Here is a 72,089-nt window from a genome sequence, read left to right as displayed (position 1 = left end):
TGACAGTTAAGAAAATAATGTTGAGATAACTGAGATCTACTTTTGGTGATCTAGTAGCGAAAACAATGAAAAAAATCACTTCTTTAAATGAGCAAAGACCCTTAATGAAATGCCTTCAAACTCTGAAGAAACACTTTATCAAAGCCAATAAGTAAAAACAACAATAAAAATACCAAATTTTTCATTTCATCTCACCTTCTTTTATCCACCTACCTTGAGTTACACGGGTAGGCAAATGCCCAAAGCATTCTGGCATCATGAGGGAAAAACCCAAGATAGCACTTCAGTTTATTCACAAATTGAATGATCAATTCCTCCAGTGACTTTCAAGAAGCAACATATTAAGTAATAGAACACACTAACACTAATATTTATAGAAATAGTGAAAGTTCTAAAAATGGACAGCCAACAGGTTATTTTTGGCTACACTACACTGTGTGAGCTTTATTCCATACAGGCTTAACATATGTTAGATATGCTTTAAAAAACAAATCAGTCCAACATGAACTAATATTCAGGCAGTAACCTCAAATCAATTAGTGCCAACCTTTGACTTCCTTTACAAGAACTCCCTAGGTTAATAAATGAGTTTGGATTATGAGAGGAACAGTCACTATGGTAACCCCAGTCACTGTTTTAAAAGCTAATTTCAGATGTCATCAGACTATAGATGGCAGTTTAACAAAGTTGCACCTTCTAAGAGAACCAAACAATTTTATCCTTGGGTGGGAGACCTGTTTGAAATACTTGTTTGAATAAATATTGTTTTCACATTAAAGAGGAGCATATTAAGCCAAATTTTAAAAAAGGTGGGGGAGTAGTAAGAATATTTAACCAAGTATGGAAGTTAGGCCGTAGCTTAGACTAAAAAAGCTGTTCTAATATAAGGCAGTTAAATACCCAATGGTCGGAAGAATATTTTTAAAACCAAGATTTACTATCCAAAGAAAAAAAATCATAAAATGATGTCATATTTAGTGTATGGAAACATTTAAAATTCTAGCATTGAAAGGGTAAGTTGGAATAACACGTTTAGTATTCTAATTTGTAACCTACACAATTATACAAATTATTTTCAGTAACTTAAAAGCCCTATTTAATAAACATTTCTAACAGAGAAATGGGATTATCTTTAATTTTTGAAAACAAAGATATAAGAACAACAAAAAAGTAAAACAAGCACAGAACTAAAACAGGTAAATTCATTAATTGAAGTCAATGAAGTAGACGACCAAAGATCTGAAACAAGTTACATATTCTCTAAATCAAGGAACCTAAATAGACAATATCTCAAAAAAGGCAAGCCATTAAGATGCCTTCTTGATTACTGCCCTACGCAGCAGGTCTAACAGGAAAATAGGATCTCAAAAAGACCATACTGGCTGTGACAGTTATCAAGCTATTGTCTCTTAGCTCTACACCAGACTTCTACACTCTAGCCTCTGATGCTAGGACTGAGACCTCGTAAATTCCATTTTGGCTTTGCCAGCTGGCTCCATGTTCCACTCTGCCAAAAAGGGATCCTAGAAGTGGGAAGAGTCAACTTGCTTCCTCTGTCTTCTTCCTGTTTGCTTTCTACAAGCTTCCTGTGTGTGTGCCATTTTTGTTATCATCACCCTGACAACACTTATTTACCCCAGCAACAGCAGGGAGCTTCCATAGCATCAGCTGAATTTAGTTGCAATTTTTCCAACACTTGGCAAACAAGTTTTATCATGTCCTCCCAGCCCAGAAATATTAGCACCAACATGGCAGTGCCCCCTACTCAGATGTCAGGTTGTCAGGTCTGTGGGTCCTCTCTTCTAAGCATCTAAGCCTTAGTAATTTCAATCTCTTCTTTTTGTTCCTCCAACCCTAGTGGTAATAGCTGTGGTGCCTTAATATTCTCACGTCCCCTTTTTAGTTATCTGGTAAACTTTATGCCTAATTTAACATTCTTAATATTAAAGGCTCTGTTTAAATAACTAAGACGGCTTCTGTCCACTGACTAGTTCCTGACTAATCACCTATCCAGTAATTCTCAAGGTGAGTGGAACTATCAAAATCACTAAGAGACTGGGAGGTACAGTTTGCAAATGAATATCTACTAATGTGATATAATTTTCTATTTGCAAAATGCAAATATATTATTTTCATAAAACAAATCTTAACCAAATATTTTATTAATATTATTTTTGATTGACAAATCATAATTATATACATTCATGAGGAAAAATGTGATGTTTTGATACATGTATACAATGTAAAATGATCAAAACAAATCTATTGGGAAAAATGGCAGATAGGAGGCAGAAGTAATTTGCAGCTCCCACTCAGATGGACAGAGCAGTATGTTGAGACTCACATTATGAACTCTGCTCCAAGAACTACAACAGGAACATACCAGGAAAACCAAGAGAATCCATAGACACTTTCAATGAAGCAGCTTGCCGCTGAAGGCTCCATGAGGCAGCCAGAACACTACGAGTGCCCAAAGCGTGAGAGGGAGAATGTCCACCCCTGAACACACAACCTCACTGGGGAACTTGAAGATTTAGATCATGGGAGAAGAATATGACCTTACCTGAAGTTGAGACAAATTTAGAGCCAAGCAAAATACAGAAGTAGAGGAAGCAGCGGAAAGAGCCCTGTGGGCACTCTTGGTCCCCAGGGAAGTCATTCCTGACTTGCTCTCGCAGGGGTCCTTGAGGAGGGCTGACAGTGGAATTACAGAAAGACCAAAGGGAGAAGGAAATTTCCAGATGAACTTTGTAACACATTTGACTGAATGCGAAGTTTCCTGGACAGAATCCAGGGGAGGGGACAACCTGGGAGTACAAATGCAAGCACAGAAACTGTAGCATGTGGGGAGGCAGGAAACCTGAAAGCCCTGCTTGCTTTCTCAGCAGGGAGGCTTGTAGCCTGGGGCAAGTTCTCAGCCCTGCTCACCAGCTGCCTGGAAATAAACTCAGTGCTGTTGGTGGGGCACAGTGGGAGTGAGACTGGCCCTTCAGGCTGTGTGGTGAAGCCTGTCACTGCTGGCTTTCCCCCACTTCTGTGGGAACCTGTATGATGCAGCAGAGGCAGCCATAATCCCCCTGGGAACATAACTCCATTAGCAAGCCTAAGAACCATACCCCGCCCCCCACGGCAGCTGCAGCAAGCCACACATAAAGAAAATCTGAGCTCAGACACATATAACCCTGCCCTAACCTGATGGTCTTTCTTTACCCACCCTGATAGCCAAAGACGAAGAACATAATCTCTTGGGAGCTCTATGGGCCCAACTACCACCTGAAAAACCTGAATATTTATCCAGGCAACCCTAAGGCTTTAATGCGTGTCCTTGTGAAAAGACCAGCAAACAGGCTCTGTGTGAACAACAAGGCTGTTTATTTCACCTGGGTGCAGGCGGGCTGAGTCTGAAAAGACAGTCAGCGAAGGGAGATGGGGTGGGGCTATTTTATCGGATTTGGGTAGATAAAGGGAAATTACAGTCAAAGGGGATTGTTCTCTGGTGGGCAGGGGTGGGGGTCACAAGGTGCTCAGTGGGGGAACTTTTGAGCCAGGATGAGCCAAGATGAGCCAGGAAAAGGAATTTCACAAGGTAATGTCATCAATTAAGGCAGGAACAGGCCATTTTCACTTCTTTTGTGGTGGAATGTCATCACTTAAGGCAGGAACCCTCCATCGGGATGTGTACGTGCAGGCCACAGGGGATATGATGGCTTAACTTTGGCTCAGCGGCCTGACATTTCTGTCTTCTTATATTAATAAGAAAAATAAAACAAAATAGTGGTAAAGTGTTGGGGTGGTGAAAATTTTGGGGGATGGTATGGAGAGAGAATGGGCAATGTTTCTCAGAGCTGCTTCGAGCGGGATTGGGGTGGCATGGGAACCTACAGTGGGAGAGATTAAACTTAAGAAAGATTTTGGGGTAAGGGGTGATATTGTGGGGTTGTTAGAAGGAGCATTTGTCATACCGAATTATTGGTGATCTCCTGGATGCGGTTTTGTATGAATTGAAAAACTAAACGAAAGACACAAGGTCTGAGAGGAGCCGGGCACATTCCTCAGCCCCGGGCTCAAAACAAACAAGCCCAGTACAAACACATCCCATCCTCCCATCCCACCACATATCGCCATATATCTCTCAAACTTCCTGAGCCCAGTACAAACACATCCCATCCTCCCATCCCACCACATATCTCTCAAACTTCCTGAGCCCAGTACAAACACCACCTGGAAGGTCTCCGATAAGGAGACAGCCGTTCAAGGTTTTACTGAAAGCACGGGAACCGAAAGAATTCCTTTGTTCCCCTGTAACTTTCGGGCTATAAAAAAGCAAGCACTCGCATTGTTCGGGGCCCTCTTGTATGCTGTGTAATGGAGGGACCAGGTTCGAACTTGTCATAAAGATCCTTGCCGCTTGGCTTTGACTCTGGACTCTGGTGGTCTTCTTTGGGGAACAGAGGGTCTGGGCATAACAGGTCCAAATGAAAGAAGGAGAAAAATAGGTTTTAAAGAACTAAGAATTGGGAGTACCTAGTACATCCAATTACAGAGTGTCCAAGGGGGTTCAACGTTATTGTTTGCTTGGTTGGCGAGTTTTCGCGCTCTATCCTTGAGTTTTTTTATGTTGTCATATAGCAGGCCAGATTGATTTAGGTAAAAACAACACTCTTCATTTAAAAATATACAGAGTCCTCTTTTTTTAGCAGTGAGTAAGTCAAAGCCTTGGTGATTTTGGAGGAAGGAGAAATGCAAAGCCAGCAATTGTTTGTTAAAGAAGGATTAGAAACGGCTAGGAGAGAGTGAGTTTGATAGTGTGGTGGAGATAGCTGGGGAGAGGTAGAGGGTGGCATAAGAATGCGAACGAGAATAAGAGTAAGTATAAAAGTAAAGAACAGGACTTCATCACGGTGAAAGTATTGGAGTGTACTTTGTCACTGAAGATCTTCTGTCCACTTAAAGGAGAGACTTAAGGGTGGCAATTTGAGATAAAACCAGGTGCCACTGAATACCAAGAGTCTGAGAAACTGAGGTGGGAAGGCCAAACCGAGGAATTATGTCTGACAGAAGGGAAGAAATGACCAGTGGTGGCTTTCTCAGACACTGTGGGAAAGGCCTCTACCTATCCAGTGAAAGTGTCTACTTAGACCAAGAGGTATTTTAGTTTCCTGACTTGAGGCATGTGAGTAAAGTCAACTTGAAAGTCCTGGGCTGGAGCAAATCTCCGAGCTTGATGTGCAGGGAAGGGAGGGGGCCTGAGAAATCCCTAAGGAGTAGTAGAGTAACACTGAGAAGTGATTTCTTTGAGGATAGATTTTCACAATGGGAAGGAAATGAGAGGTTCTAAGAGGCGGGCTAGCGGCTTGTAACCTACACGGAAGAGTCTATGAAATGACGACAGAATAGAATGGGCCTGTGAGACTCGAAGGAGATATTTTCTTTGGTCCAAGAACCATTTGCCTTGTGTGGGAAGAGATAGGTGAAAGTTTCAGTGAGGGAGTAGGTAGGAGTGGCCAGATGAGAAGGAGAAAAACTTCCACATGAGGGATAGAAGTTGGAACACTAGCTGCTTTTTAAGCTACCTTATCAGCATAAGCATTGCGTTGAGCGATGGGATCTGATGCCTTTTGATGGCCTTTGCAGTGTATGACTCCAGCTTCCTTTGGAAGTAAAGCGGCCTATAGAAGAGTTTTTATTAAAGAGGCGTTAAATCCTCCTTGCATAGTGAGGAAATCTTTCAGCCCATAAAACAGCATGGTGGTGCAGGATATGGGGTCAGTATAAATATTGACGCGTAGTCCTTTTACAAGAGTGGGGGCCTGAATGAAGGCAATGAGTTTGGCTTGCTGAGAGGTAGCGGAGGGGGATAGAGCAGTAGCCTCAATGATAGATGTGGAAGATACTATAGCATAGCCTGCCTTTGCTGGTGTGTGGCGATTAGCCCTGGTGGAACTGCCATCAATAAACCAAGTGTGATCAGGGTGAGGAAAGAAGGAAATATGGGGAAATGGAGTCAATGCCAGATGGATCAGAGAGATACAGTCATGGGAGTCAGGTGTGGTATCAGGAATAATGTGGGAGGCTGGATTGAAGTCTGGGCCAGGAACAATGGTAATTGTGGGAGACTCAACAAAGAGTGAGTACAGCTGAAGGAGCCGGGGAGCAGAAAGTATATGCATCAGGGGTGAGGAAGAAAATAGATTTTGGAAATTATGAGAGCTGTAGAGAGTGAGTTGAGCATAGTTTGTGATTTTGAGGGCTTCTAAAAGTATTAGGGCGGCAGCAGCCGCTGCACGGAGACATGATGGCCAGCCTGAAACAGTAAGATCAAGTTGTTTGGACAAAAAGGCTACAGGGCGTGGTCTTGGCTCTTGTGTAAGAACTGCGACCACACAGCCCTGCACTTTGGCTGTGTGTAATGAAAAAGGGTTGCGATGAGTTAGGGAGAGCTAGTGTGGGGGCAGCTTCTAGGACTGTTTTTTAAGGAACGGAAAGGAGTGCCAAAAGGATTTAGAATCTATGGGGTCAGCTAGGTTTCCTTTTGAGTTTAAATAATGGTTTTGTTAGGATGGCAAAACCAGGTATCCAAAGGCGGAAGTACCTAACCATGCCTAGGAAGGAAAGGAGTTGTTGTTTTGTAGAAGGGATTGGGGTTTGGGAGATTAGCCGGACACTACCAGCATGAGAGCACATGTGGTTTCATGAAGAATTATGCTGAGATAGGTAACAGATGAGGAAGAAATTTGGGCTTGACTGAAGTAATGGGGGCTGTCTGTGAAACCTTGCATCAGTATAGCCTGGGTAATTTGCTGAGCCTGATGGGTGTCAGGGTCAGTCCAAGTGAAAGCGAACAGAGGCTGGAATGAAGGGTGCAAGGAATAGTAAAGAAAGCATGTTTGAGATCCAGAACAGAATAATGGGTTATGGAGGGGTTGTGGAGGGAGGTATTGAGGATAGGAGAGTATATGGCTTTGGCACCACAGGGTGGATAGGCTAGACAATTTGGTTGATAAGGTGCAGATCCTGAACTAACCTGTAAGGCTTGTCCGGTTTTTGAACAGGTAAAATGGGGGAATTGTAAGGAGAGTTTATAGGCTTTAAAAGGCCATGCTGTAACAGGCAAGTGATAACAGGCTTTAATACTTTTAAAGTGTGCTGCAGGATGGAATATTGGCGTTGACTGGGGTAAGGGTGATTAGGTTTTAATGGGATAGTAACGGGCATGTGATCCGTTGCCAGGGAGGGAGTAGAGATGTCCTACATTTGTGGGTTAAGGTTGGGAGATACGAGAGGAAGACACAAAGGAGGTTTTGGGTTGGGAAGAAGGGTGGCAATGAGATGTGGCTGTAGTCCAGGAATAGTCAGAGAAGCAGATAATTTGGTTAAAATGTCTCTACCTAACAAGGGGGCCGGGCAGTGGGGATAACTAAAAAGGAGTGCATAAAAGAATGTTGTCCAAGTTGGCACCGGAGTTGGGGAGTTTTAAGAGGTTTAGAAGCTTGGCCATCAATACCCACAACAGTTATGGAGGCAAAGGAAACAGGCCCTTGAAAAGAAGGTAATGTAGAGTGGGTAGCCTCCATATTGATTAAGAAGGGGAAGGATTTTTATCCTCTACTGTAAGAGTTACCTAAAGCGTCTATGATGGTCCAGGAAGCTTTTGAGGCAACTGGGCAGTGTCACTCTTCAGCCACTACACTGAAAAGATCTCGGAAGGGGTCAGAGAGCCTTGGGCTAGAGTTCCAGGGGCTCTGGAAGAGGCTGCTGGGTGAATTAAACAGTCCAATTTTCTGTGGGATCCTGCACAGATGGGACATGGCTTAGGAGGAACCTTGGGCTGCGGACATTCCTTGGCCTAGTGGCCAGATTTCCGGCACTTGTCGCAAGCTCCTGGGTGAGGAGGTTCTGGAGAAACCTTTGGCAGCTGCAGTTCAGGCATTTAGAGTTCCTGTGTGCTAGAGATTTGGCTGGGGTTTCTCTCACAGCAGAGGCAAGGAATTGCAACTCAGAAATATGTTGCTACTTGGTTGCCTCTACTCTATTATTGTACACCTTGAAGGCGAGGTTCATTAAGTCCTGTTGTGGCGTTTGAGGGCCGGAATTTAATTTTTGGAGCTTTATTTAATGTCAGGAGCAGATTGGGTAATAAAATAAAATGCATATTGAGAATTAGATGGCCTTCTGACCTTTCAGGGTCTAGGGCTGTAAAGCATCTTTGGGTTGCTGCTAAACAGGCCATGAACTGGGCTGGGTTTTTCATATTTGATGAAAAAGAGCCTAAACACTAACTGATTTGGGAGAGGTCAGATAAAGAAAAAGGAGCATTAACCTTGACATTGCCTTTAGCTCCAGCCACCTTTTTAAGTGGAAATTGCTGGGCAGGTCGGGGAGGGCTAGTTGTGGTGTGAGGAGGGGAGGTGATAAAAGGATTATAGGGTTGGGGAGCAGATGCTGAGGAAGAATTGGGACTTAGCTCAGCCTGGCAAGGAGCAGCCTGGGCAGGAGGGGAGAGGTCAGATGGGTCTGTAGAAAAGGAAGATTAGAAAGACTCAGCGATGCTTGGGGTTGGGACCAAGAGGACAGGCAGGAGGGAAAGAAGGACAACTTGGGTTGAGTCGCATTGGGAACAGAGACTAGGGAGGGAACAACGTGTAAAATGTGGACGTCAGGCAACTGAGACCTTTTGCCTATTTTATGATAAAAATTATTTAGATCTTGTAGGATGGAAAAATCGAAAGTGCCGTTTTCTGGCTATTTGGAACTACTGTCGAGTTTGTATTGGGGTCAAGCGGCATTGCAGAAGAAAATAAGGCATTTAGGTTTTAGGTCAGGTGTGAGTTGAAGAGGTTTTAAGTTCTTGAGAACACAGGCTAAGGGAGAAGAAGGAGGAATGGAGGGTGGAAAGTTGCCCATAGTGAATGAATGAGGCAAGTTTAAAGAGAAGGGTAGAGACATGGAGAAGGGGGTGGGGAGCAGCCCTGGGCTGCAATGTGGGTGAGCAGCCAAAGCAGGTGTCCCTGCAACTGACTTGCCACTAAGGGAACGTGGGTGAATGACCAAGGCAGGCATCCCTGCGGAGATCAGACATTAATGGAACCTGGGTGAATAATCAGAGAGGCATCTTCGCAATGATTAAACACCAAAGGAAGGCTGCCTTCCTGAGCCCATGACCGGTGTCTGAGTTTTGGGTCCACGTATAAAATGTGTCTCCTTTGTCTCTACCAGAAATTGAAAGGAATTGAAATTAAGAGAAGGGAGAGATTGAAGGGTGGCACCAAGATTGAAAGGAGAAAGAGGTTGCAGGATAGTGAGAGGCTGGAGAAGAGAGTAAAAAGAGGCCGCTTACCAGATTTAAAATTATTGAGATGTTCTATGGGCTGGTTGGTCTGAGGACCTGAGGTTGTAGGTGGATCTTTCTCATGGAGCAAAAAGCAGGAGGACAGAGGATTGATCTCCTAAGGGAGGTCCCCCGATCCAAGTCACAGCACCAAATGTCATGTGTGTCCGTGTGAAAAGACCACCAAACAGGCTATGCGTGAGCAACATGGCTGTTTATTTCACCTGGGTGCAGGCGGGCTGAGTCTGAAAAGACAGTCAGCGAAGGGAGATGGGGTGGGGCTGTTTTATAGGATTTGGGTAGGTAAAGAAAAATTACAGTCAAAGGGGATTGTTCTCCGGCAGGCAGGGGTGGGGGTCACAAGGTACTCAGTGGGGGAGCTTTTGAGCCAGGATGAGCCAGGAAAAGGAATTTCACAAGGTAATGTCATCAGTTAAGGCAGGAACAGGCCATTTTCACTTCCTTTGTGGTGGAATGTCATCATTTAAGGCAGGAATCATCCATGTGTACGTTCAGGTCACAGGGGATAGGATAGTTTAACCTTGGCTCAGAAGCCTGACAAAGGCAAGCTTGTATCCTCCCTATACTACCACAGCTGATGCTCTCTTGAAAGCTAGAGGCCAACCAACACAAAACCAGTACACTAAACAAAACTGCGACCAACGACCCTCATAGAGTCCAATTCACTCTCCTGCTACCTCCACCACAGTAGATGCTGGTATCCATAGCTGAGAGACCTGAAGATGAATAACATCACAGGACTCTTTGCAGACATGCCTCAGTACTGCCTGGAGTCTTGGTAGCTCCACTGGGTAGCTAGATCCAGAAGAGAAATAACAATCACTGCAGTTAGGCTCTCAGGAAGACCCATCCCTAGGGGTAGGGGGAGAGCACTGCTACATCAAGGGATCATCCCATGGGACAAAAGAATCTGAACAATAATAACCCCTGCGTCCCAGCTCTTTCTTCTCACATAGTCTACCCAAATGAGAAAGAACCAGAAAAGTAATTCTGGTAGTATGACAAAACAAGGTCAACACCCCAAAAAATCACACTACCTCACAAGCAATGGATCCAAACCAAGAAGAAACCTCTGAATTGCCAGAAAAGGTTGATTATTAAGGTATTCAAGAAGGCACCAGAGTAAAGTGAATACCACCTTAAAGAAATAAAAATTATACAAGATATAGATGGGAAAAAACTCCAAAGAAATAGATAGCATAAATAAAAACCAATTATAACTTCTGGAAATGAAGGACACACCTAGGGAAATGCAAAATACACTGGAAAGTCTCAGCAATAGAATCAAACAAGTAGAGAAAAGAACTTCAGAGCTCAACAGCAAGACTTTCAAATTAACCCAATCCAACAAAGACTAAGAAAAAAGAATAAAAAATAAATAAACAAAGCCTCCAAGAAATTTGGGATTATGTTAAACAACCAAACCCAAGAATAATTGGTGTTCCTGAGGAAGAAGAGAAATCTAAAAGTTTGGAAAACATATTTAAGGGAATAATCGAGGAAAACTCCTGGCCTTGCTAGAGATCTAGACATCCCAAATACAAGAAGCTCAAAGAATACCCAGGAAATTCATTGCAAAAGATCATCACTTAGGCACAAAATCATCAGGTTATCTAACGTCAAGGCAAAGGAAAGAATCTTAAGAGCTGTGAGGCAAAAGTATCAGGTGACCTACAAAGGAAAACCTCAGATTAGCAGCAGGTATTCAGGCAACAACTAGCACAACAAATAGAATAGTACCTCATTTTCAACACTAACTTGAATATAAATGACCTAAATGCTCCACTTAAAAGATACAGAATGGCAGAATGGGTAAGAATTCACCAACCAACTATCTGCTGCCTTCAAGAGATTCATCTAACACATAGGACTCACATAAACTAAAGGTAAAGGGGGTGGAAAAAGATATTCCATGCAAATGGACACCAAAAACAAGCAGAAGTAGCTATTCTTATATCAGACAAAATAGACTTCAAAGCAACAACAACAACAAAAAAAGACAAAGAGGAACATTATATAATGATAAAAGGACTAGTCCAACAGGAAAATATAACAATCCTAAATATATATGCACCTAACACTGGAGCTCCCAAATTTATAAAACAAGTACTACTAGACCTACCTAAGAAATGAGATAGACAGCAACACAATAAGAGTGGAGGATTTCAGTACTCCACTGACAGCACCAGACAGCCCATCAAGACAGAAAGTCAACAAAGAAATATGGACTTAAACTATATCCTAAAACAAATGGACTTAACAGATATTTATAGAACATTCTACCCAACAATTGCAGAATATACATTCGATTCATCAGCACATGGTACATTCTCCAAGAAAGACCATATAATAGGCCACAAAACAAGTCTCAATAAACTTAGAAAATCAAGGCTAGGCGTGGTGGCTCATGCCTGTAATCCCAGCACTTTGGGAGGTTGAGGCAGGTGGATCACAAGGTCGGGAGATCAAGACCATCCTGGCTAACATGGTGAGACCCCGTCTTTATTAAAAATAAAAAAAAAAAAAATTAGCCGGGCATGGTGGCGGGCACCTGTAGTCCCAGCTACTCAGGAGGCTGAGGCAGGAGAATGACGTGAACATGGGAGGCGGAGATCACAGTGAGCCAAGATTGTGCCACTGTACTCCAGCCTGGGCCACAGGCTAGACTCTGTCTCAAAAAAAAAAAAAAAAAAATTTAGAAAATCAAAATTAGATCAAGTATTCTCTCGGCCTCCAGTGGTATAAAATTGGAAATCAACTCCAAAACGAACCCTCACAACTATGCAAATCCATGGAAATTAAATAACTTGCTCCTGAATGATCACGGGGTCAACAATGAAATCAAGATGGAAATTTTAAAATCTTTTGAGCTTAATGATAGTAGTGACATAACCCATCAAAACACCTGGGATACAGTGAAAGCAGTGCTAAGAGGAAACTTCATAGCTCTGAATGCCAACATCAAAAAGTCTGAAAGAGCACAAATAGACAATCTAAGGTCACACTTCAAGGAACTAGAGAAACAAGAACAAACCAAACCCAAACCCAGCAGAAGAAAGGAAATAACTGAGATCAGAGCTGAACTAAATGAAATTAAAACAAAAATAAAACAATACAAAAGATAAATAAGGCCGGGCACAGTGGCTCATGCCTGTAATCCTAGCACTTTGGGAGGCGGAGGCAGGTGAATCACAAGGTCAGGAGACTAAGATCATCTTGGCTAACATGGTGAAACCCCGTCTCTACTAAAAATACAAAACATTAGCCAGGCGTGGTGGCAGGTGCCTGTAGTCCTGGCTACTGGGGAGGCTGAGGCAGGAGAATGGTGTGAACCCCAGAGGCGGAGCTTGCAGTGAGCCGAGATTGCGCCACTGCACTCCAGCCTGGGTGATAGAGCAAGACTATTATCTCAAAAAAAAAAAAAAAAAAAAGATAAAACAAAAAACTTGTTCTTTGAAAAGATAAATAAAATTGATAAACCATTAGCAAGATTAACCAAGAAAAGAGGAGAGAAAATACAAATAAGCTCAATGAGAAACAAACCAGGAGATACTACAACTGACACTACATAAATACAAAAGATCACTCAGGGCTACTATAAACACCTTTACATGCATAAACTAGAAAACCTAAAAGACATGAATAAATTCCTGGAAAGTCGAGAGGCATCACACTACCCAACTTCAAACTATACTATAAGGCTATAGTCACCAAATCAGCATGGCACTGGTATATAGACCAATGGAACAGAAAAGAGAACCCAGACATAAAGCCAAATACAGCCAACCGATCTTTGACAAGCAAACAAAAACATAACGTGGGGAAAGGTCACTCTATTCAACAAATGGTGCCGGGATAATTGGCAAGCCACATGTAAAAGAATGATACTGAATCCTCATCACCCTTTATACAAAATCAACACAAAATAGATAAAAGACTTAAATATAAGACCTGAAACCATAAAAATCCTAGAAGATAACATCAGAAAAACCCTTCTAGACATTGGCTCAGGCAAAGACTTAATGACAAAGAACCTAAAAGCAAATGCAACAGAAATAAAGATAAACAGATGGAATTCAATTCAACCAAAAAGTTTCTGCACAGCAAAAGAAATAATCAGCAGAGTAAACAGACAGCCCACAAAGTGGGAGAAAATCTTCGCAAACTATGCATCTGACAAAGGACTAATATCCAGAATCTACAACTAACTGACTTAAACAAACTAGCAAGAAAAAAATATATAAATAATTCCATCAAAAAGTGGGCTAAGGACATGAATAGACAATTCTCAAAAGAAGATATACAAATGGCCAACAAACATATGCAAAAATGCTCAACATCACCAATGATCAGGGAAATGCAAATCAAAACCATTATATAATACCACCCTATTCCTGCAAGAATGGCCATAGCCCAAAAATCAAAAAATAATAGATGTTGGCATGGTTGTGGTGAAAAGAGAACACCTTTATACTGCTGGTAGCAATGCAAACTAGTACAACCACTATGGAAAACAGTGTGGAGATTTTTTTAAAGAAACTAAAAGTAGATCAACCATTTGATCCAGCAATCCCATTACCCAGAGGAAAAGAAGTCATTATACGAAAAGGATACTTGCACACACGTTTACAGCAGCACAATTTGCAGTTGCAAAAATATACAACCAACCCAAATGTCCGTAAATCAACAAGTGGATAAAGAAAATGTGTTGGCTGGGCACGGGGACTCATGCCTGTAATCCCAGCACTTTGGGAGGCCGAGATGGATGGATCACAAGGTCAGGAGATCGAGACCATCCTGGCTAACATGGTGAAACTAAAAATACAAAAAATTAGCCAAGCATGGTGGCAGGCACCTGTAGTCCCAGCTACTCGGGAGGCTGAGGCAGGAGAATGGCGTGGGCCCAGGAGGTGGAGCTTGCAGTGAGCCGAGATTGCGCCACTGCACTCCAGCCTGGGCAACAGAGTGAGACTCCATCTCAAAAAAAAAAAAAAAGTGATACACACACACACACATACATACACATAGGCCATGGAATACTACTCAGCCATAAAAAGGAACTAAAAAATGGCATTTGCAGCATTTGGAGAATTGGAGATTCCATCTATGTGAAGTAACTCAGGAATAGAAAACCTAACATCATATGTTCTCACTTATTAAGTGGGAGCTACGCTATGAGGACGCAAAGCCATAAGAATGATAAAATGAGCTTTGTGGATTCAGGTGGGAAGGAGAGTGAGGGACAAGACTGATTGATCAAGATTGTTTTGGATATTCAGTTAATCAAATATTCTTGGCCCTTAAGGATACACAGAAGAGAGTGATTCTCAACCACAAAGAAATGGAAGTGATGGGATCTGTGATGGGGACTTAATGAACAAGCGGTTTAGAAACACTAATTCAAGTCTATCTCCTTCATAATACAAATAAAGAACCTAAGACCCTTTAAACCTATAAACTTCTTGAGTAAAGGAGCTGAGTTTTGTCTACCAAAATGCATTGTAAACATTCAAAATAAAAACTTGTTTGAATGAGTGAAGTTAAAAACATACCCAAGATCAAAAAACTAGTTAGTGTCAGAGTTAAGCCAATGATAACATCTCTCGGTTAGAGGTCTTGTTTTGCCTATCCACCTTTATGGAAGCGTCCCATTATCACTATGCTGAAGGCCCAGAAAAACATTGGTGAAGGTGGACTTAGCCACGAAGCCGACTTTGTACTGCAGAGTGGCATGTGGGAATATTAATACAGAGTGCTCCTATGATCCACTCTTTAAGAAGAGCAGGGAAAGAAGTAGGATTAGGCAAAGGAAAAAGTTTAACTGTGGTGTAGTGCCAAAGGAGGCTCGAGGCTTTTGACTTGAAAGCAGAGGTCCTCAACCCCCAGGCCACGGACCAGTTCCTTTACTCACATTTCTTGTGCACACCCATATATCCTTTCTCATGCCCCTCTACCTCAGACATCCTTCTTACCAATCTACTAATTTTTCTTCTTCCAAGTCCCTTTCCAACCAGCCAAGCCATTCACCCTTCCCCATGAGTCCATGTATATTTTAACCTAGGACTATTTCTCTCACTACACAAAGGGAATAATGAAGTGCACCTTCCAAAGATCTGCCCCTCAGGAGGATATTCCCTGATCACTTCTCTTTCAAGGACACACAAATGGAGCTGTAGTTCAACTACAATATCAAACTGACCCATCCGTGAATCTAATGTGGGCTTCTTTTGCTTTACCAACTGATCAAAGGTATCACTCATGGAGGTATAAGTTGAGGGAAAGGCACTTGGGCAATGGTAGTGGATGACATGAAAGAGTCCAGTTCACCTGCTCATGCAGCTTGCACCCTCTGGTCCTGCTTGTGTTCACCACTTTCATCTTAGGATAGATCATTACTGAACAACTGTGACCACGATGTCACCTGAGTGATATCTCAGCGCCAAGCAACACATCACTCCCAGGGCTCTGTAGCATGCCAGAAGCTATTTTTCAAAAGGTATATAAATCTCTGCTGTGTATTCTGAACATGCTTCTGAATTCAACAAGTTTGTGTTGTGAGTCTCTCACTGAAACTTGTCATAAACTCCATACATCCATATATTCCATTCTGTGCCTTTTCCCACGACTGATATCCCTTATATGCAAATGTAGGGCACTACCACCCATATGCAGTAAAATCTATCATAATTTTTTCTGAGTTTTAGCTAGTATAATATCTTAAATATAAATATACAAATTTTCTTTTTCTTGAATCTAAGCTTTAAATTTAATCTCCACATTCAACTTTTTCTGTAATTAACCTAACTTATGGGCAAGGAGGAGAGGTTAAAAAGTGGTCAGAATCATTAAAGACAACAGGCTAGAGAAGATTAGAGGGTGGAGCACTTACTTCCCTTTGGGAGTGTGACAGATTGAATGATGACCCATCCAAAAATATCCACATACTAATTTCTAGAACCTAAGAATTTATCCGATATGGAAAAAAATATTTTACAGATGTTATTAAGGGTCTGAGTGGATCCTAAGTGCAATTACATGTATTTGTATTAAGATAGAGACAGAAGGAAACACACACACTCAGGAGTAGAGAAGGCAATAACATAAGCATGGAGACAGAGACTGGAGTGATGTGCCACAAGCCAAAAGAATGACAGTAGTCACCAAATCCCAGTAGCAGCTGCAAAAGGCAAGGAAGAGATTCTCCACTAGAGCCTCTTGGGAGAATATGGTTCTGTCAACACCTTGATTTTGACCCAGTAAAAATAATCTCTTATTTCCAGCCTCCAGAACTATAAGAGAATAAAGTTCTATTGTTTTAAGTCATCAAAGTTTGCAGTAATATGTTAACAGCAGCAAGAGAAAACTAATATAGAGATAAATAGGAATAATAAAGAAAAACCTTATGTGGTGAATACAATTTTAATGGTAGATAAGATTTACATATATTGTGATTGAAAAGAAAGAAAAATAGTAGGGAAGGGGTAATATTACAGGTAGGGGGGAAAGTATTACAGGTGAAGGGAAAAGTTAGTGAAAAAGAAATTTAAGGGAGTTATACAGGGAAAACAAAAGTAGTTCAATTAAACAAGAGTACAAGCTACTTGAAGATAGTGATATAGACTGCTGATAATCATGAATGCCAGTCTAAATGTGAACTTCGATCTATAGACAGTTAAGGTTTTCTGCAACTTGTAAGGACAGGGTTAGAGCAGGGGAGGTAAGGGAGGAGGAAACACCAACATGATACACCTTTTGCACATCTGTGTCACACTACTAATTTTTTCCTCTTCACCCTCCAACACAGGTATAAGGGCTGAGATTGATTCCCCATGACCTACCAAAAAAGTATGGCATATATGTTTGATGAATAGTGAATGCGTTAACGAATACTGTACATGTTTTGTTTTACTCATCACTAAGCATGGTATGAGGGAGTAGAACAGAATACTAAACTGTACTTCAATCACTTACTTTTACTCTTCGTCTGATTATGATGATGATTTTATTTTAAAAGTAATATTCCAAGTATAAGAGATTTGGACTTAATTTGATTAACCCTAAGGCATACTTCAGAACACCAATAGCAATTCTAGTCAATTCCACTCAGTTAATGGTGGCTGTCTGGGGCAATGTTGAGAAATAATGTAAGAATTACGCCATAATAGATTAGGAACATCTGCTAAAGTGCTGGATTCGGAGTAGAAACAGAAATGGCCTGTTTCCCATTCCATTCTTGCTTTAGAAGTTAGTTATTTGCATACAAATGGCCGACAGGTATATGAAAAATCGCTCAACATCACTAGCCATAAGAGAAATGAAAATCAAAGCCATAATGAGATACTCTCTTATCCCAGTCCAAATGGCTACTGCTAAAAAGACAAAAAATAATGGATGTTGGTGAGGATGCGGAGAAAAGAGAACTCTTATACACTGTTGATGAGAATGTAAATTAGTACAGCCACTGTGGAAAAGAATATGGAGATTTCTCAAAAAATTAAAAATAGAATTATTCAATCCAGCAATCCCACTATTGGGTATCTACTCAGAGGAAAAGAAATCAGTATATCAAAGGGATACCTTGCATGTTTATTGCAGCACTATTCACAATAGCAAAGATATGGAATCAACCTAAGTGTCTATCAACAGATGAATGGATAAAGAAAATGTGGTATATATACACAATCGAGTGCTATTCAGCAATAAAAAATGAAATCTTGCCATTTGCAGTAACATGGATAGAGCTGGAGGTCATTACCTTAAGGAAAATAAGCCAGGCACAAAAAGACAAATATCACATGTTCTCACTTATATGTGGGAGCTAAAAAATTTTAGAGCTCCCACATGGAGGAAGAGAGTGGAAAGACAGATAACAGACTGGGAAGGATGAGTTAGCAGGATGAACAGAGTGGGTTAAAGATTACAAACATGGAGTCAGATAGAAGGAATATATTCAATGTTTGACAGCAGAGTAGGGTAACTATAGTTAAACAAAAATATATTGTATTTGGATGACAGACACCCTAAATACTTGTAACAAAATTTCTCATTACCCCAAAAATTTGTACAAATAAAGTTAGTCACTTGGTTTCTTTAAAAACTTTTTGGCCAGGCGCGGTGGCTCATGCCTGTAATCCCAGCACTTTGGGAGACTGAGGCGGGCAGATCACCTGAGGCCAGGAGTTTGAAACCAGCCTGGCCAACAGAGCGAAACCCCATCTCTACTAAAAAAAAAAAAAAAAATTAACAGGGCGTGGTGGTGTGCGCCTCAGCCTCTGGAGGCTGAGGGGCGGAGGTTGCAGTGAGCCAAGATCGCGGCACTGTACTTCAGCCTGGGTGACAGAGCTGGGCTCTGTTTCAAAAATGAAAAAATTTTTTAAAAAATCATTTCTATGACTTCTTAAGTACAGAAAGAAAAATTTCGTTTAAATGGAGATGTCCACTGGTTGAATATGGTTAATCCAAGATATGCTGCATTCAAGTAAAAAGCAGACAAAGTCTTGAATTCAGAGGGAATAGAGGGCTGTTTTTCTTTTTCCATTCTGAGTTGAGAGCACTAACTATCCAGCTGGAAAGACAGAGTAGATCATAGTCATCCTCTTTGTCGGGGTACAACTAGCTTACGGTTGCACTCTGGAGATGCAGAGCCAGTATGGGTAACTATTCTAAAATCCTTAAATCGCTCCTGGGCCCTCGAAGTCCTACCCGTGTAGGTCAGGCCGAACTATCAAAATCCCCACTTCCTCTGTAAAGGCACCCTGACAGGTAAGGATGACCGCCGCGCTCTCCACGTGTCACCTTAAACACCTACCCCAACCAGCGCAGGCGCACTCCGAAGCCTCCTGGACCAACTTAAGTACCGAGCAAGCGCAGGAGTTCCGTTAACCATGGCCTCCGGAGCTGTCCGGAGCAGGCGCAATTAGGAGCAGAGGGCGTGCTTGTGTGATTACAGTCCATTTTACCTTTAACAGATTTGGTTGTCTGGACTCTAGCTCAGGTTATTTTACCCCTCTCTTGTTGGAAGTCACTTGGCCTAGAGTAGTTGTTTGCGGGAAAAATTTGCTCCTCCCATTAAGTAACCACTTTGCTCTCAGAGGCGGAACGCGTCATTGAGGCAGCAAGTCCTGACAGATATGGAAAAAAAAAAGAGGCATATTGTAGAGAGCATCTACACTCCGCCAACTCAGTCATAAGGCAAAAATTACACAAAAATAAAACGTTCACTTGTTACATACTATATGCTTCATAAAACATACAAGTAGTTTTATTTTCCTTTACCAATGAGAACAGCACCTCTATCTATTAACAAGGACCTATAGTAAGACGCAGCGCGTGCGCGAGCCATCCAGCAGCTGTAAAAGAGAGGCCGGAATAACGACCTGCCTTGCGCTTTCCGGCTGTCGTAGGGGAGGCATCTGGGCTCGGACAGGGGCCGCCATGGGGAAGGTGAATGTGGCCAAGTTGCGTTACATGAGCCGAGATGACTTCAGGGTCTTGACCGCGGTAAGAAATCCGCCGTTCCTATTCTCCCTTGCCTCTTACCACTGTGTGACCTCTTCCTGTTCCTGCAAGTTTTCTGGGATCTGAGCAGGTACGCTCTGGGACCCAGGACGTGGCAGAAGCTGGGAATGGAGAAGAGAGCATCAGAGAGTTGGATTTTTTAAAAGGTTTTGTTTGGGACCTTACCTTCCCCCAGATAGGGCAAAGGTCCCGTCTTCTAATAATTTTCTTCTTTGCTGCTGCTATTCGCCTTGCGCGGAAAACAAACGCTCGCATCTCTGTGGCCTGGAAACTTCTCTGATCCTGAGCTTCCGACCAGCTGTGAAAGATTTAAGGCCCCTCCTAAGATTTGATAATATTGACTTCCCTACTAACAGACTCAGTCGCATAGCAGTCTTTCTGATTCATTCAGTCAACACATATTTGTCGGGTTTTTAGTAGCAACATTAGGAGGTTCACTTATTCAAACAGACAAGTGGAGACAGACAGATCATCAAGTAAACGAATAAGTAGGATAATGGATAAATGCTATGAAAATGATAAAGGATAATGGCATAGAAAGTATATGTATCTGGTGGAGAGGAGGGGCACGTCCTTGGTAGACAATGAATAAATATTCGCTAAATGAATGAATGAATGGGGGAATAGTAGGAGCTGTGTGAGAAGGAGACAGCCCAGTGAAGTCCTTGGAAAGAGTTGGAGGCAGAGGAAACAGAAGTAATAAGTGCAAAGGCCTTGAGGCAGAAAAGTCTTTGAAGAGAGGAAAGGCCAGTGTGGCTGGAGCAAAGTGAGACAGACACTAATGGTTGGAGATGTAGCTGGAAAAGGTGAGAGATTACGTACTACAGAGCCTTGGAGGCTTGGTAAAGAGTGTGGGGGTAACCACTGAATGTTTTTGATCAGGGGAGTAACAAAATCTGATTTTATGGCCTTAGTCGTATGGCACAGAAATTAATACATAGATCGAGACATTTGTACAGTGAAGCAGTACATTTATTTAGGAGCCGTTATCTTTTGGTAAAAAGTGAACCCCATGATAAGAACTACCTATATTGTGTAATTACGTTACAGGATATGCGATGTGAGTCACACCAGTTCTGGTATTATGTTAAGGCTTCAAGTGTTGGATTTTTAAAATTAATCTTAAATAGCACTTAAGGATTAAACTATCAAATGCAAAATCAGTGTGAAATTTGGAAGACAATATTTACTTTGTCTCTCATGTAGATTCTTCTAATCAGCTGGACTTTCTCTATGAAAACCTATCAGTTCTGAAAGATACCTTCCTTTCCTGCTTCCTCAGCACACTCATTCCTTAATGCCTCTGACAGAAGTAGGGGTCAAAAGTAAGAGTGTTAGAGGATGGGGGAGGCAGAGACAAAGCATGGAAAATAAGTTAAATTTAAAAGTTAAGGTTTTGGTGAGACATCAAAATGATGCCAGATTTATCTTCCAAAACATTGGCGCTGCAATATTTAAATTATTTGTAAAGCTCACTAAGAAATGACTTAGTCATTAAATATGACATTCTAGTCTCAGTTGAATCTTACCAGTGTTGGTACCCTTTCTTGGGCCTCTCTTCTCTTTTACTTCTTTGACTCCTCCTATATCAATAATCATTGTTTGACTAGCGGCCCTTAGCTTTCAATATGAACTTGCCCCACAATTCTGCTCCCAAATATTCCTTTTCTTCCATTATCTCTTGCTCAGTGATTGCATCCACTTCATATCTTCAACTCTCACTTCTATAAAATAATTGACAATTTTTCTTTCTAATTATAACTTCATTCCTAAATATAGGCCCCTTTCCAATTTTCTTTCTTTTTTTCTTTCTTTCCCTCTTTCCCTTCCTCCTTTCCTTCCTTCCTCCCTCCCTCCCTTCCTCCCTTCCTTCCTTCCTTTTCTTTCTTAGATGGAGTCTCACTCTGTCACCAGGTTGGAGTGCAGTGGCGCCATCTCAGCTCACTGCAACCTTCACCTTCCAGATGCAAGCAATTCTCCTGCCTCAGCCTCCCGAGTAGCTGGGACTACAGGCGCACACCACCACGCCCAGCTAATTTTTGTATTTTTAGTAGAGATGGGGTTTCACCGTGTTGGCCAGGATGGTCTCGATCTCTTGACCTCATGATCTGCCCACCTTGACCTCCCAAAGTGCTGGGATTACAGGCATGAGCCACTGCACCTGGCCGCCAATTTTCCTTTAAACATTTTTATTTGACTCTTAGTGCTCAGACCAAATTCAATTTTTTTCTACCCCCTTTCTCTTTTCCCAAGCTCTATAAAAAAATATATATATATATAATCTTAAAACTTGCTTTTCCTCTTCACTTGCAGTTGTGGCTTTCCATTCCCTTTACCCTTCCACATTTAATTGCCAAGCTCTCCCATAATACTTTCTGAAGATCTTTAATTCCTTCCTTCCAGTACCACTACCACTTACCCTGTTCTGGGTGCTCTTTCCTCTGAGCTGGACTTCTGTCTTAGTTCTCCAGAGTACCCCCTCAGATTTTGCCGTCTGTAAGCCAATTTGCATATTCCTGGTAGATTAATGTCCTTAAAATAACCTTGTTCATGTGTCTCCCATGCCTAAACATCTTCAAGAGTTTCCTGCTTTCGTCAGGATAGAATATAAAAATCTTTGGTCTACATTTTAATGCCTTCTCTATCCTAGAAGTATCTTCCAGCCGTGTTTGCATGAACTCTATATGCTATTCCATCTGAGCTGCGATTGTACTCAGCTATTCTCTGTGGTCAGTACTTTCTTGCATATGTGCCATTTTCAAATCTTTTTCTTTCACTAATATCCCCTTGTCTGTTTTCTCTGTATGCCCACATCTTTTAAAAGTCAGTCTCTAGTTTTGTATCTTCCTTGGAACTGATCCCTCAGCTAGAAGTATTATTCTGCCCTGAGCTACCTTTTTAAGCACTTATCACTTCTTACCTTCTAATAAACTTAGATGTGTACCATTTTTAAAAATCTTCATCATGAGATAAAAATTCCTCAGAGATAAAAAGCACATATATATATAAAATACTTTAAGTTCTGGGGTAAATGTGCAGAACGTGCCGGTTTGTTACACAGGTATACATGTGCCATAGTGGTTTGCTGCACCCATCAACCCATCATCTACATTAGGTATTTCTTCTAATGCCATCCTTCCCCTAGTCCCCAACCCCCTGACAGGCCCCAGTGTGTGATGTTCCCCGTCCTGTTACCATATGTTCTTCTTACTGTTCAGCTCCTACTTATGAGTGAGAACATGCGGTGTTTGGTTTTCTGTTCTTGTGTTAGTTTGCTGAGAATGATGGTTTCCGGCTTCATGTCCCTGCAAAGGACATGAACTCATCCTTTTTTATGGCTGCATAGCATTCCATGGTGTATATGTGCCACATTTTCTTTATCCAGTCTATCATTCATATATATATATCTATATCTATATTCTCTACAATGCCTACATTTAGTACTTTCTCATTAAATACCTGCTTAATAAATATCTGGCACATCTGTAGTTTTTAAAGACAAATGTTTAAGTGTCATCAAGTATTTTAGCATTTACCAAATGTCATCAGTATGTCTAGCATTCACAGTTCCTACTCTTGAAATGGAAAGACTATATATATATATCAGTGATTAGATTTCAAATTGCAGTTTAAAAGTGTTTTCAGAGACAGAAGTGATTATGTCTCAGAATTAGTTGGAGAACTGCATAGTCAGGAAAATTTCAAGGAGAAGTTAATTTCTTCACAGGGTTTTGATAGACAAGGCTTTGTGTTGATTATGATTATGTAATGATTCCTTTAATTTCAGGTTGAAATGGGCATGAAGAACCATGAAATTGTTCCCAGCAGTTTGATTGCTTCTATAGCCAGCCTTAAACATGGTGGCTGTAATAAAATTTTAAGAGAATTAGTGAAACATAAACTCATAGCTTGGGAGCGTACCAAAAGTAAGTATTTTGAGGCACCGTTTGTGATTTTTCAGGTAATCGGTTTCCACCAGAGCAAGTGTTCCAAAAGTCAAGAAGTAGAGAAGTTGCCAGACCAATAAAGCATTAAACAAAGAACTGACAAAACATACTTTGGCCATATCCTATTAGTCAAAACAATCACAGGGCACACCCAGATCAAAGGAGGTGGAGAAAGAGTAGTAGTAAGAACATGTAGGATACTGCAGAAGAGCACATAGGTGCTACAGAAGAGCATGTAGAGTACTGCAGAAAAGCATGTAGGTGCTGCAGAAGAGCATGTAGAGTACTGAAGAAGAGCATGTAGAGCACTGCAGAAGAGCTTGTAAGTACTGCAGAAGAGCACGTAGGTGCTGTGGAAGAGCATGTAGAGTACTGCAGAAAAACATGTAGAGTACTGCAGAAGAGCACGTAGGTACTGCAGAAGAGCAGGTAGATACTGCAGAGGGGTGTATAGACTACTGCAGAAGAGCATATAAAATACTGCAGTAGAGCATGTAGGTACTACAGAAAAGCATGTAGAATACTGCAGAAGAGCATGTAGGTACTGCAGAAGAGCATGTAGGTACTGCAGAAGAGCATGTAGGATAGAGATATTGTGGCTACCATCTTTGGAAAATACAATCAGCAGTCATACCCTGGATCATTACTTCTGAAACCATCTGTGGTGAGGGATTAGTCTATCACATATCCTTCCTTTTATAAATTACAAAAGAAAAATTACTAGAAAAATGAAATGGATAATGGATATACAAAAACAGACATAAATTCTAGATCAAATTGATAAAAAGAATTTGAACTTAAATTCCTCCTTTTATCTCGTCACAAATACTTATAGACCTATCTTTAGGTCACATTTTGATTATCAGTACATTGGAGAAGAAATGCAAATTATAGGAAGAAATTGGAAACTTGTGAGCCTGGGTAGTTTATCTTTTTCCAACGAAGACTTTCCATTGTTAAATATTTCTTATGACTTGAACTTATGTGACTTAGTTGTACAGTGTAACTGAAATATGGTCTTTCTCCTTTGATTTTGTCTAGCTGTCCAGGGCTATCGGTTGACAAATGCAGGATATGATTACCTAGCTTTGAAAACACTTTCTTCTAGGCAAGTAGTTGAGTCTGTTGGAAACCAGATGGGTGTTGGCAAAGAATCAGGTAAGTGATAATAGTACTGTGCAAAGTATTTTCTTTGCTTTAGTTTATGTTTTCCCTTCAGAAAGGATTCCTCTTTTAATTTTCCCTTTTCTCTAACTAAACAGTAAATCGGAAAGTTGATTGGAAGCAATACAAATCAGAAAGTGCCCTTAATTAGTAGGTTACTATTTTCTCTCTGAAAGTCTATCATTGAAAGTTCATTTATACCAGGAATTAATTTTATTCTAATAACTCCCAAGGTATCTCATTATTTATGTGCAAATATACCAAAATCCAAAATTCAAAACACTTCTGGTCTGAAGGTTTTGGATAAGGAGGGATACTCAACCTTTATTAGGAAAAATGACATTTTTGAAACAAAATCAGAGAAAGTTAGAATTGTTTTAACTGATTGGAATACACTTGTAATAATGGTTGTTTTTGAAATTTTGCCTCTAGATATTTACATTGTTGCAAATGAGGAAGGACAACAATTTGCATTAAAGCTTCACAGACTAGGAAGAACCTCGTTTCGAAATTTGAAAAACAAACGTGATTATCATAAACATAGGCATAATGTGTCTTGGCTTTATTTATCGCGTCTCTCTGCCATGAAGGAATTTGCCTATATGAAGGTATTTATTTTATAGTCATGCATTTTTTAGCCAAATAATACATGTGTCTCAAAGGCCTTAATGACAAGTGTGATTCTGTTGTCCCCACATCTGTCTAACCTTAGACTCAATTCCTACAGGCAGACTCAGTCCTAAATAACTGTTGATTATTCGGGCTCTTTTCCCTTCTATGTTAAGGTATTTTAAATAGTTACGAATGCATAAGGGCAACACATTCTATAATGCTGACAAGATGGAAGAGCCAAAAATAATTAATGATGCTGTTACCTCACAAATATGTATGTGTGGATGTATATATGTCTATTCAATGTATATAGCTATACATATGTCTGTTTCTAATTGAAAACACCAGGCAATTATCATCTGTAGAAACCTCAGTGTCTCAGATAAGTTGGCTAGTTTTTTGTTTCACATAAAGGAACAAATATCATTTATAGATTTATATGTATATTAAAAATTGTAAAAATTGGCTGGGCGCAGTGGTTCATGCCTATAATACCAGCATTTTGGGAAGCCGAGGTGGGCGGATTACTTGAGGTAAGGAGCCCAGCCTGGCCAACAAGGTGAAACCCCATCCCTACTAAAAATACAAAAATTAGCCAGGCATGGTGTTGGGCACCTGTAATCCCAGCTACTTGGGAGACTGAGGCAGGAAAATCACTTGAACCCAGGAGGCAGAGGTTGCAGTGAGTGAAGATCGTGCCACTGCACTCAAGCCTGGCTGACAGAGCAAGACTCTGTCTCAAAAAACAAAAAAGGTAAAAATCTTTCGTTTTTAAGAGGTAAGGATGAAGAGAAGTGAGTTAGAGTACAAACATACAATTAGAAGGAATACATTCAATGTTTGATAGCAGAGTAGGGTGACCATAGTAAACAAAATGTATTGTACTCAGGAGATGAACACACTAAATACCCTGACTTGATCACTACTCATATATACTTAACAAAATGTTGTATGTACCTCATACATTTATCCAAATAGAAAAAAAATACTTAACCTGGCAGATGAAATGCCAAACTCTCAAAGATGGTTTTCTCAGGGTTAGGCCTATTCATTGCACTTCAGGTATGCTGATCCCTGCAGTTACCCCAAATATTGGAACTTGACTGCATATTTTGGGGTACTGGCGGACTACATTTGTACTCTCCCCTGACATATTTAAAAAAAAAAAAAAAACCTTTATTTTTAACTTTTTGCCTTCAAAATTAAGTTCAGCATATGTTTGTTAAATATAATAATATCCAAATTAAATATATTCAACAATAACTAAGTTAAACAAAAGGCAATATTGTGTTTTTATTATTCTGCCAGTATGATTTGTCATAGTTTATCTTCATTTTTCAAAAAAATTTGAAGATTGCTACAGTGTGTGAACACACTGTTCCTTGAGGATTCAGCTTGTTCTTTGAGTGGGTTGTATACTTACATTTTCACTAATCATGGGAGATTTCTTAAGGCAGTATAAATTAGTATTACTGATACCATACATGTTAATGTATTTCTTGTTTTATACTAATAGTTTGTATCTTGTAATATTCAGTCAGTAAATGAGCAGCTTGGTAGGGATCATTTACACATTTTGCCAAAACTGTAGTAGGTGTTTTTCAGGATATTTAGATTGAAGGTATAGGAATGGAATCTGGTTGCACATAAATGTACATCTTAAATATGTTGATTTTTCATAAGAGAGGAACAATAAGATAAAGATTGGGCTATAGCATGAGTTCTAGGCGATAGCACAAGTTCTAGACAAATATTCACAATCTTTGAGTTTATCACATGCTGTTGATCTGCCAGGGTATGCTCAAAATGGTCTACATTGAAAAAAAGTACGTAAAAACAAAGCAAAGAAAAATATCTGGGAAGTGGAAAGTTGTTTGGTTCTTGTTCACAGAAGGTAAGTGATAGGCAACCTTTTGAAATTAATTGCTGGGGTTTAGTGTGGGGTGAAGGAGTGGATGCCAAAGAAATAACCAGTACAATCTGTGTCTTAAAGTTGAGAAGATAACACAAACACATATGAAATAGAACCTTTTATTTATCTATTTATTTTTGAGACAAGGTCTCACTCTGTCTCCCAGGCTAGAGTGCAGTGGCACGATCACAGCTCACTGCAGCCCTGACCTCCTGGGCTCAAGCTGTCCTCCCACCTCAGCCCCCCAAGTATCTGGGACCACAGGCATGTGCTACCATGCCTGCTTTTATAGACAGGATCTTGCTGTGTTGCCCGGGCTGCTCTCAAACTCCTGGCCTCAAGAGATCCACCCACCTCAGCCTCCCAAAGTACTGGGGTTATAAGCGTGAGCCACCACTGCAAGCCTAAGAACAATTTTTTTTTTAATTACATACTGAGTTTAGAGAAACTTCAGTAAGTGATAGAATAGTTGATGGAGGAGGTTTCAGGTAGTGAGTGGAGCTGAGTGGAGCCATGAAGCTTGGGTATTATTTGACCCTAAAACAGTGCATTTTGGCAGAGAAGTGGTATGGACAATGACATGAATGTGTGTGAGCCCTATGTGTTTAGGTGACACTGAGGTGACTGTCCTGACTGCATTTCTTTGTGTGTACTGGAGAGAATATTGGGAGAACTAGGACTGTACAGGTGGATTAAAGAGTTTTGAAAACCAGGAAAAGTTGTTCAAACTGAAAAGAATATTTACAGACAATGTAAAATTTTTTGTTGTTGTTGTTGAGACGGAGTCTTGCTCTGTCGCCCAGACTGGAGTGCAGTGGCATGATCTCAACTCACTGCAACCTCCACCTCCCGGGTTCAAGTGATTCTCCTGCCTTAGCCTCCCAGGTAGCTGGGACTACAGGCATGTGCCACCATGCCTGGCTAATTTTTTTGTGTATTTTCAGTAGAGATGGGTTTCACCATGCTGGCAGGCTGGTGTCGAACTCCTGACCTCAACTGATCCACCTGCCTCGGCCTCCCAAAGTGCTGGGATTATAGACGTTGAGACACTGTGCCCGGTCCAATGTATATATTTTTAAATGGAGTATTAACATCAGCAGGTTAGTCTGGTATTGGTACATAGAATAGGTTAGGTATGATGGCAAAAGCTAGAACACCTATGGAGTAATGAGGTATAAATAACAAATGCCTCCTTACAAGTATATGTTGGTGCAAAAGTAATTGCAGTTTTTGCCATTCCTAATACTAGCATTCTAAATGTCAAAGGGCATAAATCTGAGATATTTTAAAGAAAGTAATAGCAGGGCTTTGTAAACAATAAGATTGAAGACAATAAGCACAGGGGAAAAGCTGTATGGAGAGTCTTAACATTGGAATCAGACAACAACAGTGTATATGTTTTTCACATAATAGGTTTATATTGCATATTGTGGCCTGGAGAAAAAGATTGGTGCCCTATAAACCAAAATGGCTGATCTCTTAGAATGCCTCATTTCCCAATATGTCAGAAGATGAGTATCTCCTAAATTACAATTTGTTTCCAATTTGAATATTTTGAGCACATTTCAACAAATGTCAGAGACTTACAAAATAGGAAAGGATATACCCCAAGAGACTGTAAGCTTCTTGGGGACTTTTTAACACTAATTTTAGATTGTTTAGAAACTTTTTAACACTCATTTTTGTAACCCCAGCACAGTGCATAACATTTTGTAAATGTTCATTTTTGGCAGAAAAGTGAATTCAAACTTTTGTTTAAAATTTGCTTTTTATGTATGGTTTATTCTGTGCAGTGAATAAATAAGCTATGCATAAATAACCATGTGTTAAGTATAATTTTATAAAGGATTGTGTGTTTTTCTGTGGAAAGGTATATATTTAATTGTTCTTTAAAGAGTAATGACCTGTTCATTAGCTTACACCTGTTTTGCAATGTTTTAGGCATTGTATGAGAGGAAATTTCCAGTTCCAAAGCCAATTGATTACAATCGTCATGCAGTTGTCATGGAACTCATAAATGGTTATCCACTGTAAGTATTCATTATTCTTAAAGCCATGAATGCTGATAAATGAATTTAGGTTTCAGGGTTTTTAATAAAATTTTTTTTAGTTAATGAAATACTGCCTCTGGGAGGTTAAAAATTGATTTAAAGGAATAGACTCAAAGACAAATTAAAAACCCAGTTTCATTCTGACAATATGAGCTTTGTAATCTCTGTGATTCATTCATTCATTCCATATTAAGAGACTGTTAGGTGCCAGGGCCTTTTAGTCTCAATAGTGAACAAAACAAAATCCCTGCCCTCATGGAATTTACATTCTGATGGAAGGAGATGTGCAATAAATAACTAAAGGAAATGTCTGTCAATTGTTAGTAAGTACCATGGATAAAAAAAAAAAGCAGAGTTTAAGAGAGAGAGGAAGTACTAACGGGACAAGAGACTACTGTTTTATGTAAGGTGGTCGAGAAAAGTCTCACTAATAAGGTGAAACCTTACCAAATTTTGATTCAGATTAGCAGCTATTGGAGTGGGAGTATTTTGAGCAGAGAAGAGATGTGATCTCATCAATCAGTGATCTCAGTGTTTTCAGAGGGTCACTCTGCCTGCTGAATTAATAGACTCTGGGGAGACAAAGATATAATTTGAAGACAAGTTAGGAGGCCATTACAATAATCTAGGCAAGAAATGGTTGTAATTCTGATTACAGTGATAGTTGTGAAGGTGATGAAAAGCAGTCAGAATCTGAATGTGTTCTGCAGGTTGAACCAACATGATTTGGGATTGGATATGGATGTGAAGGAAGGAATGAGACAATGGTGACACCAAAGTTTTTGACCTGAGTAGCAAATTAACTGGAGGGAGAAAGCTACCTTGTACAGAAACAGGAAAGCTACAGGAAGAGCATTTTGGAGTTGGAGGATGGGACAGAATCAGAGATTCCATTTTGGACATGTTAAGTTTGAGATGCCTGGGAGTTAGAGAAGTCTACGTTAAAATCAGTGTATATGTGGTATTTAAACCATTAATCTGGATGCGATCACCAAGAGTGAGTCTAAATAAGAGAAAATAAAAGGTCATAGGATTGACCTTTGAGGAACTCCAGAATTTAGAGGTCAAGGAAAAAGATGAAGTACAAATAGAAAAGACTAAGAAGGTATGATCTATGAGGAAGGAAGAAAACCTGGAGAGAATGGAACTAATTGTCAGACTTGTAAATCAGATACACCATGTTGAAGATCCTGCATCAGTATATGATGAAGCTATGGAACTAATGGTCAAACTTGCAAATCATGGGCTGATTCATGGAGATTTTAATGAATTTAATCTCATTTTGGATGAAAATGAGCATATCATCACGATCGATTTTCCACAGATGGTGTCAACTTCTCATCCCAATGTTAAGCGTTAAAAGTTAAGTGAAGAAATATTCAAAGAGGTCAACTGACAGACCACATATGATGAGGACTAAGAATTGACCTTTGGCTTTAGCAACATTGAAGTCATTGGTAGTCTCAACAAGGGCTATTGAAATAAGGTAGATGAAAGCCTGTTTGAAATGGTGTTAGAGAGTAGGAGGAAACAAATTGGAAAAGTTTGGTTGTAAAGATCAAAGAAAGGTAGTAGTAGAAAAGAGATACAGAATTGAAGCAGAGTGTGGCTATTTTTTTTAATAGATGGGGGATATTATATCTGTGTGCCGATGGGAATGAGAAGAAAACTGCTGGGGAGCCAGGGCATGGAAATAATATTTATGTTCACATGCATACATACTTTCATTAAAATCATAAATGAATACAAATAACCTATATTCATGCTTAAAATACTTTCAGATGTCAGATACACCATGTTGAAGATCCTGCATCAGTATATGATGAAGCTATGGAACTAATTGTCAAACTTGCAAATCATGGGCTGATTCATGGAGATTTTAATGAATTTAATCTCATTTTGGATGAAAAGGACCATATCACCATGATTGATTTTCCACAGATGGTTTCAACTTCTCATCCCAATGCTGAGTGGTATGTCCATGCTATTTTTTTATTTTTATTATTATTATTTTTTTCTGGAGACGGAGTTTTGCTCTTGTTGCCCAAGCTGGAGTACAATGGCACGATCTTGGCTCACTGCAACTTCTGCCTCCTGGGTTCAAGCGATTCTCCTGCCTCAGCCTCCTGAGGAGCTGGGATTACAGATAGGCGCCACCACACCTGTCTAATTTTTTGGTTTTTTTTTTTTTTTAGTAGAGACAGGCTTTCTCCACGTTGGTCAGGCTGGTCTCTTAACTCCCGACCTCAGGTGATCTGCTTGCCTTGGCCTCCCAAAGTGCTGGGATTACAGGCGTGAGTCACCGCGCCCAGCCTGTACGCGCTCTTATTAATTCTGGATGTGGATGTGTTTGTTTAGAATAGAATCATTTTTTCATAATTTTTCAATTTTGTGATACTATTAGGTATCACAATAAATAGTATTGTGATACTATTTAGGTCAGTCACTGGTTTGAAGTGGCTAGTGTTAACGTATAACCACTAGAGTTTTCCCCATAAGAATTTGAATTTCTTTGTTGTAAATTGACAGACTTCGAAAGTCAAATTTTCTTAGATATGGAACCCTTTGTTCAAACAGACTTTTAGATGGAATCCCAATTGTTAAAACAGGTAAAAGTTGGGACTGAAGTGGGGAACCCTAGAACCACTTTTGCCTTTTTCTTTTTCTTGCTCTTCCATGATTGCTTCCAAGAGCATAACTCAGCAAGCTCGATGATCTGAATAAAAGTTGTGGTTTTTGACTGGACTCAGTTGTCAAACCAGTGATAATTATCTCTTGTGACTTTTAGCTTTTATTATTAGAAAAAAAATTCACATAAAACTTTATCTCTGACACAGAGCAGAATCACTATATACTACAATAATCATATTCTTCCCATTCCTTATTTAAACCAAACCAAGTCCTGAAATAGGACCTTATCTTTTATTTGCTTGTGGTTCATGAATCAATTGAGTGTAACAGGATTTTTTTTTCTTTCTGTTCCAAGCTTTATGAGAAACTTTTTTCCTAAACTAACAACTAGTATCACTTATATAATAGCGTATATTAGTTCTTGCAGAGATTGAGCTTAAAGTAGTTTTGTTAAGTGAAGCTTGTCTTCATCCTGGTTTCCAGTAGAAAATGTCTGTACTTATGCTACAGAAAGAAATGTCATTTGAAAACAAATTTTTAAAATGTTTTCAACAAAATAATACTAAAAGATTAATGCCTGGCACTTGGGTGATCAGTACTCTTTGGATGATGACTAATCACCATTTTTATTAATAAGGAGTAACATAGTCACACAGTAAAGGAACATTTAGGAGCCCCCAGAGTGTGACAGATGATGACATTCTAGGTTTAGGCTGCATCGTTCTATGGGGAGATGTTGTGATTTAATTTCAATTTTTATGAACCAGTACTGAGGCCAAGGAGCTGTGCTAATTGCTAGAGACTGAGATATAAATAAGCCCTATATATGTTTTAGAAGATGTTACTGTCTTGTAGGGAAATGTAAACGTATATAAAATAGTCTTTTTAAAATATATTAATATTTTTCCCAGAGTGCCCTGTGAGCAAAGAGGAGAGGCATTATCTTCCTGTTTCCAAACTCATCTTTCTCAAAGAGATAGTCAGTTCCATGTTATCCTGTCCTTAATTCTCCCTTGTCTGGAAATCTTCTAGAAAATTGAATCTCTTTGTGGTGATTAATCTGCTTTATGGTGGCCCATAAGGCAGCCTGATACTCAGAAATTATTCTACTTTTGGTCTAGATTAACATGTCGTCAGATTATTTTTATAAGCTGTAGCATTATTTATCCCTTTGAGTATTATTGCAAATCGGCCAATGGATAACAAAGAGCCGTAAACATAACTCAGTAGTCTCCAAACTTAACTATTTAATATTAATATCTTTTTATCTTCAGATCTTTCAGTTGGCTAGAGGTTCTAGTGAGTGTTGCTGATGGGAAGCATAGCCAGACTCAGGACGAGGAGAATAAGTGGAAACCTATCCCTAAACCATAGGCCCGTAATCTTATTTCCTGGGGTTCACACTCATCTTTCCCTAGTGTCTCTAACTATATACCAGTAACTATGAGAAAACCTTGACTTTCCTAACCGTAGGAACTGCATGGCATTGACAGCTTATATCCTTGACATTTTCTTGGATTTTAGTTTTTCAAACACACTGGTAACTCATTTGTATCTTCTTTTCCTTTGTGTAACATCTTTTATCTCCTTTTGTAAGGAGCAGCAGTACCATTAACCAATAAGGATATTGTCATTGGCTAATAAGGAAAAAGGAGCATTAAAGGCTACATCATAAATGATTCTTGCTTTTGCAGGTATTTTGACAGAGATGTTAAATGCATTAGAGATTTCTTCATGAAACGTTTCAGCTACGAAAGTGAGCTTTTTCCAACCTTTAGGGATATCAGGTTTGTACTCCCCATTGCTTTACATAATAGTTTAAATATCTGGACTGTGTATTTCTGAAAATTAACATTTTCATCTAAAAAACTTTTCAAATTTTGACATATAGTCACTGTTAGATGTCATTGCTCTGTAGTACATAACTGAAACTTAAAAACTTGAAAATACCTGCATTTGGTCCATTAAGGCACTGCTATTGAATTTTAGAAAGGGAACATATCTAGTTTCTTGTAAACTCAATAACTTTTATTCTATTTTGGATGCTATGAGAGTAACTCATTCATAAGGAATCACACCAAACGTTCATTGAAATTTATGTTTTTTCCTTTATCGGGACCAGGAGGTATCTTTTTTTTTTTTTTTTGAGAGGGAGTCTCACTCTGTCGCCCAGGCTGGAGTGCAGTGGCCGGATCTCGGCTCACTGCAAGCTCCGCCTCCCGGGTTTATGTCATTTTCCTGCCTCAGCTTCCCGAGTAGCTGGGACTACAGGCGCCCGCCACCTCGCCCGGCTAGTTTTTTTTTGTATTTTTTAGTAGAGACGGGGTTTCACCATGTTAGCCAGGATGGCGTCGATCTCATGACCTCGTGATCCTCCCGTCTCGGCCTCCCAAAGTGCTGGGATTGCAGGCTGGAGCCACCGCGCCCGGCCCCAGGAGGTATCTTTAATTGATTCTCAAGACATAACTATTATGTGCATTCTCAAAACTCAGTTTTCTCATATTTATTTGATACACTGAAGATATTTTCTGATCTGGGATGAGTCACATAATCTGAAGGAAATCGTTAGCCCCCTTTGAAAGTTAATTTACAAAGCTAATAAACATAAGCTGAGGTTTTTATAACCTTTTTATTTATATTGTTGTTTTTCAGTTACTTTATTCTTAAAATTATAGCCAGCATATACCTTTCATATTTGTATACCTGTGTCATTTAAATACATTTTAGGAAAGGAAAAAATTATTTTTAACATATAAGCTATTGAACTCACTTGAATCATAATTTATCAGAGTAGTAGATATTTACTCCTCTTAGATAAACATTTTTTCTCTCTTTCAATGCTTGACAACTTTTTTTTTCTAGGAGGGAAGACACTCTTGATGTGGAGGTTTCTGCCAGTGGCTACACGAAGGAAATGCAGGCAGATGATGAACTGCTTCATCCATTAGGTCCAGATGATAAAAATATTGAAACAGAAGAGAGATCTGAATTCTCATTTTCAGATGGAGAAGTGGCAGAAAAAGCAGAGGTTTATAGGTCAGAAAATGAAAGTGAACAGAACTCTCTAGAAGAATCAGAGGGCTGCTATTGCAGATCATCTGGAGACCCTGAACAAATAAAGGAAGACAGTTTATCAAAAGAGAGTGCTGATGCACGGTGTTTTGAAATGACTGAATTCAATCAAGCTTTAGAAGAAATAAAAGGGCAGGTTGTTGAAAACAACTCTGTAACTGAATTTTCTGAGGAGAAAAACAGAACTGAAAATTACAACGGGCAAGATGGTCAGAGAGTTCAAGGAGGAGTCCCTGCTGGCTCTGAGGAGTATGAAGATGAATGCCCTCATCTAATTGCCTTGTCATCATTAAATAGAGAATTCAGGCCTTTCAGGTATAGACTTCTGTCAATTGCTTTTTAACTTTAGTCTTGAGACCGATACTTTCTTAGATTCTAGTAAATGAGCGTTTTTTCCAAATGATGTGGCAGAATTGTATTCTGCCGCCTTTATATATAAAATGAAAGCCAAATAATTTTTTGTTGTTAAAAATTCAAAATAGCTTCCTTTTCAGTTGACCTGATTCTAGGCAGCCTATTGACTAAATTTCAAGTAATTCTTCCTTAAAATACAAACTGATGGCTGGGCACAGTGGCTCATGCCTGTAATGTCAGCACTTTGGGAGGCCAAGGCAGGCACATCACCTCAGGTCAGGAGTTTGAGACCAGCCTAGACAACATGGCAAAACCCTGTCTCTACTAAAAATACAAAAATTAGCCGGGCATGGTAGCCTGTGCCTGTAATCCCAGCTACTTGGGAGACTGAGGTAGGTGAATCACTTGAACCCGGGAGGCGGAGGTTGCAGTAAGCCGAAGATTGCGCCACTGCACTCCATCCTGGGTGACAAGAGCGAAAAACTCTGTCTCAAAAAAAAAAAATACAAACTGATGACTTTCAAATTATTATAGGTCTCTGGATACATTGATCAGGTTTTAGATGGATGAGTTATTCCTCACATACTTTCCTAATTACACATCTGATGTGTGTTTGAGTTATGTAAAGGCATGTAAATATTAAAACATGCAATAAATGTACTTTCTATATGAAACATCTGCAATGAATTTTCTCTAGTACCTTGAGCCTTCTGTCCTTTGTTCATGTGTAGTTAAAATTATGTAATGATACTATGTTTTCTTTTAAGAATTTTTTTTTTTGTAAATATTAATCAGGCTCAGCTTAGTTTAGGAAAAGTTCTAAAACTTAATTTTTGGATTTGGGATAGCTTATTCAGAATCAAACTGTAGTTTAATGAACTACTGGTTTTATTTATTTCAATATGGTAATATGACAATTAAAATTACTTCAGCAATGCATTTATTAAACATTTTTCAGTACATATTTGGGCTTATATCTTAAGCCTACCTTTATCTTTACAGTTTTATTCATGAAGCAAAACATAAGAATTTTGTTTCTTTTTCATATAGCTGTGTATCTGTGTCACAGGGCTACTGCCATTTAAATAATAAACTTAGAAAAATCAGAAGCTTAAAAGGAAAAGAATCAGGGGTGACAGAGGCTCAGAATTTTGAGTGATTGTATTAGACTGGATTCTTCAGAGAACAGAAATGGAGATTTATTATAAGGAATTAGCCCATGGGGTTATGGAGGCTGAGAAGTCCCAGGATTTGTAGTCAACAAGCTGTAGACGCAGGAGAGCCCATCGTACAGTTCCAGTCCAAATCCAAAGGGCTGAGAGCCAGAAGAGCCAGTAGCGTAAGTTCCAGTCCACATCCAAAGAAAAGAGAGGATCTATGTCCCAGTTCAAAGACAGTTCTCTCTTACTCTGCCTTTTTGTTCTGATCAGGCCTTCAATGGATTGGATAAGGTCCACTCACACTGGGGAGGGCAATCTGCTATACTCAGTTTATGGATTCAGAAACACCCTCAAAGATACACCCAAGTTAATGTTTAACCAAATATCTGGCACCCTGAGGCCCAGTCAAGTTAACATGTAAAATTAACCATCACAGTGATAGAAGAAAACCTACATAGGATTAAATGGTCTTTTAAACTCAGAGTGGGAACAATAATTTTGTTCTCACTCTCTGGATACATGCTGGGCAAAACTTTCATTCAGAGTAAAAGCAAAACAGCAGATGTTGCTGAAAAATATTAACTGTTAGGAGTTATGAATTTTTATACATTCCATGTATTGAAACTTTGAGCCATGTGAAAACATTCGTCTCTAGGTTGCAGATTTTCCTGCCCTAGCGGAGCTGACTATCATGAGTACTGTCTGTTTCCATTATATCTTCTGTTGTTTGTGAAGGTGGAAAGAGTCTCAAAAATTTAGATAGGGAGAAACAGATTTATATAGTTCAGTGAAAGAAGAGGAGAGGATTATTAGAAAAGGGAAGATGAATTGTGGGGAGGTGATAAATTTCAATGGCTAAAGCATTCTACTGTTTTAAAATTTTGATAGTGACTAACAAAATGCTGGAAAATGAAAATTGTTTATATAGAACTTAACAGTAGGTAGTTTTATCTTCACAGAAATTTTAAGATATAATCTTTCTGAAGTATTTTATGTCTTCAATTTTGCTGCATGCAAAAAATAATATAATCAAATGGGATTCATTACATTATACAAATTAACTAGATACATTGCGGGTTTTTTAATTTTAGAGATGAAGAAAATATGGGAGCTATGAATCAGTATAGAACAAGAACTCTGAGTATCACTTCTTCAGGCAGTGTTGTAAGCTGTTCAACAATTCCTCCGGTAAGTAGTCATTCAACATGTACTGAATGTTTATTACATCACTACTGTGATCTGATTGCCTTGTCTCATTAAACAAATAATGTATGCTTTTCAGGTCCAGATTTCTGTTGATTGCTTTTTGAATTAAGTCTTGAAACCAGTACTTTCTTTGATTTTAATAAATGAATGTTTCTCAAAGGATGTGGCAGAGTTGTATCCTGCCACCGTCATGTGTAAAATGAAGGCCAAATGACTTTTTGTTGGTAAAACTCAAAATACTTCCTTTTTCAGTTGTCCTTCAGATTTTAGGCAGCCTGTTGATTACATTTCAAGTAATTTTTTCTTAGAATACAAGCCGATGACTTTCAAAAAATTAACGTAGGTCACTTGATAAATTGATCAGGTTTGAGATGAATGAATCATTCTTCATATGAGCTGAAGATTAATGAGCTTGGTCACTGTGAGGATTACAAGGTGTATAAGACAGCCTCAGACACTTGGACTTATATGTTAATGGTATAACATTTTTTGTTGTTGTTTGTTTTTTGTTTTTGTTTTTGTTTTTTTTGAGATGGAGTTTCGCTCTTGTCATCCAGGCTAGAATGCAGTGGCGTGATCTCAGCCCACTGCAACCTCTGCCTCCCGGGTTCAAGCAATTCTCCTGCCTCAGCCTCCTAAGTAGCTAGGATTACCGGTGCCTACCACCATGCCTGTCTAATTTTTGTATTTTTAGTAGAGACAGCGTTTCACCATGTTGGCCAGGCTGGTGTCAACCTCCTGACCTCAGGTGATCCGCCCACCTTGGCCTCCCAAAGTGCTGGGATTTCAGGCGTGAGCCACCATGCCAAGCCAATGGTATAAAATTATAAGTACAGATTTGATCGGGCACCGTGGCTCAGACCTGTGATCCCAGCACTTTGGGAGGCCGAGGTGGGAGGATTGCTTGAGCCCCCAAGGGTTTCAGGCCAACCTGGGCAACATAGCAAGACTCCATCTACAAAAAATTTAAAAATGAGCCAGGTGTAGTGGTGTACACCTGTGTTCCCAGCCACTCAGGAGGCCAAGGCAGAAAGATCACTTGAGCCCAGGAGGTTGCAGCCACCATGAACTGTGTTCCTGCCACTGCACTCCAACCTGGGCAACACAGCAAGACCCTGTCTCAAAAAAAAAAAGACCCTTGTTCCCAGCTTTGCAGCGTTTTGCAGCTATCTTCTTTTTTAGGAGACAAGTTGGATGATACAAGGTTATATACAGTTATTAAATGGCAGACTATAGTGTTTCAGAGAAAGAAAAGGTCATTGTGAACCCTATTTCACATTTCTTATTCATTTTGTAAGTCATATGCCATGCATGGTATATCTTAACTAATAAGTAATTTTAATTTATGATCAAAAGAGATATGAAGACTTTTCCTTGGGTGATTGCTACCATCAGGTCATTGCTACAGCTGAAACTGTGAAGGCATTCTTGGATATATTGAGCAATACTGAATGCTTTCAAAAATAATTTTCTATTACAAAACCTACTCTGAGAGCCTTTTAACCTAAAAAGCAGAGGAACAAGCAGTTTTCATCTTGTTTTTCCCATCAGTTTTCATGACGGACCACTAGGTGGCACTATGGTAATTTTTTAAAAATTCTGCCTATACACTGTATTTTTTCTATGTAATCTGTATTTCTGTTTGGAATTTAATTTTTCCTATATAACAGTTTCTATATAGTGCTTTTGGAAAGTACCATATAGTGTTTGGAATCTTAAAAATTCATGCTCTCAGTATATAAATAGAAAAGGTATTAGCAGTGTACTATTTGAAATGGTTCATTATTAGTAATGCTAATTTACGAAATCTTTCCAGGAACTGGTGAAACAGAAGGTGAAACGTCAGTTGACAAAACAGCAAAAATCAGCTGTCAGACGTCGATTGCAGAAAGGAGAAGCAAATATATTTACCAAGCAACGTAGGGAAAACATGCAAAATATCAAATCAAGTATGGAAGCAGCTAGCTTTTGGGGAGAATAATATATTTAGGATCTTGGATATGTTTAATATATTTTTAAAGTTACTGTAATTCCTTTTTGAGCCCTCATTTGTCTTTTTTGAGCCAAGGTTATCATATATTAATAAATAAATAAACTCTCTTTCATCTATAAATTTGGGTCATTCAGTATGTGTCTTGCAAAGAATAATTATCTGCCAAAGCAGTCCATGTTTTCAAAGTAATTTGGGTAACTAAAATAAATAACTTTATTAGAGATATTTGCATATTTTTAAAAATCTAAACATTTTTGTTGTTTTCTGTGTGTTGAGGATTATATGATACAATGCACATAAAGCAATTAGAACAATGTTTAGCACATTATAAGCATTCAATAAAACATGGCTGTTAGAATCATTATAATGATTCAGAAATTCTGCCGACTACTTGGTTGCATTTTATTTGGCAACTGGAGGAATTCACTGCCTTATTTTTCTTTAGAAGTAAAGATAAGCCTTTGGAAGTAAAGATAAACCAGTAATGTATAATTTGCTTAATTAATTGATTAATTAATAATCTGTTTTGTGCCACTTACATTGGTAATGTGGTCATTAGAATGGAAACTTACTTGAGATAGTCCACCACAATTTTTCCAGTTGGCAGCTTGTAAGCAGGCCTGAGTATCAGAAGAGTTAGGGGTGGGGGAAGGTGGAGTAGAATGAAGAATGAAATGTTCTTTCTCATATGCTTATGTAAGTGGGTCTGGAACATGTTCTCACCTCGATGTTAACAAATACCTAATTCAGGAAAGAAAGTACATAGCCATGGTCCCTTCCTCAAGGACTTTATAATTCAGTGAGATGTAAAGATGAGTGCTTAAGTGTATGCACCTGATTATTGTCTCTTCATTGCCACATAAGCGGGAAAAGGGGGTCACTTGCAGCGAAAAATGGCCATTAGATGGCAATATCACCCTACCGTCACCAAACAGGATTACTTGAATCCCTAATTATGTTCTACCAGAGGGAATATAGGACAGACTTTTCCAAGATTGATCAAGACAGCAGATTCCCTTTCACCTTTGCCAGATTAACTCTACTAGCTATTTGCAAGACCTGTCATTATCTAATAAATTGGTTTAAATATATAGAAGCTAGAAAATGCCAATTCCTGTTCCCTCGAAAATTAGACATTGAAATATTTAAATACCCCTGCTTTGCATTTTAGATATATCTTTGAATTCAGGTATTCATTTTGTATATATAATCTCTCGACTTTTAAGCATTTTTATAATGTAAAGTTGAAAACAGCTTAATAGAACCACAGGATGTTTATTTTGGAATCATTTTCTTATATTCAGAGTGATGAAAGCAAATTGGGAATAAAGCCTTATCCTGCTCAGCTTTACCTAATTGACTCAGTTGATTTTTGAGTATCTACTACATAAAAAGCCCATTGCTATTAAGAAACTCAAGACAAACATGATTTTTACCTCTAATAGCCTAACATTTCATGTGGGCCGAAGAATAAATTGTTCCAGTCAAAAATGGAGGCCTTACCTCATTTGGGCAAAGATTGTTGCTAGCTATTGAAGATTTACTAATAAATGATCTGTTAAGGAATTTAGTTTTTTCTGAATATGTTGTTTTGGTTGTTGAAACCTAAGGTATAATAGTTATTTTTTGAAGATATGTTTGGCTAGCCGTCAATTAGAAGTTAGAGTTTGTCCTAACAGATAAGCTATAACCCTCACATTTTAAAACATACATAGTGAACAATGAACAAAAACAAATTTTAAATTTTACTAATGTGGCAAAGCTGTATATTGTGATTGTTAAAACACTGTTTTTGCCTAGGAGTTCCAGATTTAAATCCTGGTTCTACACTTCCCAAACCTCAGGTACCTTCTGTAGCCTCTCTAACCTCAATTTTTTTGTTTGTAACATAGGGACATTTAATAGTACCTACCTCAGAGTTGTGAAGACTAAATGAAGTACCACTTGTAAAGAGTTTATTACAGTGCCTGACATATACTGTATGGTTAGTACTGCTAAAATGACTTCTTCAGGTTACCAAAAGGAAAATTCCAGAAACTGACCACCTTTCCTATTGTGAAGGTCACTGGTATTTCAACTATGATCCCTTGTTGTGTATTTATCCAGACTGAAAGATGTTTTTCTAGTAACCATCTTGCATAGTCTTAGTGTCCCCATTAAATAAACCTTTCCTACAAACTATGCGGTTTATATTTGTGCTAACCTTGTGGTATTGGTAGCCATTGGTCTGTTCTTTGGCACATAGCTGGCTATCTTTGAGCCTTTTCCAAAACCATAGATGTTTAATAGATACTAATCAGAGTTAGTGCAGCTCAGATAATCGTTTTTTTAGCCAACTGCTTAGTAAATTTTCTGACAAAATACATAGCTGCCTAATTAAAAAACTCTGCCTGGTGCTGCCTCCCAGGTTGCTGCTTACAAAGGATAGAGGGATGAGTTATGTTAGGTTCTCAGAGCACTTTCTGAAGTGTAGGTTTATTTCACTGTCACAGATTCAGCACTCTTGGTGGGCTACAGTTCGTCATGCCCAGTCTTCTTTATCCCTCCTTAGAACATCTCCCTAGAAAGCATCAGGCCATATCTTAATTTGCCCTTGGTCTAGTTTATGAAGTACTGGAGCCATCTTATGCAACTGTGTAAGGAGGCTGGAGATTAAAGTTCAGAATAGCCATTACACAGTTGTGTAATAACCAGGAGTATGGATATAACTCCAAAGCTACAATACTTTTATAGAAAACTTTGTCATTCACAAAAACTATGTTGTTACATTTTAAAGACTGTAAGTTTTCTTTTACCTTAATATTGTAAATAATGACATTAAAAATATTAACATTTTGCAGTAGAGGCCGAACAAGATGACCAAATAGAAACCTCCACCAATCATCCTTCCCACAGGAACACCAAATTATTGAATAACAATCTATATAAAAAAACACTTTCATAAAAACCAAAAATCAGATGAGAGATCGCAGTACCTACTTTTAATATCACTGAAAGAGGCACTGAAGAGGGTAGGAAAAACAGTCTTGAATTGATGATGCCACCACTCCCCCATCCCTTGACAGCGGCCACGTGGTGTGGCAAGAGAATGTGTACTTGGGGGATGAAGAGTACAGTGATTGTGGGACTTTGCATTAAAACTCAGTGCTGCCCTGTCACAGCAGAAAGCAACACCAGGCAGAACTCAGTGCCCATGGAGGGAGCATTTAGACCAGCCCCAGCCAGAGGGGAACTGCCTATCCCAGTGGTCAGAACTGGAATTTCGGCAAGACTTGCCACCACAGGCTGATGTGCTCTGGGGTCCTAAATAAGCTTGAAAGGCAGTCTAGACCACAAGGACTGCAATTTCTGGGTAAGTCCTGGTGCTATGCTGGGCTTGGAATCAGTGGACTTGGAAGACACACGACTTAGTGAGACACCAACCAGGCTGGCCAAAGGACTACTTATGCCACCTCTCACCCAATCCCACACAGCACAGCTTGCAGCTCCAGGAGAGACTACTAATTTTTGAGGACAGGAGAGGAAAGTAGAGAGGACTTTGTCTTGCAGCTTGGATATCAGCTCAGCCAACTGCATAGGGCAACAGGCAGAGTCCTAAGACCCCCATTTCAGGCCCTACCTCCTGGAAAACATTTCTAGACACACCCTGGGCCAGAAGGGAACCCACTGCCTTAAAAGGACCCAGTCCAGGCAGGATTCATTACCTGCTGACTAAAGAGCTTTGGGGCCCTTAGTGAGCAGTGGTAGCCAGGCAGTACTCCCCATAGACCTTGGGTGCAACCCGGAGATGTACAACTCAGAGATGTGCTGGCTTCAGGTGTGACCCTGCATATTCCCAGCTGTGGTGCCTACAGAGACTCCTGCTTGAATAAAAAAAGAGAGGGAAGAGTAAAGGGGACTTTGTCTTGCACCGTAGGTACCAGCTCAGCCACAGTGGAGTAGAGGACCAAGTAGGCTTTTGAGGTCCCTGGTTCCAGGCCTTGGCTCTTGGACAGCATTTATGGACCTTCCCTGGGCCAGAGGGGAGCCCACTGCCCTGAAGGAAGAGTCCGAGGACTGCCAGCACTTAACACAAGCTGACTGAAGAACACTTGGGCCTTGAGTGAACACTGGTAGTAACCAGGTGGTATGCACCATGGGCCTGGGGTGGTGGTGACCATGGGGAGAGACTCCTCTGCTTGTGGAAAAGGGAGGGAAGAGTGGGAAGAGCTTTGTCTGTGGCTTGGGTGCCAGCTCAGCCACAGTAGAATAGAGCACCAGGTAGATTACTAAGGTTTCTGACTCCAGGCCTGGGTTCCCAGATGGTATCTGTGGGCCTGCCTGGGGCCAAGCAACTGATTGTAGGGTCCTAGGGCCTTGAGTGAATGTAGGCAATAGCCAGGCAGTGGTTACCGTAAGCCTTGGGCAAAACCCAGTGCTGTGTTAGCTTTGATCTGACATAGCACTGTCCGAGTGGTGGCGGTGGCCACAGAAGTGCTTGTGTCACCCTTTCTCCAGTTCTAGGCAGCTCAGCACAAAAAAAGAGACTCCATTTATTTGGGAGAAAATAACGGAAGAGAGAAAGTCTTGCCTGGTAATCTAGAGAATTCTTCTGGATCTTATACAAGACCACCAAGGTGGTACTTTTATGAATCTGCAAGAGCCATAGCATTACTGGCTTGGGGTACCCCCTAATGCAGATACAGCTACAGTGACCAAAAAGTTAAATTATAACAACTAAGTTCCTTCAAATACCTGGAAAGCCTTCCCAAGAAGCACAGGTACGAACAAACCCAGATAGTGAAGATTACAGTAAATACCTAAATCTCATACCTAGACATCAATGAACATCCACAAGCTTCAAAACCATTCAGGAAAACAAGAATCCACCAAACAGAATAAGGCACCAAGGACCAATCCTGGAGGGCTAGAGATATGTGACCTTTCAAACAGAGAATTCAAAACAGCTGTTTTGAGGCAAATCAGCAAAATTCAAGAAAACACAGAAGGAATTCAGAATCCTATCAGATGAATTTAACACAGAGACTGAAATATTTAAAAATAATCAAGCAGAAATGCTGGAGCTGAAAAATGTAACTGACATACTAAAGAATGCATCAGAGTTCTTTAACAGCAGAAATGATCAGACAGAAGAAAGAATTAGCTTGAAAACAGGCTATTTGAAAATACACGGTCAGAGAAGAAAAAAGAAAAAGGAATAAAGAATCAAACAAGCCTACAAGATCTAGATAACAGCTTCAAAGGAGCAAATCTAAGAGTTATTGGCCTTAAAGAGGAAATAGAGAGGGAGATGGGGTAGAAAGTTTATTCAAAGGGATAATAACAGAGAACTTCCCAAACCTAAAAAAGATGTCAATATTCAAGTACAAGAAAGTTATAGAACACCAAGCAGATTTAACCCAAATAAGATTACCTCAAGACATTTAATAATCAAACTATCAAAGGTCAAGGATAAAGAAAGAATCCTAAAAGCAGCAAGAGAAACAAATAATTTAAAATGCAGCTCTAATACATCTGGCAGCAGACTTCTCTGTGGATAACTTATAGGCCAAGAGAGAGTGGCATGACATATTTAAAGCGCCGAAGGAAAAAAAACAAAAACCCTTTTATCCTAGAATACTATATACAGCAAAAATATCATTCAAATATGAAGGAGAAATAAAGACTTTCCCAGACAAACAAAAGCCGAGGGATTTCATAAACATCAGACCTATTCTAAAAGAAATGCTAACGGGAGTTCTTCTATCTGAAAGAAAAGAGCATTAATGATCAATAAGAAATCTGAAGGTACAAAACTTACTGGTGATAGTAAGTAGCCAGGCAAACAAAATATTGTAACACAGTAATTGTGCTGCTCATATCTTGCAGAGAAAGACTAAGAGCTGAACCAATAAAAAATAATAACTACAACCAGTTTTCAAAACATACACAGTACAATAAGATATAAATAGAAAGAATAAAAAGTTTAAAAGTAGGGGTACAAAGGTAAGTATAGAGTTTTTATCAGTTTTGTATTTTTTGCTTGTTTGTTTGTTTATGCACTTAGTGTTAAGTTGTCATTAGTTTAAAATAATGGGTTATAAGATATTATTTCCAAGCCTCATGGTAACATCAAATAGAAAAATGTACAACAGATACACAAAAAATAAAAAGCAAGAAATTGATACATATTGCCAGAGAAAATCACCTTCACTAAAAGGAAGACAAAAAGGAAGGAAAGAGGAGAGGACCACAAAGGAACCAGAAAACAAATAACAAAATGGCAGGTTAAGGCCTTACTTATCAATAATAACATTGAATGTAAATGGATTTCACTCTCCAATCAAAAGACAAAGAATAGTTGAGTGGATTTATTTTTATTTATTTTTTATTATACTTTAAGTTCTAGGGTACATGTGCACAACATGCAGGTTTGTTACATATGTATACATGTGCCATGTTGCTGTGCTGCACCCTTTAACTGGTCATTTAGATTAGGTATATCTCCTAATGCTATCCCTCCCCACCACCCCCACCCCACAACAGGTCCCGGTGTGTGATGTTCCCCTTCCTGTCTCCAAGTGTTCTCATTGTTCAGTTCCCACCTATGAGTGAGAACATGCAGTGTTTGGCTTTCTGTTCTTGCATTAGTTTGCTGAGAATGATGGTTTCCAGCTGCATCTCCATGTCCCTACAAAGGACATGAACTCATCCTTTTTTATGGCTGCATAGTATTCCATGGTGTATATGTGCCACATTTTCTTAATCCAGTCTATCATTGATGGACATTCGGGTTTGTCCCAAGTCTTTGCTATTGTGAATAGTGCCACAATAAACGTACATGTGCATGTGTCTTTATAGCAGCATGATTTATAATCCTTTGGGTATATACCCAGTAATGGGATGGCTGAGTCAAATGGTATTTCTAGTTCTAGATTCTTGAGGGATCGCCACACTGTCTTCAACAATGGTTGAACTAGTTTACCGTCCCACCAACAGTGTAAAAGTGTTCCTATTTCTCCACATCCTCTCCAGCACCTGTTGTTTCCTGACTTTTTAATGATCGCCATTCTAACTGGTGTGAGATGGTATCTCATTGTGATTTTGATTCGCATTTCTCTGATGGCTAGTGATGATGAGCAATTTTTCATGTGTCTGTTGGCTGCATAAATGTCTTCTTTTGAGAAGTGTCTGTTAATATCCTTAGTCCACTTTTTGATGGGGTTGTTTGTTTTTTTCTTGTAAATTTGTTTGAGTTATTTGTAGGTTCTCCATATTAGCCCTTTGTCAGATGAGTAGATTGCAAAAATTTTCTCCCATTCCGTAGGTTGCCTGTTCACTCTGATGGTAGTTTCTTTTGCTGTGCAGAAGCTCTTTAGTTTAATTAGATCCCATTTGTCAATTTTGGATTTTGTTGCCATTGCTTTTGGTGTTTTAGACATGAAGTCCTTGCCCTCTTTTCCTAACTGAATACCCTTTATTTCTTTCTCCTGCCTGATTGCCCTGGCCAGAACTTCCAACACTATGTTGAATAGGAGTGGTGAGAGAGGGCATCCCTGTCTTGTGCCAGTTTTCAAGGGGAATGCTTCTAGTTTTTGCCCATTCACTATGATATTGGCTGTGGGTTTGTCATAAATAGCTCTTATTATTTTTTTTTTTTTTTTTTTTTTTTTTTGAGACGGAGTCTGGCTCTGTCGCCCGGGCTGGAGTGCAGTGGCCGGATCTCAGCTCACTGCAAGCTCCGTCCCCCGGGTTTACGCCATTCTCCTGCCTCAGCCTCCCGAGTAGCTGGGACTACAGGCGCCCGCCGCCTCGCCCGGCTAGTTTTTTGTATTTTTTAGTAGAGACGGGGTTTCACCGTGTTCGCCAGGATGGTCTCGATCTCCTGACCTCGTGATCCGCCCGTCTCGGCCTCCCAAAGTGCTGGGATTACAGGCTTGAGCCACCGCGCCCGGCCAGCTCTTATTATTTTGACATACGTTCCATCAATACTGAATTTATTGAGAGTTTTTAGCATGAAGGTCTGTTGAATTTTGTCAAAGGCCTTTTCTGCATCTATTGATGCTGAAAAAATAAAGTGGATGAAATTCAGTATCTCTTTATGGTAAAAAAAACAAAAACAAAAAAACAAAAAAACACCTCTCAAAAACACTGGATACAGAAGGAACATATCTCAACATAATAAAAGCTATATATGACAGACCCACAACTAGTATCATCCTGAATGAGGAAAACCTTAAAGACTTTGCCCTAAGATTTGGAAGACAACAAAGATGTCCACTTTCACTACTGTTATTCAACATGGTTCTGGAAGTCCTAGCTCGAGCAATCAGAACAAAGAAATGGCATCCAAATTCCAAAGGAAGAAGTCAAATTATCCTTGTTTGCAGACAATAAAATATTTTATTTGGAAAAATCTAAAGACTCCACCAAAAAACAAACTCTTCGAACTGATTTTAAAAAATTCAGTAGTCGCAGGATACAAAGTCAACATACAAAATTTAGTAGCATTTCTATATGCCAACATCAAACAATCTGAAAAATAAATCAAGGAAGTAATCTCATTTACAATATCTATAAATAAATTAAAATACTTAAGAATTAACTTAGCCAAAGAAGTGAAAGAACTCTATAATGCAAACTATAAAACATTAATGAAAATAAAACTATGAAACATTAATGAAAGAAATTGAAAAACTATAAACTATTAATGAAAGAAATTGGACACCAAACAAATGGAAAGAGAGCCCATGTTCATGGAGTGAAAAAATCAATATTGTTAAAATGTCCATACTACCCAAAGCAAGCTAGGAATTCAATGTAATCCTTTATCAAAATGCCAATGACATTTTTCACAGAAATAGAAAAAAAAATTCTAAAATTTATATGGAAACACAAAATGCCCAGAACAACCAAAGCTGTCCTGAGCAAAAAGAACAAAACTAGAGTAATCACATTATCTGACTTCATATTGCTGAAAAAATAAAGTGGATGAAATTCAATATCCCTTCATGATTACCAAAAAAACTCTCAAAAAACTGGATACAGAAGGAACATACCTCAACATAATAAAAACCGTATATGACAGACCCACAACTAGTAGAGCTATAGTAACCAAAACAGCATGGTACTGGCATAAAAACAGACATATAGACCAATGGAACAGACTAGAGAACCCAGAAAAAATCTATACAACTACAGTGAATTCATTTTCAACAAAGGTGCAAAGAGTATACATTGGGGAAAGAACAGTGTCTTCAATAATGCTGAGAAAACTGGATCTCCATATGCAGAAGAAAAAAGCTAGACCCCTACCTCTCACCATGTACAAAATTCAAATCCAAATGGATTAAAGACTTAAATCTAAGACCTCAAACTGAAATTACTACAAGAAAACATTGGGAAAACTCTTAAGTCATTGAACTAAGCAAAGATTTCTTGAGTAATACCCCAGAAGCACAGGCAACCAAAATAAAAATAGACAGATGAGATCACATCAAATTTAAAAGCCTCTGCACAGTGAAGGAAACAATCAACAAAAGGAAGAGACAACCCACAGAATTGTAGAAAATATTTGAAAACTATCCATCTGACAAGGGATTAACAACCAGAATAAATAAGGTGCTCCAATAACCTGATAGGAAAAAAAATGTAGTAATCTGATTTTAAAACGGGCAAAAGATCTGAATAGACATTACTCAAAAGAAGACATAAAAATGGCAAACAGCTGTATGAAAAGTGCTCAACATCATGGATTATCAGAGAAATGTAAATCAAAACTACAATGAGATGTCTTCTCACTCCAGTTAAAATGGCCTTTATCCAAAAGACGGGCAAGAACAAATGCTGAGCTGGGCACAGTGGCTCATGCCTATAATCTCAGCACTTTGAGAAGCCGAGGCAGGAAGATTTCTTAAGCCCAGGCATTCAAGACCAGCCTAGGCAACATGGCAAAACCCTGTCTACCAAAAAAAAAAATTAGCCAGGCATGGAGGTGTGTGCCTGTGGTCCTAGCTACTGGGAAGACCGAGGTGGGAGGATCACCTGAACCTGGGAGTTCGAGGCTGCAGTGAGCTGTGATCATGTCACTGCACTCCAGCCTCTCCAGCCTGGGTGATAGAGTAATAGAGTGAGACCCTGTCTCAAATTAAAAAAAAAAAAATTTGCTGGCAAGGATATGGAGAAAAGGGAACCCTCATACAATGTTGGTGGCAATGTAAACTAATACAACCACTATTGGAGAACAGTTTGGAGGTTCCTCAAAATCTAAAAATAGAGTTACCATATTATCCAGCAATCCCACTGCTAAGTATATACCCAAAGGAAATAAATCAGTGTATTGAAAAGATATTTGCACTCCCATATTTGTTGCAGCACTGTTCATAATAGCTAAGATTTGGAAGCAACCTGAGTGTCCATCAATAGATGAAGGGATAAAGAAACTATGGTACATATACACAATGGAGTGCTATTCAGCCACTAAAAAAAAATAAGATCCTGTCATTTGCAAAAACATGGATGGAAGTAGGGTCATTATGTTAAGTGAAATAAGCCAGGTACAGAAATACAAACTTCACATGTTCTCACCCATTTGTAGAAGCTAAAAATTAAAACAATTGAACTCAAGGAGAAAGAGAAGAACACTGGTTACTAAAGGCTGAGAGGTAGGGTTGAGAGAAAAATGGGGATGGTTAATGGGTACCAAAAAATAGTTAGAATGATTTAGACCTAGTGTTTGATAGCACAACAGGTTGACTACGGTCAGTAATAATTTATTATACATTTAAAAATAACTAAACAACTATAATTGGATCATTTGTAGCACAAAGAAAGGATAAATGCTTGAGCTGAGGAATTCCCCATTTGCCCTGATGTGATTCTTATGCATCAAATGCCTGTATCAAAATATCTCACGTACTCCATAAATATATACACCTACTATGTACTCACAAAAATTAAAAATAAGAAATTTCTTAAACTAACATTTTATATAACATTTACACTTAATTCCATAAGTAGAAGTATGCCTCATATATAAAATATTACTTGGGACATTTATTACAAGACTATTTGCTTCTAGTTTTTAAAAAAGAAAAGATAACTATTTGAAATAAACAAATCACCAGGCATGGCCTGTGCCTGTAATTCCAGCTACTTGGGAGGCTGAGGTAGGAGAATCGCTTGAGCCCAGGAATTTGAGACCAGCCTGGGCAACATAGTGAGACCCCCAAATAATTGTTTTAAATTAAAAAAAAAAACTTTAAAAAATGAATTTAAAAACTCTGCTTACTTATAATGCTACTGTTGGCTAAAGAGGTTTGGCCTAGATTAGGAAGAAAATGTACATGTTCACACATCAGTAATTCAAGTATGTGGAGGTATATAAAGTGATATGGGGGAAGAGAGTACACAGATTTTTTTTTTTTTTTAAGATAAACTTTTGCTGGCTTGGAGGCCTCCCCTGTTTTTTATATGATAGTTACAGTGATTCTCCATTACCTTGTTCTTATTTTAGAGATGAGAAAATATCTTTAGATGTAAAAGTACTTGCTCAAAATCACATAGAGTAAATAAGGTGTGGAAGGAGTAGGAGAAAAATGTACCAAAATGGTGAATGGTAGGAAAACCAGCATATTCCAGTGACCTAAGGCTTGTATTCCGCCTGGGAGTCTCTTCTGCAGAGTCTCAGAGGCCCATAAAATTTGACTTGTCCTCCTGGTGCCATGGAGGTATGAGAGGAGACAGTCTTCACAACCAGGTTTTGATTCTATCCTCCACCAAGTTTTCTCACTTTTTAGAAAACAAAGATTTTTCCTATTACGGGTCTTTCTATCTTCTCAGTGCATACCCAAGAAAACCCATCTCAATAGACAGAAGCCCTCAATGTAACATTCCTGGGCTTTTGTTTTGTTTTGAGGGCAATGCTGGGGGAGTGCTTTCTTTTTGAGCTCAAGGCTACTGAGATACCTTGAGAAGCTCAGAAGAAAATATACTCTAATTTGGTCTTTCTCCAATTTTCAATTTGTGGGAAAATAGGTCCCTCTTTCTATGCAGTTTCTTATTTCTCCTTGAAACAGATTTTGAAGAGAAATAATGCTGCTTCTTTTTTTAAATTTTTTTTACTGCACAACACTCCTTTATGTTTCTTCTTTGTCAGCAGAATGCATGCTAAGTGCAGAACTCTAGTGGCAACTGCATAGGAAGTGAAGTAAAAATTATAGTTTACAGTGCGAAATGGATGGCACAAGGCTTTTATCTTAATGTAAGCATATCCATAAGTGTAGCCTGGATTGAATTAAGAGTATACTGATGATGCAATCTTTACAGGAAGCTTCAGCTGAAATATATGGAGCTGTGAAATTACTAGGTTGCTTGAACCCAACATCTCCATCAACTAATGTTAGGTTTAAGTAATTTGTTTCAACCAATAAATATTCTCCTAGGTATTTTAATCTAATAATTTTTGCATAGTCTAGATATTCCTTTTAATTTGCTCATTTTTTTATTTTGCAAAGATTTAAACATTTCATATGACTTACACCCCCAGAAATGTGACTTTCTAGGTAACCCATAGAAGGGGTGTGTGTCTCATCCCTTGGCTTGCCCCTTATAGAAGACCTCTTCTTTCTTTATTTGAAGAGTAGCTCAGAAACTCAGCTGGAATTCAAATGCCTCTTTTAGAATCAATCTGATCACTTTACAGCCACATTTTGAATAAAGTTTTCTCCTATGCACCCAATGATATAAATTTCTGTCCTGGAAAGGGTGTGTGTTATCTGAGAAAATGGAAGGAGAGGAACCAATAATTAGATAAACTTTTATGAAAGAGAAAATATCATTATAAAGGCCACTAGCAAAATCCACTCCAAAAACAAACCAAATTTTTTTTTTTTTTTTTTTTTTGAGACAGAGTCTCGCTCTGTTGCCCAAGCCGGAGTGCAGTGGCCGGATCTCAGCTCACTGCAAGCTCTGCCTCCTGGGTTTACGCCATTCTCCTGCCTCAGCCTCCCGAGTAGCTGGGACTACAAGCGCCCGCCACCTCGCCCAGCTAGTTTTTTGTATTTTTTAGTAGAGACGGGGTTTCACCGTGTTAGCCAGGATGGTCTCGATCTCCTGACCTCGTGATCTGCCCGTCTCGGCCTCCCAAAGTGCTGGGATTACAGGCTTGAGCCACCACGCCCGGCCTAAAATTTTTTAAACTATCTTTTTAAAAATACATATTAGGCTGGAAGTCAGCCAACCATCGTTAATGAGCTCAGTTATCACAAATAACATCCAATGACCCAAGGGCTTTGCATCATTATCTCCAATCTTGCAAGTTTGAACATCCAAATTCTCCCACTTAAATAACTCTGAGTTTATCTTTAAAATGTTAACCTGTGAACTAGCAAAGCCTTCCCCAGTATCTTTGACCTCTGAAGTATTTCTTGAATAATCGATTTTACTCCTCTCAGAGACCAAATACCAAGACAGCTCTGGGTAATTGGTTATATGAGACCATCAAGATAACATGGACCTATATATATACCATATATATATACACACACACCTCTATATATACCGTCCCCATATATATACCAATCAAAAAGCTGACATAAATGAGAGGTTGAATTTCATTGTGCTTTATGGTTATGAGAGTTGACTTTGCATTGGCAAGGAAAAAGAGCAGTTTAATAGTGGTTTTACATAATGTTCTATAGAAATGAAGAAATGTGCATTCCTGTAATCTGGAGATGGGATATTTATCTATTTTCTAGTTATTTTTCATGTAGTTCAACAGAATTCCTATTAATGATTTCTTAAAGGCAGTGAAACATCAATAAACAAGTATCTAGGATAAAGTTCTTTTATTTTACTTGTGTTTGTAAACTATTGCCTAGAAACCATCTGAAGTTACCTTTCCAACTCACTCTCTCAGTAAATACCTTGATTCAAATGTCTCATTGGTCCCTTCCCAATTGACAGTATATAAATTAACACTGCAGCCGTTCATTCTTTTAACTTGTTCTTTCCCAGCTGAGAGTAAACAAAGTTGATGCTATACAGCCATTCATTCCTCCTACTGCTCTCTTCCTAGTCGAGGCTAAACAAAGCTGACACTAAACAGTCATTAGCTATTACCTCTGCGAAGTCATCTTCTTCCCAGCCTTTCTTCTTCATCCTCCCACACACCCTCAGAAACACTCCTGAACACAGCTTTGACCCTCTTTTGACAATTCTGCATTTAGACCCTTCCAGTTCCTTCCACTCATTTCCCATTAGAATCTGAAAGGAGCTGTTGTCAGTCATTTCCTGTTGTTTTCATAAACTATTTGTTCTCCATATTAAGGCATTTAACTGTTTCATTCCAATTCTTTTACATTTGATTTAATTTATCTTAAATTGTAAATTTTTAAGAATTAGAAAGTAAGTGAAGAAATTATTTCAGGGATGATAATCTTCCTAAATCTTAATCAAGGTCCACTCCCTCTCTCAGTCACCTGATTGACTAGAGATGAGTAGTATAAATCAACTCAGGCTTAGTTACTGCAGGCTTATTCTTTAAAGCCTGCATGTCTTGAACTGAAATCTCTGAGGACCTGGAGTTTCACTAACCTCACCTGCAGCCTCACCAACAGGCCCACTCTCCTGTTTCACTTACGCTAGCTTCTTCCTCCAGAGCAGAGCACCTTATGGCAAAAGGAGAGAGTTCCTTCTTGTTTCTAACTGAAGATGACTCTTCAATGTAACTGTTATATTTTCTAACATTCTGCATGTTATTTTAATAAGTGGCCCCACCTTCTTAACATTTTTATAACTGTAATGAGCCATCTAACAACAAAACTGTTACTGGAATTACAGGAATTAATTTTTTTTTTTTTTTTTTAAAGATGGGGCTCTCACTCTGTCACCCAGACTGGAGTGTAGTGGCATGATCTCAGCTCACTGCAACCTCTGCCTCCCAGCTTCAAGCAATTCTCCTGCCTCAGCTTCCTAAGTAGCTGTGATTACAGGCATGCACCATCACACCCAGCTGATTTTTGTATTTTTAGTAGAGATGCGGTTTCACCATGTTGACCAGGCTGGTCTCAAACTCCTGACCTCAAGTGATCCACTCGCCTCAGCCTCCCAAAGCGCTGGGATTATAGGCATGAGCCACCATGCCTGACCAGGAATGATTTTTTCTTTTTACTGAAAAAAGTATAGTTTCCATCAACTTTTTTGTTGCATTATGCATAAAATTATGCAAAATATACCACCTTGATTTCTCATCTCAAAGAACTCTGTTCTCCCTGAAAGAATGGTAAGTGTGCTATTTCCCTGAGCCACCTTCTTACCATTGGCTGGTAAGTTTTGATCACTGAATATGTCAGTTATATGTTATTTCTCATCCTCTGATTAGTACACTCTGACGGGATTTGTAAAAAGATCATTTTGGTTATACTGTAGTCATCTACCTTCGTTTGAATACTTTTGTTTTTGCTATATGCCAACAGATGGTTGAGGTTTACAGTGAAATCTAATGTGAACTTTAGAATTTGTACTAAAATAGACACACTGTTCAGGGGTTTCTCAGGTTCTTCCATCTCCATCAGATGCTTCTTACATCGAATAAAGAATAGTGAGAAAGAGTTGTTTTTCTAGACTGTCTTACAATAGCACTTTAAGGTAAAAAGTCTTTATGGGCATTTAAGAAGGAAATGCATAAACAAAGGTTTAAGAAAACTTCTGCTGAAGAATTGGGCTTAATAGGAATGAAGAAACTATGCTCTCTAACTGGAATGTTGTATAATCCACCTTTCTTAGAATTCCTTTTTCATTTATCAAAATACAACTCATTAAAAATCATGATATTTATATGGACTTCTCTTCGTGAAGCTGTTTTGGAGCTCTCCATGAAGATGCTCATAGTTTGGTTTTTAAAGAAAAACCTTATGGAAATTGAAGATTAGTTTTCTTTTTTTCTTTCTTTCTTCTTCTTCTTTTTTTTTTTTTGAGACAGTGTCTCACTCTTGTCACCCAGGCTGGAGTGCAGTGGTGCGATCTCGGCTCACTGCAACCTCTGCCTCCTGTGTTCAAGCAATTCTCCTGCCTCAGCCTCCTGAGTAGCTGGGATTACAGGCATGCGCGACCAAGCCCGGCCAATTTTTGTATTTTTACTAGAGATGGGGTTTCCCTATGTTGGCCAGGCTGGTCTCAATCTCCTGACCTCAGGTGATCCACTTGCCTCGGCCTCCCAAAGTGCTGGGATTACAGGCGTGAGCCACTGCACCCGGCAAGAAAATTAGTTTTCTCAACAAATTACCTTTCATTATAATTAGTATTAGCAGTGAACATCGTTGAATTCCTTATATTGATTTGTGTCTCTCATACTGATGAATGGATAACAATCAGATTGATTGTGGGAATAGAAGTGATTTGTTTGAAGATCATTGCACCCTTAGGAAACAAATATATGAACTTACAGAAGGCTAAAATATCTGTGATAATATTTGTGCTCATTTGTAATACAGACATAGAAAAATGTATGTTAGAACTGAAAGAGAGCATCCAGCTTAATCCCTTAATTTTATAGACGAGGACTCTGAGCCCAAAGATGAGTGGCTTCTTTAAGTTTATATAGATAATGAACATCAGACCCTAGGTCTTAATGATCCCACGTTCTGTGTTGCTTTCACCAAAATGCAACCAAAATATTTTAAAGTACTGCTGGAATTATATTTGAGCATACAGAAATGCCCATTTATTGACTGAAATCGAAACATTTCTATTTTTTTCTTTTTTAATATTATCAGGCTTACTTCTTTGAGAAGTCTATATTAATTTTCTTAGTTCTCTAGTGGTGCTATTAAATATCTTGGTTTCCAATACAATATCACATTGAAAGTACTTCATTTATACTTTGTGTCCAATCAATGGATAATAGCTTTTTTGTCCACAAAGCATCTAATTTCTGTTTTAGATTATAAATTCCTGGACAGCAAGATCATTGAAAACTTCCTATTTGGTACAGCTCATGTAAAGTGCACTTTGGGACCCTATTTAAAGAAAATGTATTAACATGCGGGCTACTTTTTTCAAGTTCTCATCTTATACAATGTCTTTGCACTCTGGGACAACCCTGTGTCTGTGTTCTGTGTGGCATATACTCCCTCTGGGCATTTGCTAAGTGATAGTCATGATATGGTTTCACTGTGTCCCCACCCAAATTTCATCCTTTTTTTTTTTTTTTTTGAGACAGAGTCTCATGCTGTCGCCCCAGCTGGAGTCCAGTGGCACAATCTCGGCTCACTGCAACCTCTGCCTCCCAGGTTCAAGTAATTCTCCTGCCTCAGCCTCCCAAGTAGCTGGGATTACAGGCATGCACCACCACGCCCAGCTGATTTTTGTATTTTTAGTAGAGCTGGGGTTTCACCATGTTGGCCAGGCGGGTCTCAAACTCCTGACCTCAGGTGATCCACCTGCTTCGGCCTCCCAAAGTGCTGGGATTATAGGTGTGAGCCACCACACCTGGAACTAAATCTCGTCTTGAATTGTGGTTCCCATAATCACAATTCAAGACGTGAGGGACCTGATGGGAGGTAACTGAATCATGGGGTGATTACCCCCATGCTGTTCTCATGATAGTGAGTAAGTTCTCATGAGATCTGATGGTTTTATAAGGAGTTTTGCCTCTTTGCTTGGCACTTCTCCTTCCTGCTGCCATGTGAAGAAGGACGTGTTTGCCTCCCCTTCCACCATAATTGTAAGTTTCCTGAGGCCTCCCCAGTCATGCTGCACTGTGTGTCAATTCAAACTCTTTCCTTTATAAATTACCCAGTCTCGCGTATGTCTCTATTAGCAGCATGAACTAATGCAGTCAGTATAATAGGAATTATTATTATTATAGTTCCATTCCATCTATTTCCTTTTACAAAGCCTGCTCTTCTACAAACTAGTTGAAGAAGCTGATCACATGGAAGGTATTTCATTTTTATATAGTCTTTAATGGTCTACTTTCAGTTCATCATAAAATACAACCTAGTTATGGAATCTGAAAATTGGAAGAAACACTGAAAAGCAATCTCTGTGGCTACCCTGGAAAAATATTTTAATAAAAGTTTGACAATCCTTAACAACCTCCTTCAACAAGTAACATAGGTTATAGCCACTAAAATTAGTTATTTTATATCTGGTATAAATCCTTATTATGGAAAAGGAATCCCATGACTTATATTTATGTCTTCTATGGAAAGATTATTTAACAAAGTGTTATGGGTAGTATATATCATGAATAGGTAGAAAAAGAATTTCTGTTTTCTTAAGATCCATAAAGCCCAAGCATGGTGGCTCACGTCTGTAATCCTAGCACTTTGGTAGGCCGAGATGGGCAGATCACTTGAGGCCAGGAGTTTGAGACCACCCTGGGCAACATGGTGAAACCCCCTCTCTACTAAAAATACACAAATTAGCCAGGCACCGTGGCGTGGGCCTGTGGTTCCAGCTACTAGAAAGGCTAAGGTGGGAGGACTGTTTGAGACTGAGAAGTCAAGGCTGCAGTGAGCCCGGATCACGCCATTGCACTCCAGCCTGCATGACAAAGTGAGACTCTGTCTCCAAAAAAAAAAAAAAAAAGGATACAGCTAGAGACTAAATTAAGCCCTGTATTTGAATTCAGGAGCCACTCTTCTGGAAGCCAAGGCTTCCAGATTTTAGTCACTTCTGTTGGGCAGAGGCAAGTAAAACCTGACGGACAGTCTTACAGCTTGCCTGGGAACATTTGTGTCCCTATTTACCCTTCAAAGTGAATCATTCCCAAGGTTGACTTTAATTAATTCTGATGTAATTCACTTCCTTTCATTTAATAATTATTAAAAATTTCAGGGCAGGATGCAGTGGCTCACGCCTGTAATCCCAGCACTTTGGGGGCCAAGGTGGGATGATTGCTTGAGCCCAGGAATTTGAGACCAGCCTGGGCAACATAGTGAGACCCCGTCTCTACAGAAAATTTAAAAATTAGCCAGGCGTGGTGGCACGTGCCTCCCAACTACTTGGGGCACTGAGATGGGAAGATTGCTTGAGCCCAGAGCTCAAGCCCCTCGCCTTAGTCAAGGCTGCAGTGAGTTATGATCACGCCACTGCACTCCAGCCTGGATGACAGTATGAGACTCTATTGAAAAGAAAAATACAACAAAGAAACAGGGCAAGCAAATACATATATGTTTTTTAAGGTAGTTATTAAAAGATTTTTTTAAAAATTGAGATAGGGTCTCACTTTGTCACCCAGGCTGGAGTGCAGTGGCACAATCTGGGCTCACTGCAGCCTCAACCTTCCAGGCTCAAGCCATCCTCCCAACTTAGCCCCCCAAGTAGCTGGAACCACAGGCTTGTGCCACCACACCCAGCTAATTTTTGTACTTTTTGTAGAGTTGGAGTTTCGCCATGTTACCCAGGCTGGGCTGGAACTCTTGGGCTCAAGCGATCTGCCTGCCTCAGCCTCCCAAAGTGCTGGAATTACAGGCATGAGAAACTGCGCCCAGCCCCATAATCTTTATGGTACTCCTTTGCCAAAGAAGAATTATACTGAAAATTTAGATTTATACAGATTATACTGTTAATACATAGCTGGCAGTCCTGAGCTGGAAGCTCCCTTGTCATTCAGGAAATTTCCTAGAGAAATAACCTTCCTGATTCCATATTCCTGGGGGCAACACAATTGAAGATGGAGGGCCAGAAGAAATACTCAAGTCAGAATGCTGCACAGCATTCAGAGAACATCTGGTTGGAGAGGAAAGCCATTTTCATAATTTAGAGAGCTTCCCCAGCTAGCCTGTAGGTGGGTGTGTTTAACAGAAGAAAGCAATGGGAACCCGCCTGTCAGCTAGCCTTTCGAGCTAATTAGCTCAGCATACAACAAAGATAAGTGAGCCTGGGAAGAGGGCCCCCTGAGGGGTCTTTAGATTCTGGGAAATGTCTGATTGGCAGATGTTAAAAGGGATTCTTTGGTAATCCAGTGCATCAATGAGCTGCAGAAATTCAGCCCAGGACTGCAAGAATTCAGGCATGAGGACACTCTGTACAGGAGGCTCACACAGGCAGACCCAAGATGGACAGAACCTTGGAATCTCTGAGACACATCATTGCCCAGGTCTTGCCTCACAGAGATCCGTCTCTAGTCTTCAAAGACTGTAAGTACTGAAGGGGGAAAAGTTTTTTGACTTTTTAGAAAATAGTCCTAAACGTCAAGTCACATCCTATTTAAGTAAGATTTCTCCTAAATCTCTGCAGTCGTATGCTGTGTTCTAAGTGATATTTTAACTTGTTCCTGACTTCAGTCGGAAGAACGATTTCATTTCACCTACAGGCATTAGGCGCTGGGTTATTCTGTCAGTGATACATCTTGCTAACTGTTTGGAAGTCTCTTCTATAATCCAAGACCTGCCTAAGACCTAATGAACTTTTTCTGATGCTTTTAAAGTAAAGCAAAACTGATTGGTGCTGAGATTAAACCTAAAAATAACTTGGAAATGATACTAAAATATATCATTATTTGTTAACCTGTTTAATACCCCACAGCACATATTAGTTATGTTAATTCCAGTATCGTGTTTGTCTGAAAATTTTTGTTGCAAACCAGAATTAACAGTAAATCACTGCTGAGCTTTTAAATTTTGATAACAGATTATAATGCTTTAGTTAAAAGGCCAATAAAATGAGATGCCTCCCAACCTCAGCAACACTCACTGTGGGGACCCCATACCCCCCCACCACCAATTTATACAGCAAGGCAAAGTTATTTTAAAATCTTTTTTTAAAATGATTTAAAAATAATTCAATCAAGATTTCCAATTCTAGCAATACTATTAAACCATTTGTCATATAACTTCGTTTCTGGAACCAATTTGATTTCCTGCTGCTGCAAAACAGACTATCTTCATGTTGTATCTTATCTACAGTGGGTTTCATATTACAAAGGGCTTCTGAAATAGAACTTTGCTATGGAACTTCCCAAAAGGTAAAATGCATATGGATTTTTTTTTTAACTTCAATAGGTTGCAGCTTTCCTCTTTGTGAATCTAGTTATGTTTGTCTCCATCAAAACATCAATGGTTTGAATTTTTGCTTTCTGATTGCTGAATAATGTTCCTTTCCAGATGTCCTCTTAGCTTAGATTTCTCATATGTTGAAGAAAGAGGAATATTAGGCCATTTAATTCTATAAATTTTTCCTCTTAGATGTTAAATTGTAACCAATCTGTCCTTTAAGGCATAAAGTGAAAGCCTTTTCTTTCTCTCTCTCTCTCTTTTTAAATATTGTCTTTAAGCATTTGCCAATAACTATGTTAGATCTAATAAAAATCACTCTCTCCACTACTTTAGCCTGGAGTCTATTCAGGTTTGTTATGTTTTTTAAGCGAAAAGGGAAGGAAAGAATGTCTGTCTCCTACAATAGAACTGAATTCACTAGTGCGGGATAAAAGGGCTCTTGGGCTGCCCAAGCTTTGGATAAATTGTATAGGACCAGGGTTCTTATGCTGAGGGTTTAAATAGGGGAAGCAGTTAAACAAATAGGGAAACATTTTTCACTGGCTCATTGAAAAACTTAATAAGTTCAAACGTGAAATTGTATAGCTCATTTTTAGATGAACTAAATTGCTGTGATTGTTTACAGTTTAGAAGAGAAGATAGACTAGAAAAAGGATTACAATAAATCATACATTAAGTTCTGTCACCCAGGACTTCGCAGGACTTCTTTCATATGGGAGAACAAATAAGTGTCCTGTTTTATATATTTCATTCATTAACATAGAACCTAAATTTGACCAGAGAACATTTCCTGTTTACCCTAGAATGGACTGCTACTCTGCAACTGCTTGCATGGCTTAATAGACGTGAATATTAAACTGCCGATTCTCTCCCTTCTTTTCTAATCTGCAAAATGACTAAATGACAGTAACCCAAATGGCACATTTCTGTACCAGGAGTTTTCCTAACTGTAAAACATCCAACCACTTACCAATGTCGTGGAATAAGTGGGAATGGGCTTGCTTACTTTCTGGGACAGGACATCAAAAGTCTGTCTGGAGCCTATGCCATTGCCCTGGCAAGCTGTAGGTGCTGCACACGCCAGAGTTTGGCATATGGACCCATTTTCTTTGGCATACCCATAAGTTGCTGCCACCACACTCCTATTGGCAGCCTGTAAAAAGCTGCCACCAGCCTTGAATGGCAGGTTCTGAGCAGTCCCCTCTCCTCCTAGTCACTCCTAGCTCCTCCTCCACTCTAACCCGCTCCAAGCTCTTTCTGCCAGAAGGAAAGAGCTGAGCACTTGAGCACATCACCGCCAATTCCTTAAGAAAAATTGCTACCTTACTTTCCTACAAGATGAAAGCTGATCCAAGAATTTGTAAAACCCAGCCCCGTTGAACAAAAGAGCACACACACACAAACACACAAACACACAAACACACACACATGCACACACAAAACACTTAAATTTTTTCTAAATTTCAATCCCATGAATGCAAACACAGTTTTTCTCTCTTCACTCTTTGGTTATACATAATGCAGGGAGTGTAAATGATCATGCAATTCATTTATTGCCCTCAGTTGGCTTTTGATTTGCTTAAAAACAAGCAACAGTAACTGAATTTTCTCGTCAAGAGAAAGCACCCAGAGAGTTTTCTGGTCTGAAACAGATGCACATGGGAATAGTTACGTTCATTTAAAGAAATAAAATTCAAATGCTTTCTCAGACAAGGAAGCTCTTCAAATGGTATTTTGCAATACATTAAACCTGTCATTTTATTTTATACAAGGCATTCATCTGGCAATAGTTGTGATTTGTTTCTTTTTTTATTTTCTTTTCTAGAAGGAAATAAATTCCATAACACTTTTTTTTCTTTTCCCTATTTCACATTTCATATGAAAAAAAATGGAAAGAGGTTTCAAATAAAGTGGACTCCCAATTTGAAATTTGTTCATCTAAGCTGACACTGGACTGTTCTTCCCTGCATAAATGTCTCTCTTTTAAAACAAGTAGCACTGGAAGTCTCCACACTACCAGGCAGAATCTCTGCAAAGTATGTCTTGTCTCCATGTTGCCTTCCATTCTTGGCTTTGTGCAATATCCAATTTTGTTTCATGTGTCATGCATCACAACCAAAGCTGAGCTATCCTAAAAGCAGCCCCTGTCTGCTCTTTTGAAGAAGTGTTTGAACTTACTACTTGTTTGCCGCTGTTTGACAATTCCTTGCGTACCTTCTCAAAAGAAATCACCATATGACTTCAAGATAGCTATGCTTTCAGATCCTAATCTGAATGTTAACTCTTCATATTACAAGAGCAGAATACATTTATCTGACATCTTTGGGCTCTTCCTTCAACCATTTAATAGTAAGGTTAAGATGTCAAGTCCTCATCATGTGCTAGGCACTGTACTAGAAACATTTATTCTTCATAGTAAGCTAGCAATGTAGGTACTATTGTTGTTAGAGGTGAGGAAACTGAGGCATGTGGCAGTTAAAATGACTTGCTCAAGGTCACACAGCTAGTATGTGATACAGCCAGGAATCAAATTCTGTCTTCTAACTCCTCACCTTGAAACACTATGAGACATTGCCTCTCACAAGTGCTAGTTACCATGTCATTAGTGTTGTAATACCAGTACAGGTTGAGTATGCCTTACCTGAAATGCTTGGGACCAGAAGTGTTATAGATTTCAGATTATTTTTGGATTTCAGAACATTTGCATTATATATACTTTAGCACCCCAAATCTGAAAATCTGAAATCTGAAATGCTTCAGTGAACATTTCCCTGGAGTCTCATGTCAGCAATTAAATGTTCTGGATTTTGGAACATTTTGGATTTTAGGTTTTTGGATTTGGGATGCTTGACTTTATCTGTTAGGAAAACAGAGGGGAGAAAAAGGAACTCTACCAGGAGCATAGAGGGAGTCCATTAAATAATCACATTTGAACAGAAGTGTGACAAGAAAGTGGAGAGGGGAAGATAATTTTTTTTTTTTTTTTTTTTTTTGAGACGGAGTCTCGCTCTGTCACCCAGGCTGGAGTGCAGTGGTGCGATCTCAGCTCACTGCAAGCTCCACCTCCCAGGTTCAAGCCATTCTCCTGCCTCAGCCTCCTGAGTAGCTGGGACTACAGGCGCCCGCTGCCACGCCCGGCTAATTTCTTTCTTTTTTTTTTTTTTTTTGTATTTTTAGTAGAGATGGGGTTTCACTATGTTAGCCAGGATGGTCTCATCTCCTGACCTCGTGATCCGCCCGCCTCGGCCTCCCAAAGTGCTGGGATTACAGGCGTGAGCCACCGCACCCGGCCAAGGGCAAGATAATTTTTGATGAGATAGCACAGCTTGTCTAAAGACAAATTGGGCAATACAAGAACCATGTGGTGGGGGAGGCAGAGACAGACTGAGGAGGCAGGTTGGGTCATGCTGACATGCCGACAATAGGGAGCCATTGGAGTTAACAGTGATCCTCAATTAGTTCTGGAAGTGTATGGCCTTATGTTGCATTGGGGAAAAGTTTATATTGACATTGGTTGGAGGTACACATCCGGATACCTAAGTTAGGGAAAACTGCAGCTTTTTCTTAGCAAGAAACCGTTTGCCAACTCAGATAAGATGCAAGATTTGTGAATGTCAAACATGCCTATGGGGGGAAACCACTTTCACTGACTGAAGGCCAAAATCAGGGCAAACTTTCTCAAAAAGATTGTTTAAAAAGTATCTTCATTGTCACTGTAGCCATGAGAATGAGTTGGTTTCTAGCATTGACTTATGAAGTGACGTGTAAGATTTCACTGGTATTTTTCCCCAAATTTTAGAATGAAAAAGTAAGATGGATCCTTTAGTAAGCGTTGAAAAATTGGAAGCAAATTTCTCACATATTTGAGGTGCATTAACTCTTCCATTTGGGAGAACATTTTTCTGCATGAAAGATTTTATTTATATCAGATAGGTGAATACTGTACTTCAAAGAGTACGTTTTTTACCCTTTGGAAAAACTGGACCAGACTACAGGGCTATGAAAAACATCTTAGTAATCATGAATCTAGCTATATGCAGCATGAGAGAGCAAGAATCCTCAGGAGTCAAGTACTTTATCCACCCCATGCTTTTTAGTACAGTTACGTGAAATCAATAAATTTGCTGATAAATTTATAGTTTTCACATTTCACAGAAAGGAATGGAGTAGGATGTAAAGGCTAAAGATTATTGTGTAGTAAAATCCCTATACATATTGCATGGCATTCCACCACCCCTGAAAAAATACAGTTTAAAACCACAAAAAACCAGCCAAACAAAAATAAACCCTATAGTGCTTGGTAGCTTATTTTAAAATAATGAGTGCATCTTAATTACAGTAATTTGAACTCTGCTAATTTTAGCATCTAAACTATGGATGTCTGTTTGTCTGAAGCCTATTCAAATGCGAATTTTACTTGATTTATTATAGGGCCTATTTTTATTTGAATCTATACTAAGGGAAAAATGTAAATTTTAGTACAACTATCAATGGCATAAGAACTGGTTCTTTTTCTTTTTTCAGTAAATATACATTTGACAGAGTTTACAGTCAAATGTATAAAAGTCTCAACCCCAGAAGACAGGTTTTTAAAGTGGAAAAAATAGGTAGCTTCTTGATCACTTTATGGCCATATCTGTCCTAGTACATTTATTTATCATAGATAAGTGAGATTTAACAGATCAAAATCAAATATGACAGACACCTGTTCTGCGAGATCAAATCCGGGATCTCTTCATTGACTGCTCTCCCATCTCACCAGAGGTTTTTGGTGGTGGTTGCTGTTGTTTTTAACAGTTAAGATTTGTTAGTCTGAACTCAATTTTAACAACTTCTGAAACTCATGTGTTAAGTTACAGCCCATAATAAGATACAGATGCATAAGGTTGAGTTTCTAAGTTATGATCTTCTGTTTAAATGACACGGTTTTACTGATTATGTGCTACAGATTGATTTAAGAAATGTAAGACAACTTTAGAAGCCTTTCATAAAAGAATCTTCTTTTTGTAATACATTTCATATTGATGTTTTAACCCCAAAAGCTCTTACTTCTTTACCTCCATGCTCAAATGCCCATATAAGTTTAGTCTGTCAAGGTAGTTAAAACATTTATATTTTAAAAGAAAAAGAAAAAAAAAGAATCCCATTGAAAGATTAATATTGACAAAATAGACAATTATTACACTCCCCATAATTCTTTATATTTTTTTCTCTGGTGTCCATGAAATGTTTGAATTATGGTTTTGCTTTTTTTTCCTCCTGCGATGATAATCAGTTGATCCCTATTTTGATCTCATCCCATTAAGCAGCTGTGAGAAACCATCATTTAGTCACCACTCCTTTGGCACTTATGGCCTGTGCTATTTAGTTTACATTTCCCTCATGTGGCTCTGTACGAAGTGTTACAGCTTCACTGGGGTGTTTTTGTCCACACCTAAGTTGTAAGTTCCAGGAGGGCAGAGCTGTATCTTGTACTTTCCTATAACCCCCAGGTACCTCACACAGGGACACACACCTAGCAGGTGCACAATCAGACATTTTTGGATTGCCAATTGGTTGATTTTTCTTCCTCAAATAAAGGGGGGATGATTCTCCCCATTGTCAGGTGTTCTCCTTTACGATGAAATAAACTGTGCCAAGACCCTTTTAAGCCATTTATCCTCTGACTCCACTATCACAGGCTAATTACATGCAGGGTTAAGTTGATAGCCAGATGAAAGAGAACAGAGCATCAAGAAAGTCAGGGCTCCAAAGACAAACACACCCGCTCGGCTAGAGCTCTGCCATGGGTTGGCCCTATCACACTCTCTCAGAATCATTCCATATGCCATGTTGGCACAATGGCTTAAATTGCCCATCCTTACATTCATCCACTGGATCTTCCCCCAACTGTGAGTCACCAAAGCCATGCATGCACCATGCTCTTTAGAGCCAAACTCTGTGCCTTGTACATAGACCTTCGTTAGATAGCTGTGGCAGGATCTTGAGCATTCTTATAATGATTGTTTCCAGGGAAGGAAGATGCATAATACAAGCTACATTTACACTTATTTGACCATTTTGACTAAGAAGAACTGATCAGCAGAGCAACCAGCATGACTAATCCTTTATTGGTTGTCTAAAATCATTGGTCCTCTAAAGTCTCTTTTAAATACAGTGCAATGTCATTATCCAATAGAATGTGAGAAAGATATGTACTTTCTGATTGGATAAATAGGGTACATCAGGCTTCTATTTTATGCAGTTTTTGAGATTGGATGACATCATCTGACCCAATGTGCACATATAACCACACATGTGAAATCAGGCGTGCTGCTTAAATATGGGATACTTAATAACTTTTTACTTTAATTTGTCTTTGTGATTCCCTCTTACACCTTCATTAATTTTCCCCTCCCTCCTCAAAAAATTACCCTGTGCTTCCAAATATACATAAAATAAGTGTTATTTAAATTTTCCCCTAAAAGGATTTACAGTTCATTGGTTTTAAATTCTAAAGGTGAAAATTAAACAAAAAAGAATGATATCCCTTCTGCATGTTTTGCAGAGTCTCCTGAGAGGTTAACTTTGTAAAACAACCTGAAGGATCATAATTTCCTCAGGAAAATGTTTGGGGTAAGGGGTGGGCATGAAAGAAGTAAAAAAAAAAAAGCAAACAAAAGAAGAAACACAACCAGCTTTCCAGTTGCTGAAGAGTTAAGCTCTGACTTGGGAGCATTACCAAAGGAAAGTCCCTCTGCTGGGAACAAAGCAAGACTCCAAGCTGTCTCAGTCCTGCTGTGTGTTGTGGCTACCTTTAAAAGTGACTACACAAAAGAAAAGGGGCCCGTGATTCCTACGTGTTGTACCCTGTGTGTCCACAAGATTCCATTAGCCTGGCCAAAACTTGGCGAAGGCTGAGTATGGTTATAAACAACTAGACAGCAACTCTGTTTGTCAGTGTCCTGGGGTTCAGCTAAGACCAGCACAAGACCCAAAGGTACCGCATTTTTCAACTCATTTTGATGAATGGTAAATTAGCATCACATGTTGAGCTTGCCCTTTAAATTATGTAGGGGTCCTTTTCCCATTGTTCCTCAAGAAAACTAGGAAGTAACATTGGTAAAAACAAGTTGCACATGATTGGATTGCTAAAATACAAAATACTAATTAACTTTATTTTAAAATATCGCCTGCTAGGGATAATTTAATTAAAGGTTATATTAAAATATTACATAACATAAATCCATCTGTTCAGAGACAGAGAATCAATTTAGAAATATGGCGGCCGGGCACGGTGGCTCACGCCTGTAATCCCAGCACTTTGGGAGGCCCAGGCGGGTGGATCACCTGAGGTCAGGAGTTCAAAACTAGCCTGACCAACATGGTGAAACACCATCTCTACTAAAAATACAAAAATTAGCTGGGTTGGTGTTAGGCGCATGTACTCCCAGCTACTCAGGAAGCTGAGGCAGGAGAATCACTTCAACCCGGGAGGTGGAGGCTGCAGTGAGCTGAGAAAGCGCCATTACACACCAGCTGGGTGACAAAAGCAAAACTCCATCTCAAAAAAAAAAAAAAAAAAGAAATATGGTAATCATCTTGAGAGCCTCTTAATGATTTATCCTTAAATGGCAGCCTTTCCAATTTGTCTTTGTTTTTGACAAGGGAAATTCTACCCAGCTAGAATATTTCCTCATGCAAGTCTTAAAGAAATTTGTTCTTTTTTTCCTATCAAATTTATAATGGATTTTTAAGATCCCTTTTTGTGAACAAATGACTGTCTTCTATGCAGGACTTGTGTCATATTAAGCAATTGAACTGAGCAATGAACTATATTGTTTCTACTTTCCTGAAGCATACACTGTTATGAAAATTAATTTAAAATAAGATTAGCTCCTCATGGTAATTTTTGCTAGGAGCAGGTCTATTGCCTTTAGCATCCATTAGAAAGTGAAAAATTGGGACCAAAAAAATCCACATTTTCAAATTTTGAGACATGTAGCATTGTATCCATTATTTTCTGGCTATTAGGGAGTTCAAACTTTACCAGTGAAATGTTATCAAAAGATCTTTCTCTTTTCTATCCCTGAACTCTGCACCTATCTTGGAAATAAATAGCACAATGTGTTCAATTAGAGAATCTTCAGGTTGTAGACTATTTTTAGACTATTTAATGACTTAGTTTCCAATACAGGAACAGTTAGTTTCAAAGATGCAATATGGAAACACATATTCATGCCTTTTCTTTTCTTCCTTTACCTCCTCCAGTCACAAATAATAGCTAACACTTTAGTACTTACTATGTGTGAAGTTCTTTTCTGAGCATTTTCCATTTTAAGCCTTACAGCACCCCTGTGATATAGACACTACGTTCCACAGATGAAGAACTGAGGCATGGGGTGGTTAGACATCTTGCAGTGATAGAAACAGGATTCAAACCCAGACAGTCTGGCTTCAGAGAACAGTTTTTTTAACTACTAAGGAAACTGCCTGTCTGTTGATAAAAAGTGGAGAGACAAGATTCAGTGCATATTTTATTGTGTAATGAACTCATGCCTGTATTTGAGGACTCTTCTATAACAAACCCTATAATCCACAGAGCATTTAAACTCTCTACATCTCAAACTTTCCCTATGAAAACATAGATCATGTATCCTTACTGGCATCTGCATTGTGTCCAATCTGTGAGAATAAAAATATAATTTTATATATACACACATGATAAGCCCTGAATGTTGATTATGATGCCCTCTGGGTGTCCAATTACTGATGTCCTTCTCTGAAGGGGCTTCATCTCCTTCCAGGCTGCAGAAGGAACACTCTTTTGCTTACTCATCTCCTACCCACTTCTAGTGGATTTTTCTGCCCAGGCCCCTCTCAGAGAAATGTTCTACCTTGGGCTCACCCAGATATACAAGAGCAACCGCACATTCTCTCTGGAGATCCAGGCCCTTCCTCCTGGCTCCACCTCTTCATGGATGGAGCCAGCACAGGCAGCACAGCACCTTCGGCAGGGGCAAAGGACAAGGGACTCTGTTCCTACCCTTCTCTCCTGCTTGGGTAAAGCTGGGGTACCAGGGCAATGGGATTCACATCCAGTTATTAAAAGAAGCTAAGTCCTCTCACCCTGTCTCTTGTCAAATCATATCCCTTCCTACTGCCACTCTTTCCTATTGCTCCCTACACAGTTCCTCAGTGGGAGTATCATTATTTCTCTCCCTTCCCCCATCCCTTCCTCAACCTCATTCGTCTGAGAAGGGCTCAGCTTAGGCCTTTTTCCTACACAAATTTTTCCTGACCTTTTCAGCCCACATTCATCTACTCTTCCCCTTGCATTTATTTAATTATTCTGCCATAAATTTTACATTTTACACGTCACTTTAACATCATCTCTGTTCCACAATTTAGCACTCTAATATTTTGTTCACTAATTATATGATGAATATATTATTTCTCCAGTTGGATTGTAAATCTCCGTGCGCCGAGACCTGTCTTGGATTTTTCTATTACTTCATAGCATCAAGGTCAGAGTCAGCACATAGACATGCCAATGCCACATTGCAGGTTAATTATGGTGTTCTGTTCCACTGATCCCATATGGTATTTTTCAATTCTTTTCAATAGAGTGCTTCAGGCAGTCTACATAAATCAATTAGTGTTGGCATCCAAGACAAACAGACTTATTATCCCTGTTCAGGACTTTCCTACACACTAGTTCTTATGAAGGTACAACTGACTGCCTACTCACAACCCAAGTGAGTAGGCAGTCAACAACCGTGTTTCTACCCTGACCAGGCTTCATCTCTCTCTACCCACTTTGCCATCTCCAGCTGAGACATGATTGCCACCAACACACCCATGTTGTGTGAACACCATGGTGGTCTATCCATGAAACCTCCTATTCCAGAATTAAGTCCTGACCGCGCTGTGGATCACAGGGACTTCACTTACTTTCTACATGTTCATTCAATTGCACTAAAGCTGTTTAGACTATGTCGAGGTTTCTTCGATTCCAGATGAATTCAATGACTGCTTCTAGGTGAGTATCCAGCCTGTGCTGGATATCAAGGAGGCTACAGAGAAGAATGAGCCAGAGTGGTGACCCTCTAGAATCCCAGTCTGCTGTGAGTTAAATAACAGAAAACTGTATTCTATAAGATGAATTGTTACCACAAGGCATTTCATTCCTCTGGCCAGAAGAAAGTACAGCCAAGTCTGACTGGATACATTTAGCCAGGAGCACCACATCCATTTTATTAGCATGGTTTATAGGAGATTAAGTGCTAAGACATAGGGCCACTCACGGAATAAGAGTTCAGAAAAGGAGATGCAAGTGGGAAGGAGCCAGTGAGTGAGGCACAATGGAGAAGGTGTCATTTCCCCTGAAGTGTGGGAGTAAACTGGATAGAAGGAAGGGAGGGGAGGGACCAAACACTCAAAATAGGAGGGAGCACTTGAACCAAGGTACAGATAACAAATAAGCAACATGTGTGCAGGGAGGTGTCATGAGACTGTCCATGCTGAAGCCAATCACGAATTTATGCTGGAGAGGGTCAAGGGTTAGATAACCAAGGTGTTCCATGTTGCTGGATGTCTTTATCAGTTAACCGGGAAAGCCTCAATGCTGAACTTTATAATTAAAAAAGGAAGCTTCAGGAAGGGGAAAATGAAAACCTCACTTACAAAGAGACTTGCTTGGCGATGTAATACTACTCTGAAAACTCTGTTGTGTTCAAATTTCAAAACACAGTGAAGAAGAAAGTAGCCACACTAATGTCTATAAACTACATAGTACATTTTCTTGTTATTGAAAAACAAAATATTTAAAACTCCTGCAGAGGCCTATCACCGTGTTAGCAAAAGCAATGAGGGACAGTAGAATGAATTAAGAATCTCGATCTGCAAAGTCACTTCAGAGGTACACTGCTTTCTTTACTGTAAGCAGTTATAATCTGATAGAAATCACAAAAAGGAACTGGATTTCGTGATATTATTAATACTCCTCCTAACAGTTCTCTCTCCTTCTACTTCTTAAGTCCCTTGCCTCAGCAAGGGATTTGATATTCTGCTTCTTTATTGTAACTTTATCAGTTAAACATCAGTTACCTTGACAAAAGCAAACCCAAAAGATGGTTTGTGAAAGTTAAAGGCAGA

General features: G+C 39.3%; 2 protein-coding genes and 1 non-coding gene across 3 annotated transcripts in view; all 3 read left to right on the top strand.

The window, feature by feature from the left end:
* The first annotated feature begins 19,682 nt into the window (after window positions 1-19,682).
* Window positions 19,683-42,150, top strand: RIOK2 (RIO kinase 2). The gene is made up of 10 exons (XM_025389199.1): window positions 19,683-19,849; window positions 23,655-23,793; window positions 24,856-24,972; window positions 25,411-25,586; window positions 29,444-29,532; window positions 31,335-31,526; window positions 33,879-33,971; window positions 35,047-35,571; window positions 37,862-37,958; window positions 39,793-42,150. The coding sequence occupies exons 1-10, from the start codon at window positions 19,784-19,786 to the stop codon at window positions 39,955-39,957; spliced, it is 1,659 nt and encodes a 552-aa protein (XP_025244984.1). The 5' UTR covers window positions 19,683-19,783; the 3' UTR covers window positions 39,958-42,150.
* On the top strand, window positions 26,576-26,737 carry LOC112627310. Its single transcript, XR_003120147.1, has one exon. It is a non-coding gene; the product is annotated as a U1 spliceosomal RNA (small nuclear RNA).
* Window positions 42,151-59,717: 17,567 nt separating the features above from the next.
* Window positions 59,718-72,089, top strand: part of LIX1 (limb and CNS expressed 1) — a 51,218-nt gene continuing 38,846 nt past the window's right edge. Inside the window, exon 1 of the mRNA XM_025388083.1 lies at window positions 59,718-60,095. Coding sequence (XP_025243868.1) covers window positions 60,014-60,095 — 82 coding nt within the window. The 5' untranslated portion in view covers window positions 59,718-60,013. The remainder of the gene's footprint in view (window positions 60,096-72,089) is intronic.

Source organism: Theropithecus gelada, chromosome 6 (assembly GCF_003255815.1).
Source record: "Theropithecus gelada isolate Dixy chromosome 6, Tgel_1.0, whole genome shotgun sequence".
NCBI classification, from domain to species: domain Eukaryota; kingdom Metazoa; phylum Chordata; class Mammalia; order Primates; family Cercopithecidae; genus Theropithecus; species Theropithecus gelada.
This window is presented reverse-complemented; position numbering and strand designations above follow the sequence as displayed.

Excerpts from the sequence above, each read along its gene's own strand:
- RIOK2 (XM_025389199.1), top strand. The coding sequence starts at position 19,784 with ATGGGGAAGGTGAATGTGGCCAAGTTGCGTTACATGAGCCGAGATGAC. Across the intron at positions 33,972-35,046 it reads CCAACCTTTAGGGATATCAG|GAGGGAAGACACTCTTGATG; the intron begins GTTTGTACTCCC and ends TTTTTTTTCTAG. Across the intron at positions 37,959-39,792 it reads GCTGTTCAACAATTCCTCCG|GAACTGGTGAAACAGAAGGT; the intron begins GTAAGTAGTCAT and ends AAATCTTTCCAG.